The 71,602-nt window shown below is 43.5% G+C and overlaps 3 protein-coding genes across 8 annotated transcripts; 2 read left to right on the forward strand and 1 right to left on the reverse strand.

Annotated features, from left to right (window-relative positions):
- Positions 1-362: 362 nt before the first annotated feature.
- Positions 363-19,197, forward strand: mgarpa (mitochondria localized glutamic acid rich protein a). Of its 2 annotated transcripts, XM_021561199.3 has the most exons (8): positions 363-587; positions 3,469-3,569; positions 3,799-3,904; positions 5,084-5,104; positions 10,961-11,353; positions 17,278-18,045; positions 18,763-18,811; positions 19,065-19,197. In XM_021561199.3, the coding sequence occupies exons 1-7, from the start codon at positions 512-514 to the stop codon at positions 18,780-18,782; spliced, it is 1,485 nt and encodes a 494-aa protein (XP_021416874.3). In that variant the 5' UTR covers positions 363-511; the 3' UTR covers positions 18,783-18,811; positions 19,065-19,197. The 2 variants fall into 2 exon arrangements, with proteins under 2 accessions (XP_021416874.3, XP_021416875.3); XM_021561200.3 differs by lacking the exon at positions 5,084-5,104.
- A 2,031-nt stretch (positions 19,198-21,228) lies between these two features.
- Positions 21,229-27,806, forward strand: LOC110488806 (ETS-related transcription factor Elf-2). Of its 2 annotated transcripts, none has more exons than XM_021561203.3 (9): positions 21,229-21,578; positions 22,250-22,333; positions 22,629-22,851; positions 23,729-23,839; positions 24,045-24,161; positions 24,284-24,373; positions 24,479-24,671; positions 24,910-25,137; positions 25,345-27,806. In XM_021561203.3, exons 2-9 carry the CDS (start codon positions 22,259-22,261, stop codon positions 25,952-25,954), a joined length of 1,647 nt encoding a protein of 548 aa, XP_021416878.3. In that variant the 5' UTR covers positions 21,229-21,578; positions 22,250-22,258; the 3' UTR covers positions 25,955-27,806. The 2 variants fall into 2 exon arrangements, with proteins under 2 accessions (XP_021416878.3, XP_021416877.3); XM_021561202.3 differs by having other exon boundaries at positions 21,241-21,578; positions 23,726-23,839.
- Positions 27,807-36,361: 8,555 nt separating this feature from the next.
- nocta (nocturnin a) lies at positions 36,362-47,408 on the reverse strand. Of its 4 annotated transcripts, none has more exons than XM_090198374.1 (3): positions 46,734-47,408; positions 38,380-38,691; positions 36,362-37,621 (listed from the first exon to the last, which is right to left on the reverse strand). In XM_090198374.1, exons 1-3 carry the CDS (start codon positions 46,936-46,938, stop codon positions 36,726-36,728), a joined length of 1,413 nt encoding a protein of 470 aa, XP_090054500.1. In that variant the 5' UTR covers positions 46,939-47,408; the 3' UTR covers positions 36,362-36,725. The 4 variants fall into 4 exon arrangements, with proteins under 4 accessions (XP_090054500.1, XP_036798849.2, XP_036798847.1 ...); XM_036942954.2 differs by lacking the exon at positions 46,734-47,408 and adding an exon at positions 40,056-40,383; XM_036942952.2 differs by lacking the exon at positions 46,734-47,408 and adding an exon at positions 39,178-39,742.
- Positions 47,409-71,602: the final 24,194 nt, after the last annotated feature.

Consider the following 71,602-nt stretch of genomic DNA (forward strand, 5'->3'; position numbering starts at 1 on the left):
GGTAAGGCAAGCTGCAGTAGCTTTTTGGACTCTTTCCCGCACTGAAGCCTGTGTGCTCTCATACAGTTGTGGAATAAGTGATTTTGAAAGGGTTTTCCTGCTTGGAATTGTGTTCATTGGATTTAGACTCTTGCTATAATTTTAAAAAACTATGTCCTCCACGATCGAAAATGGCTGGAAATCGGTGGCAATCGTTTTAGTCAATGAATTAGTTAATTATATGAATGTAAATATTTTGATTATTCATATCTTAATTGTTTTATGAATAGATTCGGCACTTCTGATTTGCGAGCCGGCTCCCAACGTTCACCTACAAGAGCCGGCTCTTAGAGCCGACTCGTTCGCGAACGAGCCATCACGACCACACATCCAGTGCTAAGCACAAGTGAGATAGGGCTCTGCTTCGTTCATCACAGGCTCGCATACCCTGTCATCTCCAGCCAGTCATTCTGCCCTCCCTCGCTTCGGCGCACGCTGCATTCCTCTGGTAGCTTTTGGATAGCGCATAGCGATGTTTCTCTGCAGAACGGCCTGGCAAAGATGTGGGCATTTGGCAAGGAAGTCAGCCTACCAGTTATCTAGAGATGGTGAGTATGACAAAATCGGTTCAAATGATAGCGAAGTCTTACCACATTAAAGTTGTAACGTTACATGATACAAGATGGCAACTGTGTATCCCTGTTGGCTTTTCTTTCCTCTGTATGTATAAGCTAAGGGTAGCCTATGGGTAGAGGAATATTCGTACATTTCAGAATATAACATTTTGTTCTCATGTGGTTTGGCTTTACTGAAACCGTCTCATCCCAAATTTGAAAGATGGCACCTGTTTTACTGTACAAGGGACGTGAAGGTCAATTGGAATGTTGGCCAATTAATTATGTTCTAAATCTTTTCATTGTGTTAATTTTGATATTGGAGCGTTAAATTGTTACATTACACGGTTTAAAGAGAAACTTGTTTTCTCCATGTCCAATCCACTCCCTCAAATTATCCAAACCAAACAAGATGGGCCCCATGTAATTTTGTTACGAAACGAAGTGCAAGTGTTACTATGCATACTCCGTAGTGGACTGTGCCAACAAATCTTTAATCCTATCCAATCGTGAATTACTTAGTTTCCTTGTCGGTACCAGCTTGTCACTTTTGTCGAGGACGATGGCCTAGGTGTGCATATCATACATTTTAACTGTAGTTACGAACCACGAGCTTGGAAGGTAAAAACTGGTTACATAACCTTATTGTTATTAAACATCCTTAATATTTGACCTTAACTAAATCGGAGGTGGCATACATAAGGTTCCTACTTTGGCTCACGTGGTAGAGAACGTGTCACTGGCGTCTCAATGTATGGACTGCGGACAAAAGCACGCGTCACCATACAGCGCCCTCTGCGGGACCACGCACCAATGAACTTGCATTCTTCTGAACAGAAAACGGTAACTGATTGAATTTCGACGCCGCTTTAAACCTTAATATAAAAGACATTCAATAGGCATAGATTCAAGCAATCAGACAACCATATACTGTGCTGACAACAACAGGTAACTGCCAAATCACGTAAACAAGCTAGAACTGGGCGTTTTTATACCTTAAGCATGATGGGATGTTAATTGCTTAATTAACTCAGGAACCACACCTTTTTTTCAACATACTTCGCATTAATCAAGTGTTTCTTTTTATTTTGGTAGTTATTTACAGGTAAGCTTCTGAGAGAAAAACATACTAAGTGATCAACCCCCCCCCCTAGTTTCCCTGTGTGCTTTACCTTGCACTATTTTCCTTCACCTTTCAGTGGAATCTACACACTGTTTGTTGGCACGATGGCATTCCTCATTCTTTGCTGTAGCCCCTGCAGAAACTGGTTTAGCTACTCTTAGAAATGGCCCAAGGGCTAAGCAAAGATGGCAACATGACATGCCTTGTGCTTTTGCTCCAGCATTCTCCCCACTGACACACACACACAAATATGAGCTTGTCCCATGTCCTGCTGCCAAACACCATTGGTGGCATTTTAGGAGATTACGCAACACTGGCCCCTGATTTGCGTTTGTACAGCATACAACTCTACATTCACAAAAGGGACTCCTGTTATCGCAGTGGGACCCTTCCTGCCCACTCCCCTCCCTTGACCAGTACTGAGCCACAGAGCGGGTGTCATAGCTTAATCCTATGACATTGATCCACGGCCACTTGTGTTATCACAATCCCACGCCACTATAACCCTGGGACTGCAGTGGGGGTTGAACAGATTAGCTGGTCTAGAGCCTTGTTACAGAGGTAGGGCCACAGTGATTGGATCATAGGGATGAGAACTTTGAGGGTTAAAATTCCCCTGCAGTGACACTCCCTGTTTTGTCATCGGGGTGTTCCTTTTTGAAAGGAGAACCTACTAGTGCTCTTCCAATGAAACTAGTTATGTCTAGACTAAAATCTAGACTGAATTTAATTTGAGCCTAAATAACTGGTCCCCCACGTATGCTCACTCAATGTGAAAGGCTTGCAGGCTCTCCTGTTATTTTGGGGTGTGCTTGTTTGCTGTACAAGTGAAACCGGGGAGTGACTTGCTGTACATTGTGTCCTCAACTGTAGCTACTTGACACATTTTTATTTTCACCGCGGCAAAGCTGTGACACTGTTTTTGTGCAAGTCTGTCTGCACGATGGCTGTATATGCATGTCTGTCTTCGAAGGGTTGTGTGTGTCCGTCACAAAAACAATCGTCTAGAGGTGCGTGTTTGTGGTGTTCTAAGTGGTGTGTAAGATTGTCCGCGTCTATGGCGTTTGTGTGCCTGTCTGCCATGAGGGCAGCGCACTGACCTACAGCAGCGTTAGGAGGAAACGCTGACTCTGGTCCAGGTCTTGGCGTAAAGTAAGCAAAGCGCCTGGCTACACTTTTTTTCTGCCGACGTAATGGCTCTCCGGGAAAGCACAGTCAAAGTGAAAGAACTATGTCAAATGACAAAGCACCCCCTTGTGCTGATTATCATAAAAAATATGCTGCAGGAGAAAGATGAAAATTGGTGGTGGGTCATTTGACCTGCTGTTGAATATTGCTATTGCACTGACCTTCTAGGCAAATTTACGTTAGCTCGAATTCGACTAAACTTTTATTTTACACTAGCCTATTTCACTTTATTCCTTTTGCCTAGTGTTAGTCTGGTTGGCGTTCTACCAGCCGAGCACTGTTTTTCAGTTGGAGTCAAATGAGCTCTGACAGGCATATTCCTGGACACCTAAACCCATTCCACCTAATCCAATAAAAATCCAGGGCTCATGCTTCAACAAATCCTCTGTCCTCATGCTTCCCTCTCACTGCATTAGGTCTGTCCTATTGTAATCTTTTTAAACCAATCTTGTGGGGTCAAGATCAAATGTTGAATATCCTGTGACATCTACCGTGTTTCCTGATTACCTCTGAAGGCCGGGTGACCTTTACCTAACTGGTGACCTTTATTGTTTTTTGTTGTAGTACTGCCACGGCGACAGATGTCGTCGCTCCCCGGTGGTACTGGTGATAACATCATCTATGCCCTGCTGTGTGGTGGGGCCTTCGCTGGAGCTGTCGCCTATGTGAGTCTACACTTGTCCATTTTTACTTTGATCTGTTTGAGTTTAGATGACGTAGCTCATAGGGGGAAAAACAATACCAGACTGGCCTTTTCCCATAAACCTTGAACTTTATAATGTGCTCTTTTATTCTGTTACATGTCTAAAGTTGCCCTCAGAAGACTTATGTGTTTCATTGGTAGAGGAAAATATGTAACTATTTTGAGCATTGATCTTTTATTTCTTCTAACAGACGTACAGCACTGTGACCACAGACCACGCCAGATTCACCGACCGTGTAGCGGATATCAACGCTCGTCCTAAGACCGAGTGGGTTCCCAAACCATGGCCCCCCAAGAGTAAGTCTCACCTCACCCATTGTCTTACCTCACAACTTACCCACCCCACCGTCTTACCTCACAACCTCACCCATAGTCTTACCTCACAACCTCAACTAACCCCTCGTGTCATTCACCTCCCAGGTTATTGGATTAGACCCTGTTTGGTATGGGTCCAATGACTGTGACCCCCCCCCCCCCCCCCCCTCAGTTCAGTGGCCTCAGCTCTCTCTATTCATGAGTCATGGTTGGCAGTGCAGCTCGACGGCCGTCCTGTCTGTGTGAGGCAGAAATCCAAGCTAGGGTTTGTGGGACAGCAGGCCTGGATAATCCTCTACTTACGACCAAGGAATGTCACTGAGTGACCACGCACCTAAAACTATAGCCTGGCTACCCCCCCGGGAGAGCCTTTCTGCTGCAGTGGACAGCCTGCTGAGTTCATTAGAATTCACACACACACTGATAGTTGTCTCCGTCCTCCCCCTGTCGTTGTCATAGTTTATTAATAACTGTTGACACAGACGGGACAGCCCAGTCAACTCTGTGTGCTGCAATAACAAGCAGGCAGTACTTTTGGCCAGACCACCATTGACTCTTAGCCAAGCAGGCCAGCCAGCCCCCCCCCCCCCCCCCCCCCACGTTCTCTGGTCATTGCTGTCCAGGCAGCTGTCAGAGCCCTGTATATCGTTCTCAAGTCATCCCACTATCACACCTCACTTTTGCTATAATCACTTCCTGAAAACACAAACACACTCTCGTCCAATACCATTCTATTTATATGACCAGCTATTATGTCATCCAACAGTGGCCAGGCAGTTAGGTATTGATACTGGGAGAGGTCCATAATTGACTACTTCTGCTGTATAAACAGTTGAGATAAGATGTATAATTACAGTACCTTTTGTTGTCCAGTGGTAATGGATGTTTACTTTGGCAGGCTACAGCATAACCATAAACTCCCAACTACACAGCTTTCACACAAGCGCACGGCTGTCACGCTCATACAAGTGTGTAAAGATAAAACCCACCATGTCTGTATCATATATCATAACTGGGTACAGATCAGACATGCCTACTAAGACAACCAACCTCATTCATATACATACACGATTTATACATGTATCAGCCGGGTCACTATAATCATACACTCCATATAATCCACATGTAAACCTGTGACAATGCGTTTCTGTCTGTTTCCAGGCAGGGATGAGGAAGAGGAGGGTGAGTTCCTATGTGTGGCTTTTATAGCTAATGCCCTTGATTTATTTTAACTCACAGCTTGTTAAATAACTCTTTCTGAATGACCAATGAAACATAGTTTTTAGACTGACTAAGCGTACCTTGGCATGGATTTGATTTTTTTTTTTCACTCTCTCTCACTGATTGCCTTGAAATGTATCTGTTTCTCTATAGTTACACTCACAAACCTAGGCTTTCCTCTTGACGTGTTCAGAAAACGCATTCTGAGAACCAATGTTGGCCAAAAGGAGTGGATTCAGAAATGGGTGGAGTCTTCACGTATTGCATTTCAGTGATTTAAAAAAAAAAAATGCTGTGAAATGCCACGACAATCTACTTTATGGTTATTAGTGACGTCTCCACTCATCATAGGGTTCCTTAGTCCTCATTGGTTATTCACTGCGGAGCACCAGTCACATCGATTCTTACACCCACGCTAGAAGGTCTCCCTGTTCTGGTTAATAACTGCCTGAGCCATTTGCCTCATCTGATCAATCTTCAGTCAATGAATTGATCAGCAACGAGTTCTAAGTGCTTTTAACCTTTTTAGTCTTTAATGTGTTAATGCATAGTGTAAATAGGATAACTGTCTGAGATTAACTCATTTATTTGAATTGAAACCCAGATAAAATGTCGGGTCTAGAACAGGTTCTACTCTTATAGTTTTCTGGAGTTGCTCTTGGCTTTCTGTCATTAGCTAGGTTTCCATCCAGTTCGCAACAGTCTGCAAAAATATCATTTGGATTTTCCCACCAGAGAAGTTTCCATGGGTTAAATTCCCATGTACAGACAACAAGTTAATTGGGTTTCCATCGCATTTTCAGATTTTTTTTGTGTGATATATAGCGCATGTTCCCACTCTGGTATTTGCATGTGCGCTCTAGCCAACCGCTCACAGATACAGTGCTGGTGTAGCCTACATGAGATTATTATGGACAATAGAGCAATATTATTTGAATTTGTGAAACTGCAGCCTAGCATCAATATTGTCATGTCACCAGAATAAGACCCTCAATATATATTGGAAAGGAGCATCAAGGTCATCACCTTGCACTTTCACCACCCTGTGAAGTTCATAATATATTTAATCTGTAGCCTAATAAACTGCATGCGTTCCCGAGTCGTAGTGGGAGGACCTCACATTTAAAACATTTTTACTTCACCTTTATTTGACCAGGTAGGCTAGTTGAGAACAAGTTCTCATTTACAGCTGCGACCTGGCCAAGATAAAGCAAAGCAGTGCGACACCAACAACAACAACACGAGAGTTACACATGGAATAAACAAACATACTGTAAATGATACAATAGAAAAAGTTTTGCATTGTAGAGGAATTGTTAGTGTGTGCAAATGAGGTAGGATAAGGGGGTTAAGGCAATAATAGGCCATAGTGGCGAAATAATTACAGTATAGCAATTAAACACTGGAGTGATAGATATGCAGAAGATGAATGTGCAAGTAGAGATACTATGGTGCAAAGGAGCAAAATAAATAAATGGCAGTGTGGGGATGAGGTAGTTGGATGAGCTATTTACAGATGGGCTATGTACAGGTGCAGTGATCAGTGAGCTGCTCTGACAGCTTGTGCTTAAAGTTAGTGAGGGAGATATGAGTCTCCAGCTTCAGTGATTTGTATGTAGCAGCGACGAATATGTAGTGAGGGCCAGCCAACGAGAGCATACAGGTCGTAGTGGTGGGTAGTATATGGGTCTTTGGTGACAAAATGGATGGCACTGTGATAGACTGCATCCAATTTGCTGAGTAGTGTTGGAGGCTATTTTGTAAATGACATCGCCCAAGTCGAGGATCGGAAGGGTGGTCAGTTTTACGAGGATGTTTGGCAGCATGAGTGAAGGATGCTTTGTTGGGAAATAGGAAATCGATTCCAAATTTAATTTTGGATTGGAGATGTTTAATGTGAATCTGGAAGGAGATTTTAGTCTAACCAGACACCTAGGTGTTTGTAGTTGTCCACATATTCTAAGTCAGAACCGTCCAGAGTAGTGATGCTGGACAGGCGGCCAGGTGCGGGCAGCGATCAGTTGAAGAGCATGCATTTAGTTTTACTTGTATTTAAGAGCAGTTGGAGGCCATGGAAGGAGAGTTGTATGGCATTGAAGCTCGTCTGGAGGTTAGTTAACACACTGTCCAAGGAAGGGGCCAGATGTATACAGAATGGTGTCGTCTGCATAGAGGTGGTTCAGAGAATCACCAGCAGCAAGAGCGACATCATCGATGTATACAGTGAAGAGAGTTGGCTCGAGAATTTAACCCTGTGGCACCCCCATAGAGACTGATCTAGAAGAAAAAGAAACGCACACCTATAAAGACAAGGTGCTGGCTAGCGGAGTAGAAACTTGAAAATAAAAGAGAGCCATATATATACCCTGATGAAGACAGCTTGGCTGTCGAAATGTTGGTATTACATTTTTGCATCTGAGCTCCTAGAGTGTGCGGCTCTCTTTTATTTTCAAACCCCCATAGAGACTGCCAGAGGTTCGGACAACAGGCCCTCCGATTTGACACACTTGCCAGCCGTAGAGAAATGCTTATTGAAATTCTCAATTATCGTGGATTTATCGGTGGTGACAGTGTTTCCTAGCCTCAGTGCAGTGGGCAACTGGGAGAAGGTGCTCCTATTCTCCATGGACTTTAGTGTCCCAGAACCCGGGCCAGGTTGATAAGAAAGACCTGCTCGCTGATGTGTTTTAGGGAGCGTTTGACAATGATGAGGGGAGGTCGTTTGACCGCAGACCCATTACGGACGCAGGCAATGAGACAGTGATCGCTGAGATCCTGATTGAAGACAGCAGAGGTGTATTTGGAGTAGAGGTCGACCGATTAATCGGAATGGCTGATTTAATTAGGGCCGATTTCAAGTTTTCATTACAATCGAAAATCTGTATTTTTTACGCCGATTCTGCCGATAATTATTATGATTTTTTTTACACACCTTTTATTTAATCTTTTTAACTAGGCAAGTCAGTTAAGAACATTCTTATTTTCAATGACAGCCTAGGAACGGTGGGTCAACTGCCTTGTTCAGGGACAGAATTACAGATTTTTACCTTGTCAGCTCAGGGATCAAATCTTGCAACCTTACGGTTAACTAGTCCAACGCTCTAACCACCTGCCTCACAATCTAAGCAATCTAGATAGCCTGCCTGTTACGCAAATGCCGTAAGAAGCCAAGGTAAGTTGCTAGCTAGCATTAAACTTATCTTATAAAAAACAATCAATCAATCATAATCACTAGTTATCAACACAAGGTTGATGATATTACTAGTTTATCTAGCGTGTCCTGCGTTGCATATAATCGATGCCGTGCGCTTTCGCAAAAAAGGACTGTCGTTGCTCCAACGTGTACCTAACCATAACATCAATGCCTTTCTTAAAATCAATACACAGAAGTATATATTGCTTAGATTGTAGGATGGCCGGGGTGTCAAGCATGTCTACGTTTAGGTCACCTAACAGCACGAGCACTGAAAATAGATTGGGGGCAATCAATTCACATATGGTGTCCAGGGCACAGCTGGGGGCAGAAGGTGGTCTATAGCAAGCAGCAACGGTGAGAGACTGGAAAATACATTTTTAAAAGTAGAAGCTCAAATTGTTTGGGCACAGACCTGGATAGCCTGCAGAGTTCTGTCTTACTATCTCTGCAGTAGATTGCAACTCCACCCCCTTGGCAGTTCTATCTTGTCAGAAAATGTTATAGTTAGGGATGGAAATTTTAGGGTTTTTGATGGTCTTCCTAAGCTAGGATTCAGACACGGCTAGGGCATCCGGGTTGGCAGGGTGTGCTAAAGCAGTGAATATAACAAACTTCGGGAGGGGGCTTCCAATGTTCACATGCATGAAACCAAGGCTTTTACAGTTACAGAAGTCAACAAATGAGAGCGCCTGGGGAAGGGGAGTCGAGCTAGGCACTGCAGGGCCTGGATTAACCTCTACAACACTAGAGGAACAGAGGAAGAGTAGGATAAGGGTACGGCTAAAGGCTATAAGAACTGGTCGTCTAGTATGTAAAAGGAGCAGGTTTCGGGGCACTGTAGAATGCATGTCATCGCGTGACTCCCAAGTTTACTTCCAATATGATGGTTATTATATCAATATTTGCGCATAAAAAGCATTTTCATCACCATTTCTCTAATTAATTGTACAGACACACAAAGATCCCACCTTGTTTACGGTGTTTTGTCGACATTTGGGAAGTTTAGACTTGCTGTTTCATTCAGGCCTGTCAAACTAATTCTGACATGTACTTAACGTGCATAAAAGGGTTGACTGGAAACCTGGTTAATGCCAGAAAGATTGTTAGTGGACCATAAGCATCTGGTTGGTGTAAAACCTACTGTTGATGGTAATATTTGGAAGGACCTGTTTGGGAATGAGTTTGCCTGCACAAAATATTTTGGTTTCTCAAGATGTTAAACTTGAGACTAATGCTGTTGATGACTTTGATATATAGATTTTATTGGTGGTCCTTTGGATTCTGAAAGGAAACTAGTTTTTTTCCTATCTGATCCCACCCCACCCAGCTTCTCCCATCTGACCCTAACCTATCCTTTTGTCTGAAATACCTGTTAATCAGAACAGGGGGTCCCCCTCCTTGACACTACTCCTTTCCTATTGGACGATCCATCCCAAAACATGTCCCCCTTCTCTTTCACTTTTAATCCTCTGTCTCCCCTTACCTCTTTAAAACCTGTACCTCTTTATTAGAGGCTCTTTATTCGCTACCAAACAGAGACAACAGGTGATGTCATCTTAGTGCGCCCTTAAGGGGGTTATGCACCTAGAATGCGAACGCACTGTTAGCATTATCAGTGCATTGCACAAGGAAGAGAATCACGTAGGGAATTGATTATCATATTCTTAGATGTTGAACTTGAATTGTCAATAATGGTGACATTTTTCTGATTTTAAAGTTATTTTGATTAAAGGTTCTCTTCCTCCCTTTCCGCTAACGCTCCTATTTTTACTCTTTTCAGTGTAAAAGTAAATTGCCTACACGTCAGGGGACTTTATAGCCTACTGGACTGTTTGGATGAATCTGAAAAGGGGGAAATCTCTTCTACTTTCCTGCTACGTCCCATACATTCAACTATTGTCTGTTTCTGAAAGTTTCTCTGCTGGATTTCCCCATTTTTGATTTGATGAACTCTTGTATGTGGCCTCTTCCAGGATGGATTCATGTTAATGGGTACATTTTAAAATTAAATGTGCACAAACCACCTTGGTTGTCTCTGTGTTATTGTTGGAATTTCCAGGTACTGGTAGCTTTGATTGGATGGTAAGATTTGCCATCTTTATCCTCTCACCCTCTACCCTCTGACCTGACCCTGTCTACCTTCACTATGTCACTTTAATTTTGCCTGCCTCCCTCTGTCGTTTTTATTCTTCTTTCCCTCCCTTTCTGTCTTTGGGTTTGCATGTGGTTCTGTCGTGAATTCTCCTCTGCAGTGATTTGCTTTGCTGGGGTTTTCCCCTTCTAGGTGGAGTGTGGTATGAGCCGGAGGTGTGGTAAGAGGAGTGGCATGGGCATGTGTGACGTGGTGTATGATTGAGTGTGTAGTTGTGCACACGGCAGCTCAGGATACAGAACTAGATCAGAGCTGTACATGATCAGATATGACTTAGAGAAATGACTTTATGTGAATATTCTGTTATTGTAGGTGTTATGTAGGGTAATTCACATGCTCTGTAAATCCACTTATTTCTTTGAGTATTGTGTTGTAGAGCATGGCTTACTCGGGCAGTGTGGTGTTGGTGCCCTTCAAAGATCGATGCCATCTTTACTGATTTATACATTTTCCCTCCCTCCTGTTTTAGGTGAGGAAGCAGTAGCTGATGGAGAGGAGGAAGCAGAGGAGGCGGCGCCTGGAGAGGAGCCTGCAGCTGAAGAGACTGTAGAGGCGGAAAACGTAGCAGAACTTGCTGAAGAGACCGAAGCAGTCTCTGAAGAACCTGCTGTGGAGGCAGCAGTAGAGGAAGTGGCTGTAGTAGAAGCAGAGACTGTGGTGGAGGAGGTCGCAGAGGCTGTCGCCGAGGCTGCTGAAGTCATCGCCGAGGTTGCTGAAGAGGTCGTTGAGGTGGCCAAGGAAGTAGAGGCGGCAGCAGAGGAAGTGGTCATAGTGGCCGAGGCCGTGGAGGATGCTGCAGAGGCCATTGCCGTGCCCGCCTTCCCCGAGGAAGCAGTTGCTGTGGTAGAGCCAGAGAGCAATGGTATGGCCGCACAGGAGGAGGTAGCCCCCGAGGCTGCTGTTACTGCGGTGTAACGGGCGCGTACACTGTCCTTCACCACCAGCCCAACACACATACACACTGATAGACAAGCAACTAGAGGAAGGTTAGGTGTGCACTATTTACCCACACCATATAATACAGTACCACCTAAAACTGATCCCACCTTTTCCAAAAACCACTTTAGAGCTTGACTCCTGAGATGTAAAGGTTCTTCTCTGGAAAGAACACATTTTATTTATTAGAGTTTATATAGATGGCAGAGGTGTAATTAATGATATGACTGATTAAGTTAAAGTGAGAAGACTGAGTAGAATATTGTTATTTCCCCCCCCCCCCCCCTTCACACTAGAAGCTTCCAGACTTTGTGGGGTTTGATTACTTTATGAAGTTCAGTCTCTCCTGGCTATGTACAGTATAGTTGTTGTGATTCCTGGAGATGGTAAAAGCACTAAAAAGCTTTCATTGCTGAGGCTGTGTTTTCCTGAATTCCCAATCCAAACAGAACAGCAGATCGCCACAGTGAGACCCTTTAGAAAGTGGCAGTGATGTCATCAATGCTATCTCTTGCACAGTTAAGGATGTAACGGTTTCAACCTTGTGTCATTACAGTAAGGATAAAAACACACAGCTGCAAATCACTTCTCCCTCCAAATGACCTTTTCTCCCTTCCTCTCAAACATGGCCCACTCATCTTTCACCATTCTGTTTATGATCTCCACTGACCTAGCGTATCAACAATCTTTAATCTCTCACCTGCCTTGCCTCAGAGGCCCGCCGCCGCATGCAACCAAAAACAGGAAAACACCTCAAATGAGCCATTTGATTATTTTGTTTGTAATGTGTACGCCCAGTCCACGGCTAACCAATCACTACTACTCAGGGATTATTTGGAAGATATTACATTTACTGTACTTTTTTAAGCCTCTTTTAATATGCTTCTCTGCCAGATATCACTGAGTTGGTACACGCCGACGTAATGATGAAAGCTTTGTTTAACCTAACCCGCTGCACATCTCGTGCAGCCGTGTGATAGCTTCTGCTAGTACAGACAACCCTACCTGTGCACGCTCTGTGACTGTAACACAACAAACTGTTGCCGTGTGTTTTATTCTCCACTGTAAAACTGGAACTTTGAGGGAATGACCTCGTAAGGTTAACTTGATGAACTCAACCATGTGGTCATTCAGATTTTGCTCTTTTTTAAAAAACTGGTTCACGCAGTGAGTAGTTGTGTAATGGGATTTCATCGAGCCAAACAATAAAAGTATTTAGAGACTGGAAAGATCCCCTCCCGTGTTTCATTTGTCTGGATTTGGTTTGCTTGCGCTAACGGCTTTCGGCTGCAGAAAACCAGTGTCTTTCCAAAATAATGGTTTCCATCACAAGGAAAAATGACGAGACAATCTGCCTTCAGAATGTTATAAATGTGATAATTGCGTAAATATCAAAACACCTTTAACCAAACGTTATAATATATTTTGATATCATATACTATAGTTTTACCATTAAGGACCTGGGGATAAATCCACCACACCGACACGAGTTAATTCATCTCTGCACTGTTGCCCCACGAGTCGACAAATTATTTACTTTAGAGCAGTACACAAATCAGAATCTCCCTAGTTGTGAAAATATGTCAAGACCAATGTGTTTCAAATCAAACCATTATCCTGTTTGGTGTGTGTGTGTGTGCGCCTTTGTGATATTTGGCAGGAAGGCATTTTATTTGAGGTGGCCTCTTTTTATAAAGGGTGGTTGGCAACATGCAAAATGATGGTCTTTACATGTATATTCTGATACACTTATTTTAATGTCTGTATTCACATTTAGAAATGACTCAATCATACTTCTATTCTTACAAGGCATTTTGTGCTGCGTACATGCACTATGTGGAATTTTTATGCTCAGTTAAATGCTATTCCAGACACTAACTTCATCACTTTCTGTACCCTCATCTGCTCAATGCCTTTCTTTGCTATGCCTCCTATCTGCACCCATGCCACTGCTGGTTGGAGGTGCTATAGCAGGACTGGCTCAATGGAATGGAGTCAAACGTGGTTTCCATATGTTTGAAACCATTCCATTCATGCCATTCGGACCTTAAAATGAGCCTGTCCTATAGCTTCTCCCACCAGCCTCCACTGTGTAGGGGTTGAAATTCTGCACCTGTAGGCTCCATCCTAACCCACTCAATACCACCCATTCTCCTGCGGTCACTCAGTGCTCTGGTGGGTACATTCTTTCCATTGTCTGCTAGCCTGCATTGGTCAAATGCATTTCTGCTTTGCATTATTCACCAAAAATGTGCCCCCCCAAAATGTACATGTCTTAGTTGAAATGTGGGAATTTTGGAAAACGAGATGAATGCAGTAGAGGTCAATGCCACAATGCATGGTGAAGGTCTATATTCACCTCCAACTGGACAATATTGATGCAAATGCAAGAAATAGTCTCAACCCATTCGGATTGCCTTTTTCTCCCTGTAGAAGCTCTAGCTAACGCCTGTCTTGTCTTTCGTTTTTGCAAAAATGTTTGACTTTATTTGTACAACTCAAGCTACCCTTTTCGGATGAGTCTCACTGAGTCTTTCAACTAGCATGGCTTCCCTGTAAGTCATTGACTTCTGTCTGGCTAATGGCTAAGTGGTGTTTGTCTGCACATGAAGTCAAGTGATGGTAACGTTTCTGGTTAAACTGCACTTTTCAAACAAGAATGTGTCACCATCTCTTGGGATTTGTACACAAAATACTACAACTTCCATGTTGGCATGGCTAACTGCTTCTGTTTTTCTCGGTCGCCTTTTTACACATTACATTGGGTGAGTGTGGTACAGTGACTTATTCCACATTTTGTTATGTTACAGCCTTATTCTGAAATTGATTAAAAAAAAAAAATCTAGACACTACTCCATGATTAAAAACAGGTTTAGAAATGTTTGCAAATGTATTAAAAAATAAACTGAAATATCACATTTACATACAGTACCAGTCAAAAGTTTGGACGCACTTACTCATTCCAGGGTTTTTCTTTATTTTTCCTATTTCCTACATTGTAGAATAATAGTGAAGACATTAACTATGAAATTACACATGAAATCATGTAGTAACCCAAAAAGTGTGAAACAATCAAAATAGATTTGAGATTCTTCAAAGTAGCCACCCTTTGCCTTGAAGACAGCTTTGCACACTTTTGGCATTCTCTCAACCAGCTTCATGAGGTAGTAACCTGGAATGCATTTCAATTAACAGGTGTGCCTAGTTAAAAGTCCATTTGTGGAATTTCTTAAATGGTCAAATAACAAAAGAGAGAGGACAGTCCATCATTACTTTAAGACATGAAGTTCAGTCAATCCGGAACCTTTCAAGACTTCAAGAGCAGTCACAAAACCCGCCAAGTGCTATGATGAATCTGGCTCTCACGAGGACCGCCATAGGAAAAGGAAATCCAGAGTTACCTCTGCTGCAGAGGATAAGTTCATTAGAGTTGACTGCACCTCATATTGCAGCACAAATAAATGCTTCACACAGTTCAAGTAACAGACACATCTCAATAACATATGTTCAGAGGAGACTGTGTGAATCAAGCCTTCATGGTCAAATTGCTGCAAAGAAACCACTACGAAGAAGTGACTTGCTTGGTCCAAGAAACACAAACAATGGGCATTAGACCAGTGGAAATCTGTTCTTTGGTCTGATGAGTCCAAATTTTAGATTTTTGGTTCCAACCGCTGTGTCTTTGTGAGACGCAGAGTAGGTGAACGGATGATCTTATGTGTAGTTCCCACCGTAAAGCGTGGAGGAGGCGGTGACAATAGTAACCAGCATGGCTACCACAGCATTCTGCAGCGATAAGCCATCCCATCTGGTTTGCACTTATCATTTGTTTTACAACAGAACAATGACCCAAAATATACCTCCAGGCTATGTAAGGGCTATTTTACCATGGAGAGTGATGGAGTGCTGCACTAGATGACCTGGCCTCCACAATCATCTGACTTCAACCCAATTGGAATGGTTTGTGATGAGTTGGATCACAGAGTGAAGGAAAAGCAGCCAACAAGTGCTCAGCATATGTGGGAACTCCTTCCAGACTGTTGCATTCCTCATGAAGCTGGTTGAGAGAATGCCAAGAGTGTGCAAAGCTGGCAAGAGTGTGCAAGGCAAAGGTTGGCTACTTTGAAAAATCTGAAATATAAAATATATTTTGATTGAACTTTGGTTACTACATGATGCCATATGTTATTTCATAGTTTTGATGTCTTCACTATTATTCTACAATGTAGAAAATAGTAAAAATAAAGAAAACCCCTGAAATGATTAGGTGTGTCCAAACTTTTGACTGGTACTGTAAGTAGTTAGACCCTTGACTCAGTACTTTGTTGAAGCGCCTTTGGCAGCGATTATAGCCTCGTCTTGTTGGGTATGACGCTACAACTGCCGGTTATGGGGCCAACCCTCAGGACTTTGGTCCTCTTGTCTGACTTTCTCGCTCCCTCCAGCCCCACGACAATGTACTCTGTATTACAGAGAATAAGACAACTGTATTTGGGGAGTTTCTCCCATTCTTCTCTGAAGATCCTCTAAAGCTCTGTCAGGTTAGATGGGTTGTGTCGCTACAAGCTATTTTCAGGTCTTTCCAGAGATGTTCAAGTCCCGACTCTGGCTGGGCCACTCAAGGACAATCAGAGACTTGTCCTGAAGCCACTCCAGCGTTGTCTTGGCTTTTTGCTTAAGGTCGTTGTCCTGTTGGAAGGTTTTCCTTCACCCCAGTCTGAGCGCTTTGAGGCAGGTTTTCATCAAGGATCTCTCTGTACTTTACACTGTTCCTCTTTCCCTCGATCCTGACTAGTCTCCCAGTCCCTGCCACTGAAAAACATCCCCACAACATGATGCTGCCACCATGCTTCACTGTAGGAATGGTATTGGCCAGGTGATGAGCGGTGCCTGGTTTCCTCTAGATGTGACGCTTGACATTCAGGCCAAAGAGTTCAATCTTGGTTTCTTTTGACCAGAGAATCTTGTTTCTCATGGTCTGAGAGTCTTTTAGGTGTTTGTGGCAGATTCCTTGTGCCTTTTCTTGATTAGTGGCGTCCGTCTGGCCACTCTACCATAAAGGCCTGATTGGTGAAGTGCTGCAGAGATGGTTGTCCTTCTGGAAGGTTCTCCCATCACCACAGAGGAACTCTGGAGTTCTGTCAGAGTGACCATCAGGTTCTTGGTCCCCTCCCTGACTAAGGCCCTTCTCCGCCGATTGCTCAGTTTGGCCAGGCGGCCAGCTCTAGGGAGAGCCTTGGTGGTTCCAAACTTCTTCCATTTAAGAATGATGAAGGCCTCTGTGTTCTTGGGGACCTTTTAATGCTGCAGAAATGTTTTGGTACCCTTCCCCAGATCTCTGCCTCGACAGAATCCTGTCTCGGAGCTCTACAGACAATTCCTTTGACCTCATGGCTTGGTTTTTGCTCTGACATGTACTGTCAACTGTGGGACCTTTTATATAGACAGGTGTGTACCTTTCCAAATCATGTCCAATCAATTTAATTTACCACAGGTGGACTCCCAAGTTGTAGAAACACCTCAAGGATGATCAATGAAAACAGGATGCACCTGAGCTCAATTTCGAGTCTCATAGCAAAGGGTCTGAATAGTTATGTATTTGTTTTGTATTTTTAATATATTTGCTCATTTAAAAAAAAAAAACTTTCTTTGCTTTGTCATTGTGTGTGTTGATGGAGGATTTTTATTAGTTTAATCCATTTTGGAATTAGGCTGTAATGTAACAATGTGGAAAAAGTTGAGCGGTCTGAATAATTTCCGAATGCACTGTATGTTGATTGAGTTGGAGATATTGAGTCTTTTTGTAACATGAGTGTGAGTGATGTATCGGCGCTTGGTTTTATTTTTCAGTGGCACCAGTCGCTATGGCTGCAGCCTCTGCTTTGGCGGTGACAACAGTCGCTGAAGTAGTTTTAGAAGTCAAGGAGGCTGCCCCTGTAGAGGCCCCAGCTGCAGAAGAAGCCGCTCCAGTCGAGGCCGCACCCATAGAAGAGGCTCCAACTGCAGTCGAAGAAGCTCCAATTGAGGCTGCCGCAGCAGAGATTGTGGAGGCAGACGCTGCTCCTGTGGAGGCAGACACTGCTCCTGTGGAGGCAGATGCGGCCCCTGTGGAGGCAGACGCGGCCCCTGTGGAGGCAGACGCGGCCCCTGTGGAGGCAGACGCGGCCCCTGTGGAGGCAGACGCGGCCCCTGTGGAGGCAGACGCGGCCCCTGTGGAGGCAGACGCGGCCCCTGTGGAGGCAGACGCGGCCCCTGTGGAGGCAGACGCGGCCCCTGTGGAGGCAGACGCGGCCCCTGTGGAGGCAGACGCGGCCCCTGTGGAGGCAGACGCTGCCCCTGTGGAGGCAGACGCTGCCCCTGTGGAGGCAGACGCGGCCCCTGTGGAGGCAGACGCGGCCCCTGTGGAGGCAGACGCGGCCCCTGTGGAGGCAGACGCGGCCCCTGTGGAGGCAGACGCGGCCCCTGTGGTGGAAGAGACGCCAGCTGCTAAGGAGTACATTGTCGTGGTGCTGGACGGAGCGAGCAAGTCAGACAAGAAGCCCAAAGTCCTGGGGATTGGCCCCATGACCGGCAGGATTATCCCAGACGAAGACGAGGCCCCTGCTGCTGAGGTAACAGGTAATTTGACAAATTAACAGGATGCAACTGATCAGGTAACCTAGCCTAGCAGCAGGTAGCCTAGTGGTTAGAGCGTTGGACTAGGAACTGAAAGGTTGGAAGATCGAATCCCCGAGCTGACAAGGTAAAAATCTGTCATTCTGCCCCTGAACAGGCAGTTAACCCACTGTTCCTACGCCATCATTGAAAATAAGAATTTGTTCTTAACTGAGTTGCCTAGTTAAATAAAGGTGCAAAAAGAAAACGTCTGATCAGTTGGATGAGTAGATTATTAAAAAAATAAGACTGACACTTTATAAATGCACACACAGGCATTCAGGATTTTGTTGAAAAGGATCTATTTGAGCTAAATGTAACCAATGATGCGACCAGTCATACTGGTACACATAGTTGTACAGAGGTAGGATCTTAACTTGACCCGTTTCTCACAGCAGGAAAATAATTCCGCAGCAAACGGAAATGTGGATTATAATTCATGGACGTTTTTGGTAGGGGTTGGTACATTTTTAGTTGGGGCAAATTAAGTCTGAAATGTTTAAAAAGAAATTACAAACTTCAGAAGCCTTTTTTAAGCCTTTTAATAGACTACACGTTTGCATTTTTGTCCTGCAACAAACCGGGTGATCCTGTATCAAATTTAAGATTGACAGGCTACTGCCATTTCAGTGTTAGTCAGAGTATTGTGATCTAATGTGATCTCACCACGTTGGTCTTCAGGGCAAGCGACGGCTGCTTAGGATACAGATGCAGTTGAACCAACTGACAGGTATTGAACTTCTGTAGTCACTTCTCTAAGTAGGCATCTATTCACCAGGGGAAAACACTACACAGGTTTAGGTTAGATTACAATACACAAGAAACATTTTCCTTTTTGGACATAGTCTAACCTAAAACGATAGTGTTTTCCCTTGGTGATTAGATGCATACTTGTTTATTACTTTTTCTGTCTGGTCTGTCATGCACCAGTCTTGATACCATGTGTTTTTATTGAACTTTTCTTCTCATTCTATTCTTCACAGTAAGCACTTGGAGCCCCTGGATGATATATCTACTCTGAGGAAGACAAGGGATGTGCCTTCCCCCACACTTGAACCCTTCCACACATTTTGACCCCTAACCCCTGACAGTCTACCCTTGATTTTTATCTGTAGTATAAAACTTTTCTCCCTGTCTTGCATCGGGGAATTGTCTGTGTATATGTTCAGATAATGCCTGCTTTATGGAAACAAACATCTGATATATTATTCTAATGTACTCCACCTGTTCCAAGAAGAGGTACATATTCCTCTTGTATCACATTGGAGATGTTTAGAAATGGTCCATCTATGTAGGCTTCACAACTGAACCTGTGTCACTGCAGATAGTCAGTCATATTTTACAATGCATTACTCTTCTCACCTTTTTAGATGTGCACAGTCACAAAACAACTGTGAGTTTACTACTGGTTCATCTGCACAACCTTTGAACGGAGACTGTCTTTCTCTCAATGGGAGTTATATTTTCTTAGTATACAGTATGGTTGCAGCTGTGAAGGCTAAGGATACTCTCACAGCATAGTATGTCATAGTTTACTTCACCCAAGAAACCTCACACTAGACTCACTCCAATGGTGTTTTCTGATTCTCACCATCCAAGGCAATACTACACATCCGATGCTCAGCCACCAATTGCCTCATGGCCGGGTAGGAATGTGACCAGCATTCTTCAACTATCCTCATGTTCTAACTCTTTGGGCTGATTCCAATGTGAACATCACAAGTATTTAACTCAAAGGGAATGCGATCAGACTGCTTTTGGAAATCAAATCAAATAAAAAAATCACTCTTTCTGAGTCACTGACTTGTTTTTGGGAGACCAGATCAATTAGGCTACCTTACCAGCTCAGTATTCCTCCAGCTTGTGATCTACAGACCTTTTATTAATGCAGTGTTACAGTTGAACAAACCTTCGCAGTTGCATGCCAGACATGTGATTCATATTGGGAAAAGAGCATGACAACGAATCAGTCAGGTTTTTACAGTCGGTGATGTCTCTTCAAGCTAGACTCCATTGCGTAGTCCATGATGTCGCTCTTCAAGATTTCATAAGGCAGACATTTTCATCTCTCTTTTAACTTTCTCCCTCCCCCTCTGTTGTAGAGCCTTTCTCTGCTCAGCACCATGGCTATAGAGTACACAGCTGTTAGATAGTCAATTTATTTAAGTGACCCACTATAGCTTATTGTGGTGAAAAGCTGAATCTGAAATAGGAAAAGCCATGAGTTGAGTGTATAGCATGTTTTCCTAGGCTGGTATAAACAGTTGAGTGTTGTGCTTGTTGTCATATGAAAACAGTTTTTACTCTGCAGTCAGGCTTGTGTGGTGACATACGTTAACTCAGCGCTTGATATGGCTCAGTGAGTGTTTTTAAAGTTTTTTTCAGCTTTTCAAATGAATGATTTACTAGTTAGTTTAGATTCCCAAATACATGTTCGTAACTTTGTCAGAACCAGTTAAAATAATCTGCAGGCCCTACAAGGCTTTCACTGTAGACATACTCTACATATTTGTTGTAGGACTAGTTCTCTTCTCACTTTCCTCACATATTATATTTTATTTTTGAAATGTTAGGCATATTTGAAATGGTACCGAGACCGTTGATAAGAAGTGAATGTAGAATCATTCCTAATTAAGGAGTGGGATAATTCAGTGTGTCTGTCCTAATGTTTGCAGGCAGGTTTTGAATGGGCTATATAGTGGCTTGTCCTGTGAGTGGAGGGCTTCACGCTGTGCATCTGGCCTAGCATGGGCTACAAACTGTGACTATTTGAAACATTGCTGTTTTTCTGAAATAAAGGAATATTTCAGTTTTGTCTACAGCTTTATTTTGTGTGTGTGTGTCAACTTTGAAACCTCTCTGCTATTGAAAATACACCATGACAAATGATGTCCTGTATATGAGCATTCACTATCGTTGTCGTAGTAAACCCCAAAACCTCATTGCTACCATATATATAGTTAAAATGGTGAAATACTCAGGCAGTTATGCAGCAATCACAAATGATGTATTCATGCAGCAATTTCTCTTTACAGAAATGTGTCTGAAATCATTTATTTATCGATAAATGACTTTTTGTAACGCCAGGGCCACGTTTGGATGGGTCCACTGCCAGGGGACAGTAGCGCGATGCTCTGACGTCATCGCGGCCAATGTGTCATCGCTAGCGGGCTACAGAAGGTTGGCCCGACTTCCCCCAGCAAAGAGACGGCGCGCAGGAAAGTAGTGAGATCGAAACATCCTGTAAAATAGGACTAACTTCAAACAAATGCAATATACGGAATTTCAGTATTGTTTTGTCGGTGAAAATCAACATAAGAGCACATAGCAAGCTATTTGGCTGAAATATTGTGCTTGCTACAGCAAGCTTGCAAACACTTGAGAGTATTCAAATTAAGGAGCGCGTCGACGTCGGCCTGGTCAATTTGGCTAGCCAGCTAGCTTACAGAGCTAGACCTATCTTGAAGTTATCGACTGCAGGACAAGCAACATAAGAGGTAAGGAACGTTTTTGCCAAATTTTACTTAATAACATGATTGGATCTGTGGAGTTCAACGGGCAAGGATGGCCATATGACAGCCAACCGTAGCTAGTTGGCGCTGCTAACTATGTAGCTAACAAGCGAGCTATGTTAGCCGCTAACAAACGAACTGAAATATTATTGAGCATTTCCTGTGTAGTAGTTAGTTCGGCAAGTTAACTTAACGTGTCATCTCTCTGATAACACAACTTGGAACACACCTATCTACCAATCAATGTACATTAAAGCTACAATGTAGAACCTATAGTTAGCTAGTTCGCTAACGTTACTAGTTAGCGGGCTAATGAAGCTACCACATAGATACTGCACAAATGATGTAAACATTGGGGTCACGCTTGTGAACGTGAAGTGCTTGTGAACGTGATGCGCAAAAAGCAACTATCGCGTTCTACAGAGTGTAGAGTTTCCTCAGCCCTATTGCTGAACATGGTCAATTTTTGTCCAAATTGACGTTTGTGTTGTTACTGTTGCAGTGTAAGCTAGCCAGTTTCGTTTCTCCGTTAGCTGTGATGAGTACGCTAGTGCATACTTCAGAAATCAGGGCCCTATACAGAACTGTTCCTAGTCTGTGTGATGGACTGTGGTTGGGGAAGAGGCTGGCTCTGATTCCCTGTTTTATTTCCATAGGAATGAGTGATGACCTCTGTTGTGGTGGCAGACGGTGGAGGGAATATGGTGGAGTACGTCACTGTCATGGAAGAGACTGAGCAGGTAAGAGACAACCGGTCCTAACCTTCCCTATGCAACATTTAAAGGGTGTTTTAATTGGAATACCAGTGCCACACACAATCCCATTCCAAGCTTAAAGCTGGGTCAGGGCTGATAGAAATATCTTATTGACATGAATAATATTGTGAAGTGAACCAATGAATAACATGTTTTTCTCGTGACATTGGCGTCTCTGTTATCTCAACGTTATAAATGATTCAACAAATGTTCAAATACATACAACACATGATGTATGTTTCAACTTGCGCTTCCTTCAATGTATCTGTTCATTCTCCAGAGTCAGGAGAACCTCGGTGAGGAGGGGGAGGTGGTGCAGGAGATAGTGGAGACTGTAATAGGGGAGGATGGGGAGGAGTATCCTGCTGTGGTGGTGGAAGAGGTGCCCAGTGCCCAGTTGGAGCAGTGCTACGCTGCCCAGGTGTTGGTCTACGATGACGGGACCTATCTGATGCAGGACGTGGGAGACGAGCAGGAGGTGGTCACCGAGGTAGTGGAGACAGGTGAGAGGGAGGGTGGTGCAGGACTGGACAGCGATATTTTTTTGTTGCTGTTAGAGGGTTTGGATAGTGTTTTTTTGATTGAGTGATTGCTTTAGAGGAGTGTGGGTGTAAAAGGCTCTAGCCCTGTACTGGCCCTCCCGCACTCACCTATCGTCAAACCAATCATGTCCATGCAGAGCTATACGGAGCACTCTGCATTGTTACAAAATTTGGAAGGTGCACAGCGATGAGGTGCTCGAGTTGGCCTCCGGAAGCTCCGCAATTGTCACACCCCACGTACAGAGCCTCTGGATCCCATTGCCTGAACAAGCATAAATTGGCTTTTAGACTTTCCAATATGACAAGTATTATTTTCTTTTAGGACCATCTCAAGAAGGACATCTAGTGGTGAATGAACTGAGCCCACTGGGAGAGGGACAGAAGTCATGAGGTTTGAGGGAGGGGACAGCTTTTTAGGATGTTGACCAATGACCATCCTCAAGATAGATCTTCTGTAGGCAGTAGTTACTATGCACAACTGAATGCGGGAGGGTTGTGAATGAATGAGATGAAGAGCGGCGAAATAGAAGACTTAGGGTGATATCTGGTACCGGCTACGTCACTCCTTCTCTCCAACGCTACACGGTTTACTATCAGTGTCCCAAAAGTACAGGTTCACTTAGCCTAACCTCTCATTATTTAATGAAAGGAAACATCCATCTTGCCCAGCTAACTGCTTCCAAGGGTGAACGTCTGTGGTATCTACTGCTGTAGGGCCCCAGGCATAGGAAGATACGGTTGAATACTCATTGAAACAAAGTAATTGAACGAACATTACATTGAAATGAAATGTATTTTTGCCACTCCTTTAACCCCGTCTCCTGTGTTGTTGTAGTAGAGGTGTCGTCACACGGGGGCATGGTGTGCTTTGATAAGACCTTCGAGGCGGCCGAGGCCCTTCTTCACATGGACTCCCCCAGCAGTTTCCATGGAGACCGCAACAACACAGGTAACAACTCAACCCCTCCTCCATTGGCCTTGCCGGGGGCCAGGCATTATAAGTGTGTGGCGGGCCATGATGTCGGGCTGAAAAATATGAGCGTAAAATGTGTCAACGTTCGTTCTACCATAAAAGTTACCATTTGGCAGTCTGAGTTGAATCTTCACACTGCTCTGTGGCTGTAATGATGAACTATTGTCTGTCTGTGTCTCAGTGGAGGACGTGATGATGGAGACGGTGGTGGAGGTGTCTACAGAGTGTGAGCCCATAGAAGAGGACAGCTTCCCTATACCCCCTGACTATGAGCCTCCGTCTGCCAAGAAGAAGAAAGGTCTGCCTCAGACACAACCACATGCGTTCTTGCCATCTGTCACTGTGTGCAACCCAGTATTAAAAGTTAAGTTGTATATTATATAAAATGTACGAAGTTATGTTTGGTTGGTTTCCTTGCAGGGGGACGGAAGCCGAAGACACAACAGCCTCAGCCTGACACCAACGGCAACATTGACCTGGGGATCAGGCAGAGACCCAGAGAGGGAAAAGGTAGCCCCAACTCAAGATGGGGCCATATCCCTTCAGTATATAGCCGGTGTGTGAGCGATCCTCTGTATGAATGACGTTGGTCTTCTCTCTCCCTCCGTCCTCCAGGGAGCACCACCTACCTATGGGAGTTCCTGTTGGATCTCCTCCAGGATAAGAACACCTGTCCCAGGTACATCAAGTGGATGCAGCGGGACAAGGGCATCTTCAAACTGGTGGACTCCAAGGCCGTGTCCAAGCTGTGGGGCAAACACAAGAACAAACCTGACATGAACTATGAAACCATGGGCAGGGCACTCAGGTAACTATGGGATACCATTCTACTATATTGGCTAGCCAATTCCTCACTATAGTTAGTGTGTAAGGCTTACTGTTGACCCAACATATCTTTACTATTTTTATGCTAAGGAATGAGTAATGCAATTTTTGATTTGTCTTTTTAAAATGCATGCATTTAACCTTAAGTTCCCCTTTTAAAATGCATGCAACTGTATGCCACTTAGGTTAGGTAAACTGAGTGTACGGTTGTTCCTGTCCAGGTATTACTACCAGAGGGGGATCCTAGCCAAGGTGGCGGGCCAGAGGCTAGCCTACCAGTTTAAAGACATGCCCAAGAACATCAGGGTGATCGACGATGACAGGGAGGAGGAGGAGGGAGATGAGGGGGAACCCTCTGAGCACCACCAGACACTGATTATTGACCCTGCCACCTCCACCCAGACACAGCAGAACTACATCACTGTCATACCCACCTCGTCCGGCAACAGGTGAGGCATGATTGGAGAAGTCATGAAATAATGAATACATTTTTGTTGCAATTTTTTTTCCCCAAGAGAAAATCTGTGGTATTTATTTGAAAAAGTGTTAGGAGCAACAGACATAAGAGAGAACTTGCATGTGTGAGTCTGTCCGTGTCCATTTTCATCCAAATGCACTGTGAAGTAGTTACATCTTTGTTTCTGTCTTATGTACAGGACCATGCGTTTGGCCATGCCCATGGTCATGACGACGACACTGGGTCAGATGACCCTCAACTCCTCCACCGTCTTCACCACCCAGGCTCCCATCACCCTGGGCAACGCCCACGCTGGCGGGCCCAAGCTGGTGATCCAGACCCTGCCCGCCATGATGCCCGCCGGGGCCAAGAGTGGAGAGAAGATCACCATCATCACCATCCCGGCGGCCCAGCTAGCTCAGCTGACGCAGGGCAACCTTTCAGCCCAGCTCTCAGGCCAGTTAGCTCAGCTCATACAGGCTAAACCAGTCACCCAGCTGGTGCAGGCTAAACCAGTCACCCAGCTGGTGCAGGCTAAACCAGCCCCTCCACTCATACTGGCAAAGCCTGTGACTGTGACCCAGCAGCCACCTGCCGCCTCCCCTGTAGGTAAACCACAGCTCCCTCCATCCACCACCATCACAATCCCTGTACCTACCCCCTCTACACACCCTGAAAAAGAAGCCATCTCACCCCACACAGCCCTTCCAGAGTCCACCCCTTCAGTGAGCACGGAGCTCCCCCAGTCTAGCCCGGGAGACCCCTCTGACTCGGAGTCGGCACAGAACCCAGTTGACCCTGAATCTTGAACTCGAGGCCAAGGGGCCCAACAGCTACTGACTCCATATTGACCCTGTGTTTTGAAGTGGAGTCTTCCCTTCCCATCCTCCAATCACTGGGCAGTGGAGCTGTAGGACCATACAGAGGAGGAGAGCTCTGAACCTCAGCTATGGAGCTCCTAGTTACCAGGGAGCTAGTCTTCAAACTGGAGCTGCAGTGCCATCCCTCCCTCCACATCAGAAAACCAGGAAAAGAGATGAGGATAAAGGGACTTTGTATACATAATACATAGCTACACACTCCTACGTATTGATTTGGACAGTGAAGCTAAAACTTTTAATTTGGCTCTCTACTCCAGCATTTTGGATTTGATTAATTATTTCATGTGAGGTGACCGTACAGAATGTCACCTTTTTTATTTGAGGGTATTTTCATGCATATCTTTTTTACCGTTTAGAAATAATCACTTTATGTATATAAGAACACCTGTCCCAGGTACATCAAGTGGATGCAGCGGGACAAGGGCATCTTCAAACTGGTGGACTCCAAGGCCGTGTCCAAGCTGTGGGGCAAACTTGAAGGTGTTATACATATTTGGTCAAATTCAGTAGTATGTGTATTAAAGTAGTCAAAAGTGTAGTATTTGGTCACATATTCCTAGCACACAGTGACATCAAGCTTGTGATTCTGCATTTGCACTATGCTTTGGCTGTGTTTCAGAATGTTATGTCCAATAGAAATGAATAGTAAATAATGCATTATCATTTTTAATTGAAATATTACAGAACGTTTCTGAACACATACCTTAATCTGGATGCTACCAAGATTACGGATAATCGTGAATAAGTGAGAGTGTGAGTTAGAGGCGCAAATATCATACCCCCCAAAAAGTGATGGTGAGAGGTTAGCCTTTCTTGGGGGTCTGATCTTTGTGCCTCTAACTTATCATTATTCACAGTTCATTCAAGATTATCAGTAATTATGGTAGCATCCACCTTTTAATGTAGAAGTGTTCAGAAACATATTCAATTTGTATTATTATTTTTGACTCCAAAATGACACATTGTTGTGCCAAACAGAAATGGTAAATAGTCTGAAACACAGCCAAAACAAACTGCAAATGCATCCAACAAGTTTGTAGAGTCACAAGCTGATGTAGTCATTGCATGCCAGGAATATGGAACCAAATACTAAACTTATGTATATTAACTACTTATGATACCTTCAAATGGACTGTTTTCATTTAACGGTAAAACAGATATGTAGGAAAATACCCTCAAAACAGGTGACATTCTGAACGGTCCCCTCATATGAAACATTTCATCTCAAATTTGAAATGCTGGAGTATAGAGCCAAATGAAAAGTTTTAGCTTCACTGTCCAGATAAATATGTAGGGGAGTGTACATGCTTTAGAAGCTCTTTGGATCTCAAACGATGGGCAAGCCTTAGATTGTACATTGAACATGCTTCTTTTAATCAAAAACATAATATAAAGGAAGCCTGAAAGATTTGTGTAAACTTTTTGATACTCTTCAGCAGGTTACGTACGATGTATTCTAAGTTCAATGCAAGTGTAGTTCTTTTTGTCTCGTAGTTGAAATCTTTGGGTTTTCCTCTGACTGGTTGGTTCCCATCATCTGGCTATGGAAAGTAGTCTAGTCCTCCACAGCACTGTCCCTCCACACTCAATGTTTTTTTTGTGTTATTATATATATTTTTTACTGTTCAGAAAAGGGAGCGAAAGGATGTTTGTGTTAAGGAAAGACAGATCCAGATGGTATATTCCCACATTTTGAAGCATATGCTATTTTCATGTACTCTCAAAGTGTATTGATGTAGATTTTACTGAAGTATGTATTATAAAAAAACATGAATTGAAACATCTTGTCTTGGTCAATACTTGTTGGCACTGAATCTCTTTCAGACGGAGTTGAAAAACATAAAGGACTAGGCGAACCAAAACTATGTGTGGTAGATCACCTGGGTGTGAATGAATGGTGACGTTTCACCAAGTAAAATCATCAGAAAATCATAGCTGCTGTTCTGTGGTCAGTTGTGGGAAAAAGTACCCAATTGCCATACTTGAGTAAAAGTATAAATACCTTTTTTAATGGAAAGTTACTCAAGTGAAAGTCAGCCAGTAAAATACTACTTGTCTAAAATTATTTGGTTTTATGTATCAAAAGTAATTAAAACTGCTCATATACATTTAAAATTCCTTATTAAGCAAAGCAGACAGCACCATTTGTTTTGTTTTTAAAGTGTATGGATAGCCAGGGGCACACTCCAGCGCTAAGACATTATTTACAAAAGATGCATTTGTGTTTAGTGAGTCCGCCAGGCCAGAGTCAGTAGGGATGACCACCTGTTCTTTTGATAAGTGCTTCAATTTGACTGTCTTGCTAAGCATTCAAAATGTAACTTTCGGTTGTCATGGAAAATGTATGGAGTAAAAAGTACATTTTCTTTAGGAATGTAGTGAAGTAAAAGTTGCCAAAAATGTAAAGTACAGATACCCCAAAAAACTACGTAAGTAGTACTTTCAATTATTTTTTACTTTACACCACTGTAGAATGGCAACCCACAGCTGATGTTTGTATTGTTCTTCAAACTCAGCTGGATACCTTTTACTGACAATGGCCTTGTATTCTATATACAGTGCATTTGAAAACTATTCAGATGCCTTCCCTTTTTCCACATTATTACATTCTTATTCTAAAATTAAAGAAAACATTTGTCAATCTATGCCCCATAAGCAAAAACAGGTTTTTAGAAATGTTTACAAAAAAAATGTATACTGACAAGATATTGGTAAAAGAACAAGTCCATATTATGGAACCGCTCAAATAAACAGAGAAATGACAGTCCGTCATTACTTTAAGACATGTAGGTCAGACAATCTGGAAAATGTTTGCAGTCACAAAAATCATCAAGGGCTATGATGAAGCTGGCTCTCATGAGAACCACCACTGGAAAGGAAGACCCAGAGTTACCTCTGCTGTAGGGAATACGTTCATTGGAGTTAACTGCACCTCAGATTGCAGCCCAGAGTTCAAGTAACAGACACATCTCAACATGAACTGTTTAGAGGAGACTGCGTGAATCAGGCCTTGGCGGTTGAATTGCTGCAAAGAAACCACTAAAGGACACCAATAAGAAGGAGAGACTTGCTTGGGCCAAGAAACACAAGCAATGGACATTAGACCGGTGGAAATCTGTACTTAGGTCTGATGAGTCCAAATGAGATTTTTGGTTCCAACCTTCGTGTCTTTCTGAGACAGAGTAGGTGAACAGATGATCTCCACATGTGTGATTCCCACCGTGAAGCATGAAGAAGGTGTGATGGTGTGGGGGTGCTTTGCTGGTGACACTGTCAGTGATTTATTTAGAATTCAATGCACACTTAACCTGCATGGCTACCACAGCATTCTGCAGCGATACACCATCCCATCTGGTTTGCCCTTAGTGGGACTATCATTTGTTTTTCAACAGGACAATAACCCAACACACCTCCAAGCTATGTAAGGGCTAGTTGACCAAGAAGGAGAGTGATGGAGTGCTGCATTAGATGACCTGACCTCAACCAAATTGAGATGGTTTGAGATGAGTTGGACCTCAGAGTGAATGAAAAGCAGCCAACAAGTGCTCAGCATATGTAGGAACTCCTTCAAGACTGTTGTAAAAGCATTCTAGGTGAAGCTGGTTGAGAGAATGCCAAGTGTGTGCAAAGCTGTCATCAAGGCAAAGGGTGGCTACTTTGAAGAATCTCAAATATAAAATATGTTTTGATTTGTTTAACACTTTTTTGTTACTACTTTCATAGTTTTGATGTCTTCACTATTATTCTGTCCAAAACCAAGCCATGAGGTTGAAGGAATTGTCCGTAGAGCTCCGAGACAGGATTGTGTCGAGGCACAGATCTAGGTAAGGTTACCAAAAATATCTGCAGCATTGAAAGTCTCCAATAAAACAGTGGCCACCATCATTCTTTAATGGAGGAAGTTTGGAACCACCAAGATTCTTCCCAGAGTTGGCAGCCTGGCCAAACTGAGCAATCGTGGGAGAAGGGCCTTTCTCAGGGAGGTGACCAGGAATCTGATGGTCAGTCTGACAAAGCTCCAGAGTTCCTCTGTGGAGATGGGAGAAACTTCCAGAAGGACAACCATCTCTGCAGCACTCCACCAATCAGACCTTTATGGTAGAGTGGCCAGACGGAAGCCACTCCTCAGTTAAAGGCACATGACAGCCCCCTTGGAGTTTGTCAAAAGGCAACTAAAGGACTCTGACAATGAGATTCTCTGGTCTGATGAAACCAAGATTGAATGCTTTGGCCTGAATGCCAAGCATCACATCTGGAGGAAACCTGGCACCATCCCTACGGTGAAGCCTGGTGGCATCATGCTGTATGGATGTTTTTCAGCGGCAGGGACTGGGAGACAAGTCAGGATTGAAGGAAAGATGAACAGAGCAGTAGAAAGAGATCCTTGATGAAAACCTGCTTCAGAGCACTCAGGACCTCAGACTGGGTCGAAGGTTCACCTTCCAACAGGACAACAACCCCGAGCACACAGCAAAGACAACGTAGGAGTCGCTTCGGGACAAGTCTCAATGTCCTTGAGTGGCCCAGCCAAAGCCCGGACTTGAACCTGATCGAACATCGCTGGAGAGACCTGAAAATAGCTTGGACGCTCCCCGTCCAACTTGACAGAGCTTGAGAGGATCTGCAAAGAAGAATGGGAGAAACTCACCAAATATAGTTGTGCCAAGCTTGTAGCGTCACACCCAAGAAGACTCTAGGCTGTAATCGCTGCCAAAGGTACTTCAACAAAGTACTAGGTAAAGGGTCTGAATGCTTAAGTAAATGTGATAATTATCAGATTTTATTTTCCAAAATGTCTAAAAACCTCTTTTCACTTTGTCATGATGGCTTATTGTGTGTAGATTGAAGAGAAAAACAAACAATTTAATACATTTTAGAATAAGGCTGTAACGTAACAAAAAGTGGAAAAAGTCAAGTGGTGTGAATACTTTCCGAATGCACTGTACATGTCCTATCCTGGCCTCAAGAACATCTGAAACTACTTGACACATGAATGGTATGGTAATGCACACAATATTGGTAGTAACCCATCCAGTCACATCACATTTACTGTCAAAGTGCCTATTTATGAGGATCATTTTTTATTTTACCAGGTAAATTGACTGAGAAAATATTCTAATTTACAGCAACGACCTGCGGAATAGTTACAGGGAGATGAGGGGGGGGATGAATGAGCCAAATTGGTGCAGACATTCTGTGCAGTCGTATACCCATCATTGCAGATGGAGGAGAAATGCTAAGGACTTGGATCACTGCACACTGTGCTATTTGGTATTAATTTACCTGCTGGGCTCCGTCATCTGTTATTTCCCAGTGTTATGTCCTCTCACAGTATGGCCTGATGGGATTGGAAGGGATCAGGTGAGATCAGGGTTAGAAGCCCCATGTAACTTCCTGTCCACCCATTCCCTCACACTCATCCTATTCTGACTCACCATTGTGTCCAGAGTCATGCTCAAGGGCAGCAGACTTAAGGGCTAACCAGCTGAGGGGTCATTACCACACACACGCACTTACCTATGGTCAGCCTCCGATGCAACTAAATGTTTTCTTTATTATCCAACTCTGTGTTGTCCACTGCCCCTGTGTGTCTGTAATAAACATGAAGTTGTATATTATATGAAGTGTACTAACTTATATTTGGTTGGTTTCCTTACAGGGGGAAGGAAGCCGAAGACACAACAACCTCAGCCTGACACCAACGGCAACATTGACCTGGGGAGACTTGGAGAGGGAAAGGTACCACAGAAACCCGATTACTTATGCAGGGTGTGGGGGTCTTTCTCCAGTCCCTGTGGTGCTGGTTGGAGGGCTGTGATGGGCTCAAGTCCCTATCAAAGTGCCCAGTTTCACACAGTGACAAATATCCCTGTGAACAGTGTACAAAACTAAGAACACTTGCTATTTCCATGACATACACTGACCAGGTGAAAGCTATGATCCCTTACTGATGTCACTTGTTGAATCCACTTCAATCAGTGTAGATAAAGGGGAGACAGGCTAAATAATGATTTTTAAGCACTGAGACAATTTAGACATGGATTGTGTATGTGTGCCCATTAGAGGGTGAATGGGCAAGACAAAATATTTAAGTACCTTTGAACAGGGTTTGGTAGTATATGCCAGGCGCACTGGTTTGTGTCAAGAACTGCAATGCTGCTGGGTTTTTCACACTCAACAGTTTCCCGTGTGTATCAAGAATTGTCCACCACCCAAAGGATATCCAGTCAATTTGATACAACTGTGGGAAGCATTGGAGTCAACACGGGCCAGCATCCCGTTGGAACGCTTTTGACACCTTGCAGAGTCCATGCCCCGATGAATTGAGGCTGTTTTGAGGGCAAAAGGGGGTACAACTCAATATCAGGAAGGTGTTCCTAATGTTTTGTACACACACATATAGATATATATATAGTACCTGTCAAAAGTTTGGACACAGTCTACTCAGAATTCCTCTGTCCAGTGTGTGTTCTTTTGTCCATCTTAATCTTTTCTTTTTATTGGCCAGTCTGAGATATGGCTTTTTCTTTGCAACTCTGCCTAGAAGGTCAGCATCTCGGTGTCGCCTCTTCACTGTTGATGTTGAGACTGGTGTTTTGCGGGTACTATTTAATGAAGCTGCCAGTTGAGGACTTGTGAGGCGTCCGTTTCTCAAACTAGACACTAATGTACTTGTCTTCTTGCTCAGTTGTGCACCGGGGCCTCCCAAGGGTTTTCTAGTGATCAATTAGCCTTTTAAATGAGAAACTTGGATTAGCTAACACAACGTGCCATTGGAACACAGGAGTGATGGTTGCTGATAATGGGCCTCTGTACCCCTATGTAGATATTCTATTTTAAAAAATCTGCTGTTTCCAGCTACAACAGTCATTTACAACATTAACAATGTCTACACTATTTCTGATCAAGTTGTTATTTTAAATGACAAAGAAAATGTGCTTTTCTTTCAAAAACAAGAACATTTCTAAGTGACCTCAAACTTTTGAACGGTAGTGTATATATATATATATATATATAAAATAATTTTGGGGGAATTCAGTCAGGTCTCAACCTACTGTTGAGTTAGTAGTAGAATACACAAGGTGCAATTTCGAAATGTGCATTTTCTTATGTCAGTCACTCAATTAGCATGTCAATTCAATATTAGGAAGGTGTTCCTAATGTTTGGTACACTCAGTGTATGCTGTCAAGCTGCTGGTTCTGCTTTCTACAGTACATGGCAGTATTGTTAATAGCCTGCTGTTGTTGCCTGATAGGTGCTGTGGACTAACTGCCCAACCAAAGGCTGCAGAAGTGAAGTGGGAAGCTAAAGTCGTGCATGTTTTATTCTCAATAGAGATTTGAGGGGGAGGCCCCAAGACAACGTGGTGCAGAACAATGGAGACTGAGCTCCAACCATATATATATATATATATATATATACAGTGCCTTGCGAAAGTATTCGGCCCCCTTGAACTTTGCGACCTTTTGCCACATTTCAGGCTTCAAACATAAAGATATAAAACTGTATTTTTTTGTGAAGAATCAACAACAAGTGGGACACAATCATGAAGTGGAACGACATTTATTGGATATTTCAAACTTTTTTAACAAATCAAAAACTGAAAAATTGGGCGTGCAAAAATATTCAGCCCCTTTACTTTCAGTGCAGCAAACTCTCTCCAGAAGTTTCAGTAAGGATCTCTGAATGATCCAATGTTGACCTAAATGACTAATGATGATAAATACAATCCACCTGTGTGTAATCAAGTCTCCGTATAAATGCACCTGCACTGTAATAGTCTCAGAGGTCCGTTAAAAGCGCAGAGAGCATCATGAAGAACAAGGAACACACCAGGCAGGTTCGAGATACTGTTGTGAAGAAGTTTAAAGCCGGATTTGGATACAAAAAGATTTCCCAAGCTTTAAACATCCCAATGAGCACTGTGCAAGCGATAATATTGAAATGAAAGGAGTATCAGACTACTGCAAATCTACCAAGACCTGGCCGTCCCTCTAAACTTTCAGCTCATACAAGGAGAAGATTGATCAGAGATGCAGCCAAGAGGCCCATGATCACTCTGGATGAACTGCAGAGATCTACAGCTGAGGTGGGAGACTCTGTCCATAGGACAACAATCAGTCGTATATTGCACAAATCTGGCCTTTATGGAAGAGTGGCAAGAAGAAAGCTATTTCTTAAAGATATCCATAAAAAGTGTTGTTTAAAGTTTGCCACAAGCCACCTGGGAGACACACCAAACATGTGGAAGAAGGTGCTCTGGTCAGATGAAACCAAAATGGAACTTTTTGGCAACAATGCAAAACGTTGTGCTCGGCGTAAAAGCAACACAGCTGAACACACCATCCCCACTGTCAAACATGGTGGTGGCAGCATCATGGTTTGGGCCTGCTTTTCTTCAGCAGGGACAGGGAAGATGGTTAAAATTGATGGGAAGATGGATGGAGCCAAATACAGGACCATTCTGGAAGAAAACCTGATGGAGTCTGCAAAAGACCTGAGACTGGGACGGAGATTTGTCTTCCAACAAGACATAACATAAAGCAAAATCTACAATGGAATGGTTCAAAAATAAACATATCCAGGTGTTAGAATGGCCAAGTCAAAGTCCAGACCTGAATCCAATCGAGAATCTGTGGAAAGAACTGAAAACTGCTGTTCACAAATGCTCTCCATCCAACCTCACTGAGCTCGAGCTGTTTTGCAAGGAGGAATGGGAAAAAAGTTCAGTCTCTCGATGTGCAAAACTGATAGAGACATACCCCAAGCGACTTACAGCTGTAATCGCAGCAAAAGGTGGCGCTACAAAGTATTAACTTAAGGGGGCTGAATAATTTTGCACGCCCAATTTTTCAGTTTTTGATTTGTTGAAAAAGTTTGAAATATCCAATAAATGTCGTTCCACTTCATGATTGTGTCCCACTTGTTGTTGATTCTTTACAAAAAAATACAGTTTTATATCTTTATGTTTGAAGCCTGAAATGTGGCAAAAGGTCGCAAAGTTCAAGGGGGCCGAATACTTTCGCAAGGCACTGTATATATATATAAATAAATAAAACCTGTTGTTATATTGTCGATGGCCACAACATCATCAGCAGAGCTGGGTCACAGTGGAGGAGATGGCCTGAGACCGTCAGAAGTGGTGAACAATTGTTGCTAGCCTATGCACTAGCCGGAAAGACAGGGGATGAGTGAGAGAAATTTTTCTGAATGTTTGTGCTTAAGCATTTAGTAAGTACACTGGGCAAATTTGACATCAATGACATTGTCATAAACAATATTAACAGGGCTGGGAATTTCCAGCGACCTCACGATACCATCACGATCCTTAGGTACGATATGCATTGATATGTATCTGCTGCAGAGAGACATGACAAAACTAGTTTTAAATCAGTCATGGAAGTACGTGCTGAAAACATGTTGGCTCACAAAAATAAGCAAAACAAAAACAATGGTCACATACATTTTACTGTTTCAACGGGTCAGCCATAGCAGAGCTACTGGATATAATGACCAGATGTCGCCGCCCTAACAACGGGATTCGTTGTCCACAGAGCAGAATGGTGGGCTGTCAAACTCCTGCCTAGTCCTCTCTTTGGATTGGTGGATACATCTTGTTATTTGAATATTTGATGAGGGTTGTTGACGTCAACTGCCTGTAATCAATGGAGAGTGAGATGTTACGCTACCCTCCTGAATATTCATAGACTGTCTCAAATTACAACATGTTCATCTTAGATAAAGAGTGTTGCCGGGATGTCACGTGCATCACATTTATCAGGACAGTCGTAACAACCTAAGGATTGCAACATTTCTATTAGATCAAATAAGAAATTCATTTTTATTTTTGACTAAATTCGACACATTGCCCCCGCATACAATAACTTAACTTAACAATTAATTATCTGCCTAACGTGGACAGATCTTGGGCGGAATAAACCCTCTCGCGGCGCCCCTGGAGCAAATTAGACTTAAGTGTCAAAGTGCCATGCTCAAGAGCACATCAGATTTTTCACCTTGTTGGCTCGGGTATTTGAATCAGCGATCTTTCGGTTACTAGCCCAACGCTCTAAGATGGAGAACAAGCTATAGGATGAAAAATACCGGAGTTTTGGCCCAGGTAAAGCAGACCAGCGCTAACTTAAAAAAAAAATGTGTTTTTACAAATTCATATTTGTAGTCAAAGTATGGCATTAATATCATCCCAAAATAATTTGAGATATGTAACTGTATCGATCCCCCCCCCCCATCACTAAATATGAACATTCAGAACTAACCAAAGTATTAAAACACTAAAATAAAGAAGTAAACATGACATGAACAAAAACAAGATGTCAGAATGTAAGTATTTTATTTTGACATGCTCATTGGCATTCTTGTTGCCACAGCACTGAAAATAATAGCAGTTACAGTATTGATAGGATCCTATTCTCCAATTACTTTAAACCAGTTATACACCTCATATGAAGAAAAACGATAATGAGGGATAACATCTCACTTGACAGAAAACAAGTACTGGTTTAAAAAATAAATAAATAACTACTCTCTGGTGTCAAGTCTGCAGAATCAAATTTCAGCACCAGTTCAAGTAAAATAAGCATTCACTTCTCCAGTATCACACATGTTGTTTGATCCAGTCGATTCTTCCAGGACTGTCCTGAACTGAGACCCTATTGCACGAAGCCTCGGATAGGCAACCTACATCAGCCTATGAGGTTGATCCCGTGGCTCCCTGAAGCTGACATCACAGAGCAGTGAGAGGTGGTCGGAGGGGTAGTGGTATGAGGGCAGGCGGTCAGGTCCTATCTGTTCCTCAGTGGGTATGTCCAGCAGGGTGTCCACAGTGAAAGCACCGTGAGAGTACCAGATGTAGTCCAGGGTACTGCAGCTCTCCCCTGAGGGACGGATCTTCCAGGTAGTGTAGGCCGGCTCCGTCTGCCCATCTGCACTCAGCAGCTTATAGGCGGAGTCCAGACCCAGGGGGGAGGAGATAAAACGCCTGTACACGTCCTCTGAGGGCTCAGCGTTAAAGTCCCCACACACTATCAGAGGCACCCCCTCTGTCCCACTCCCTCCCCCAGGTCCCCTACTGACTGGGTCTGACCCAGCCGCCCTCGAGGTGATAGCCTTTAGGCTCTGCAGCAGGTCAGCCCCTTGGGCCCCCCTCAGCCTTTCCCAGCCACTCCTCGCCTTCAGGTGGGTCACAGCCACGCACAGCCTCTGGCCCGTCTCCCGGCAACGCAGCGTCTGCACGATGGCCACCTGATTGGTAGGCAGCATCATGGCAGAGAGGCGCAGGTGGGAGGTGTGGAGGAGGCTGAAGCGTGCACGGCGGTAGAAGAGCGCACAGCCGTCAGGGCCGTTGTTGCTGGCCACTTCCAGGCAGGGGGACCAGGGCTTGGGAAGGAATGTGCTGTGGTAGCCCAGGCTGGCCAAGATGGGCTGGAAGGTGTCGTAGTAGTGGTCCACTTCCTGGAGACACAGGATGTCAGGGCGGTAGGTGAGGATCTCTTCCAGGATCAGGTACTTCCTCTCAGCCCAGTTCAGAGCATCCAGAGGACATTGCACAAAGCCATCCTTACCCTCCCCTAGAGCTGAGAGGAGGAGAGAGGACGGTTACCAGACATTAGCAGTAGACATTACTGTATAGCGTTGAACACTTCTCCCCATTTCTGATCGAAAGCCATTGTGAGCACTGAGCAGTATCATGGTCTGAAGTCTTGAGAGCTAGAATCTTGGATATTCATAGAGTGTACAAAACATTAAGAACATCTGCTCTTTCCATGACATACTGACAAGGTGAATACAGGTGAAAGCCCTTATTGACACCACTTGTTAAATCCACTTCAAATCAGTGCAGATGAAGGGGAGGAGACAGGTAAAAGAATGATTTTTAAGTCTTGAGACAATTGAGACATGGTTTGTGTATGTGTGTCATTCAGAGGGTGAATGGGCAAGACAAAATATTTAAGTGCCTTTGAACGGGGTATGGTAGTAGGTGCCAGGCGCACCGGTTTGTGTCAAGAACTGCAACGCTGCCTCGTTTTTCACGCTCAACAGTTTTCCATGTGTATCAATAATGGTCCACCACCCAAAGGATATCCAGCCAAACTCAATACAACGTGTCAACTGTGGCAGGCATTGGAGCCAACATGGGCCAGCATCCCTGTGGAACGCTTGACACCTTGTGGAGTCCATGGGGGGGGACTGTTCTAAGGGCAAAATGGATGGGGGATGGGGGGGGGGGGGGGGGTGCAATTCAATATTAGGAAGGTGCTCATACAGTACATGTTCTGCTCTGGTAGTCTTCTGTATTCTATAGTACTCTATCATCTATCAGAGATCAATTTACCTTGAGCTAGGATGTTCCATGTCATGACCCGTATAGATGGTGTTTGCTGTTGCTCATTGTTCCTGTATTGGTGCTGGTGTTTAGGGTCTACAGGGTAGACCAGGTCCCTGTGTGGCCGGGCCGGCCGGTTCTGGAGGATCTCCTCGCACTCCCTGAGCAGCTGGTCTGGGTCGGCCTGCTCCAGGCCCTCCGGGTCCTGGTCTGAGTCCTGGTGCTCTGGGTCGTAGTCCTGCTGGGCCAGTGGAGCACTGTTCAGGGTCTGGGCCAGGGTACCAAACAGCCTGCTGCTGCTACTGCTGCCCATCAGACACACTGAGGACAAGGAGACAACATATTAGAGAAATACAAAACACTGCACACATACAGTGTGCGCACATAATCACGCGCACACACACAGTAAAACATGAGTCCTGTCATGTTACCCTGCAGTCAGCAGAGACTGTCTCTCTCAGGCTCTCACATGAAAGACCATGTCTGAATCAGACTGTAACCACTTGTATATGTGGCATGCAATATGCTCTTAGGTGGACGAGTCAACAGCGAAACAATGCCCACTGATTAAGGATAGCACATTCACAGGACGACAGACAGGCAGACACTCCCTCGTGAGTTAGGCTCCGACTCATCCTCTGCGTTCCTTGGAAGCCATTTTGTGAGCAAGAGCAGCTAGAAAAAGAATAGTTAGACAGAGTGGATCTAAAGAAAGATATACATAAATAAGCTTGATAGAACTGTGGTCAAACCGATCATCTCCATCCTTAGACTACGTACGTCACTGTGGTTTAGAGAAATCCTCACCACTGTTTTGTCTAGGTGTCGGAGAACAGCAGCACTACTCTCTAGCTCTATTCCTCTCGCTGTTTTGATGACTCCTTCACTGTCTTTCTCCTCCTTGTACTTCAGTTTCTTCTGATTTTTTTTCGCCCTCAGTCGTTTTTCGGACAATCCGAGTGCTTCCACTTTAGTTCTCTGCTGCTTTCAGTTTGTCGTACTCAGTCTCTCTCCCCCTCTGTCTCAGTCCCTCCCTCTGTTTCTGTGTCAGTGTGACATTCCAGCTAATGACAGCGTGACTGTTTAGACACAGTTAGTCTGTGTGAGACTGATGGGAGGACAAGGGAAGGGAGAGAAAGGAAAGGAAGGGGGAGGGGAGGATATGAGGTCATCACCATGGCTTGTCATATGTCAGTTGGAGCTGGCAGACTGATGTATCCGGACACAAAGAAAACACACAGGGGAGTGGAAGGTGGACAGTAACACACTTGAGTCGCCCACACACACACACACACACACACACACACACACACACACAAGGTTTGGAGTGCAGGGGTGCAAGGGTTGGCGAGTTACTCAATACCCAGGACACAGTGTTCTAGTGCAGGATCATGTTTACACACCATAAACTTCTCCAGAGAGAGAGAGAGAAAAGCAGGGAGGAAGAGCACAGTATTTATTTGCCACCATTTGCTGACCTCTAGCTGCAGTTTTGATTCTGGAGTTATTACTTATTCCCATCTGAAACATATTTTTTTTACCTACAGACACCTTTCAGATGTGAACACATATCTTCACATCTTACAACTATTTCTTAGAGCTCTCTTAAATATGGTCCAGACAATTTTCTCAGTCGAACACTCAGTTTTTCCGATTGAGTTGAGAGATGATAGACAGTTACTCACAAAGAAAACGTAGAGTCGATGGAGAAGAATCACACATGCCCTCTTTTTAAAATCTTGCTTTTTGACTCACGCTCGACCCAGTGTCCAGGCTCTCTCCATGGAGCTACATAGAGCACTCTTGCCTCTCCTCTGTTTCTCTCTCCTTCTCTTTCTCCAGGGGTTCTTTCTCCTGAGAGAGATTGGACTCTTCTGAAACTGATGTATTGACGTGAAAGAATGTTCCGGAGCAAGCGGATGTGACTGGACTGCTCGGTGTGTGTGAGAGTATAAGAGACTGGACTGTTCTGTGTGTGTGTGTGTGTGTGTGTGTGTGTGTGTGTGTGTGTGTGTGTGTGTGTGTGTGAGTGTGAGTGTGTGTGTGTGAGTGAGAGAGTTTTCGAGAGATGGGGATTCTGCGAGCTACCGAGCATTCCTGAATAGACCAGTGTCAAACCCAGTCTCCTCTCTTCATCCCCACACTGCTCATTTGGCTGCCACAATGGCTTATTAGAACTGTCCCGTGAGGGTCACACACATGGCATACAACCACTCGCATAGAGATATGGCACACAAACACCACAAATTACCAAATTAAATGAGATTAGTGTGGCTTGTCCTTAGTTAATCTGTGTGATAGAGGAGAGACTCAACTGAGTGGAATGTGATTCAATAAGCTGACTCAGTCTGCTGCTCATAGAGCACATACACTGGAATGCTTCAGGGTCCCATTCAGCACGAGTATTCTACATGTACACTATGTAGAATGTACATACGGTATGTGGCATCAGAGAGTAGGCGTTTCCCAAACATAAGGTTAAAAATAGCTGGAAACACCGGTGGAGTGGACATTATGTTTCTGACTCAACTGAGAAAGAACATGATTGTATCTGTGTTTCCAGTTGGCTATACTTACTTTACTTACCATCTCCCTAGAGGACAAAAGCTAAAAGAAAGGAGACGAAGGAAACCGTTTCAATAATTGGTATCTAGGCCTACTCAATTATACTGCAGACCTAAAATCTGTTGTTCTCCATAAAAATACCGCATTGACGGCACAGCAGGCCAGGCCTATCTACGGGCCTACATTTAAACTGGAGAGCAGAATCTCTCCATAGGAATGTTGGTGACATCAGCGTTGAATGAGACAATCACATGACTGCTCCAGGCAATTATCAAATGAAGGATGGGAGCATGACAGAGGCTAGGTGGCCAGGTAGACTAAAATTAAAACATTTGGGAAGCAGGGGGTCTGGCCCCCAATGCCCCTTGAACTCCTGTCCATGGACAGGAGGGAGATGTAAGGGGAACAGAAAAATAGCCTGGCCCCCTCATTTTCAGAGTGTTTCTGAGTGTGTGCTTGTTTCAAAGTTGTCACTTGCACAGGATACAGCAGGTGTAAAACAGTACAGTGAAATGCTTACTTGCAAGCTCTTTACCATCAATGCAGTAATAAAACTAATAATATAGGTAAGAAAACACAAGAAATATGAGACAATAAAAAAAAAAAACTGTGTGCATTCTTAAAGCTGGACTCCTTAATTGAAATAAAGTGGTCAACCGGCCTGTGTTTCGGTAAACAGCTGAGGGATGAACCTGGAGAAATATTCAAAGTGAGAGCTATGTATGCAAGAACTGACCATCTATGATATCACAATTATAGTTTTGACCATGTTTTGGAGGCAACAGTATTTGTTGACATTTACAAACAGTGGCGTATAACAATCTTATATTTTGGGTTCTGATAAGGTACGACAGTTGAACTAAGCTCATGAGACATTTAAGTTAAAATCTTCAAGAACAAAAGTCCAAAATAGATGTAGCAATTTAGGATTCTAGCTTTAATAAGGAAACCTCTCGAGTCGTAACACAGTTATGCACCACTAATCTCATTAAAACAGGCAGCACTCAACCTCAACCTCAGCACTCAACCTCTTTTGGTTTATACTTTATACCCCCCATCATCATTAGATAAGTTTAACCCACTGGTGGAGTCAAACCAATAAAATCATTTAATGGTAAATCCTCGGGAATAGTGGGTTAATTTAGATGAAACCCCCTCATCCACACTCTAGACATTCATATATCAGTGTACTATTAGCTGAGAGGTACAAGGGCTTCTCTCACCATGACCTGATTTTACGGACATGACAGAACCTAAAATAACTCAACCCTTCTGATCTCCTCCTCAGTCACCATGGGTAGGAAAACGTGTGCTGCCAGTTTTAATGAGATTAGTGTTGCATAACTGTAATGAGGTCGCCATTTATTTTTTGGTCTAACCTTTTGTCTTGTTGGAGCCATTTAGCGGAGTGGTTGAATAGAGATGGCCTAGGAAGCATACCTTTTTTTATACTACAGTAAATGGTTATAGGCTAGACCGGGGATCTTGAGCGGAGGGTCGGAACATCATAAATCATTTGTACACTGCAAGTTGACTGCAAGTAGCCCAAACAGATATAGTATGACAAAAACAATGATTTCAAACATGCTTACATTGGGAACAGATTTCCTAAATTAAAATCACTGATCTGATTTCCTGGTGATTTTACAGTCTTAAAAAGGGTAGGAAGCATGAGTTTGCACTATACACCATTTCTCAACATCATATGGAGAATCTACTCTGTGCTCCCGAGTTCATATGCTAACTCTGTAGCTAGCTCAAGCGCTTCACAGACTTTGTGGCTGTGTTATCTAGTGGGAACTCATTAGCACGGCAGGCTCTTGTGCCTTCTTGCGCTAATTGTGTAGTACCTTGTCTTTTCTCTATTTTGTTTTGTCAACTTTTTGGCATGTTCTCTTTGAAGTAGGCTATGGGAGTTCTGTAACCTTTCCCACCTTGGCTTAGTGCTAGTGCGCTATTTGACTGACATCTGGAATCTATCTATTTTGGTTCTCTCTCACTATATAGCTATTGGATTTCCCTCACCGACTCTCCCTCGGCCCGGTGAAGCACCTGCCTCCCCTGGCTTTGGTAGCCAACTCAGCCTGCCCTCTTTCACTATTGGATGGGCCCCAACCAACAATCTGTAAGTCTCTGCTCTCTCTTTGCTTGTGGTCTGTGGTTATGTTTTAGTTGTGTTATTGGGCCCTGGCTTGCCGACCATAACCGTGATGGTTGGCTAGGCTGGCTAATATCTAGTTGGCTAAAAAGTCTGTCCCACGGTAGGGTAAACAAGGTACCAAGGATCACCATCAGTGCTCGGTTGTCTCCACCAAGTCTGTCCACAAACAATTTGATTTGCTGGTTTTAAGCATTATCTCTTTGTTGACTGTTGCGAGGTGTTATCATCCTTCATCAGCACCGGCCTGTACCCTACCTGCCCTAAGCTCTCTCCTGGCCCCTTACACTAAGTCTGAATTTGTCCTGCTAGGTGACCTAAACTGGGACATGCTTAATTAAACTACCTGACCAAGTCCTAAAGCAATGGGACTCCCTACATTTTTCTCAGATTATTACCAATCCCACAAGGTGACTCCAAACACCCAGAAAATGCTACTCTCCTCAATGTACCCATCATGATTATTTGTGAGGATAACTAGTTTGGTGTTTTCTGTAATGACCTTAGTGATCACTGTTTTACAGCCTGTTTGTGTAATGGCTGCTCAGTGAAACATCCTGCCCTGATTTGTCATAGACACTTGCTAAAGAAACTTTCATAAGCAAGCCTTCCTTCATGACCTGGCCTCTGTAAATGGGTATAGAATCAGCTTGATATCTTCAGTGATAGTTAACAAACACGCCCCATAAAGAACATTTTAATTAAAAACAGGTTCAGACCCTGGTTCGATCCGTGATCTGGCAGAGTTACTCCACCTCAAGAATTGCATTTGATGAAAGGCTTGGCACATGCATACTCAGGCAGACTGGCTCTCGTTCAGGCAAATGAGAAATAAGTGCACTCAGGCTATCCGGAAGGCAAAAAGTTAGTTACTTTAAGGAGCAGTTCTCTCTCTGTGGGTCTAGCACCAAGAAGTTCTGGAAAATGGTTAAAGATCTGGAGAATAAACACTCCTCTTCACAGCTGCCGATGTCCCTTAAAGTTGATGTGGTTGTTACTGACAAGAAGGACATGGCTGAGCTCTTTAAAATCACCACTTCATTAAGTCAGGATTCCTATTTGGCTCAGCCATGCCTCCTTGCCCATCCAACATTTCCTCATCTCCCACCCCTTCTAATGCGACAAGCCCTGATGCTTCTCCCTCTTTTTCCCCTGCCCTACTACAAAGTTTCTCCCTGCAGGCGGTCACTGAGGACCTCCTTAAACTTGACCTCCTTGAACTTGGGAGTATGGCTAGACAGTACACTGTCCTTCTCTCAGCACATATCAAAGTTGCAGGCTAAAGTTAAATCTAGACTTTGTGTCCTCTATCGTAATCGCTCCTCTATCACCCCAGCTGATAAACTAACCCTAATTCAGATGACCATCCTAGATTATGGAGGTAAGGGTACTCTCGAGCAGCAGGTAAGCGTGCTCTCGAGCAGGCTAGATGTTATTTACCATTCGGCCATCAGATTTGCCACCAATGCGCCTTATTAGATCACATCCCCGCACTCTATACTCTTCTGTAAACTGGTCATCTCTGTATACCCATCGCAAGACCCACTGTTTGTTGCACATTTAGAAAACCCTTAGGCTTCACTCCCCTTATCTGAGATATCTACTGCAGCCCTCATCCTCCCACATACAACACCCGTTCTGCCAGTCACATTCTGTTGAAGGTCCCCAAAGCATACACATCCCTGGGTCGCTCATCTTTTCAGTTTGCTGCTGCTATCGACTGGAACGAGGTGCAACAAACAAACACTATCTCAATCTTTTCATTCAAAGACTCAATCCTGGACACTCTTACTGACAGTTGTGACTGCTTTGCCTGATGTTTTGTTGTCTCTAACTTCTTGCCCTTTTGTGCTGCTGCCATGTTGTGTTGCTATCATGTTGTGTTGCTACCATGCTGTGTTGTAAAGTGTTGCTGCCATGCTATGTTGTCATTTTAGGTCTCTCTTTATGTAGTGTTGTCTCTTGTCGTGATGTATGTTTTGTCCTATATTTTTATTTAATTTATTTTTATTCCCAGCCCCCATCCCCGCAGGAGGCCTTTTGGTAGGCCGTCATTGTAAATAAGAATGTGATATTAACTGACTCTACACTGTAGAATAATAGTGAAGGGATCAAAACTATGAACACATATGGAATCATGTAGTAACCAAAAAAATTGTTAAACAAATCAAAATATATATTATATTTGAGATTCCTCAAAGTAGCCACTATTTGCCTTGATGACAGCTTTGCACATTCTTGGCCTTCTCTCATATCACCATAACCCTAATTGCTCAATGGTATCTTGAAACATACTAGACAGGTGATACAAAATCAATGAGGCAGAGGCAAACCTGTACGCTAGGAGGAAATAGCCTACCCATACAAAATGTCATTTTATTTCTATGGAATACCCTCTGACTGTTTTTACTGGTCCAGTCCTTTGCGGTGAACAAGCTGTCCAGGACAAGCAGCGTGAGGGAGAAAGGCCACAGGAAAGGAGATGCCGAAGAGGTCAACCCTCTTCGGCGTCTCCTTTCCTGTGGCCTTTCTCCCTTGATTCCTTACCGTTCAAAATACATGATACTAGCGCTACGTTTTTTCTGTCTGTTGTGAATTGGCGTGCTGCATTTTACATTTATCTCGGACCATTTTAAAACTAGGCTACTTGCGGATCGGACCGTTAACCATGTTTAGGCTACACCTTGTTCAGCCATGTTACCTCATTAGATAGCTATAGCTAACAACCGGGGGCGTAGTCAGCAGGATGCAATGTTTTGTAACGTTCAGATTTAAGCTACATAGAACAAACATGCCTCTCTGGCATGTTGAACAAAGAATAACTTTGTCTCTACTCATGGGATTTCTATCTGCAACGTTTAATTAAGAATGGTTTGCAACTGGTCGTGGTCCTAGTAACATTACCAGTAGCCTATATGCAAATGTGCCATTTGGTGGCACATAAAGAAAGAAAAAGGGATAGCTAAAATGTTTTGACTAAATTCCTCTTGCCAGTATACTAACTTTATTTTGAGTTAATGTGGAGCCAATGACTCAGACTTGAGCACTGGGACTCGGACTTCAGCCATAGGGACTTGTGACTCAAGCACAGGAGACTCAATTCGGACCAAGGTTTAGTGACGCAACAACATCGCTGTTCATTAGCCCCCATTCTACCTTTGGACATCAATAAAATAAATAAAGTGCCAAAAATTAAGTCTTGAACTAACTTTGTTATGGAAGTGACATGGGGCAAACAAACTAAAAGCAATCCAAAAAACAAACCAGTTCCCTCTCACTCACACACACACACACACACACACACACACACACACACACACACACACACACACACACACACACACACACACACACACACACACACACACACACACACTTTGGTAATGATTCAGCCTCTACTATATATTTACCACGTTCTGAATGTCTGAGGATGTAGAAGCGCATGAGACTTCACATAGGCCTAATCGGTTTGAATAATAATTCTGGCCAAACAAGTGAAATACACCCCTCCCAACCGTAGGCTATATCGTTCCGAATGTTATTTAAACAGAATCCAATAAAATTATATAATTGTCTTTTTTTTTTAAACAGACACGAGAAAGGTCTTATAAGATGCCTCCTGAACACTGAAAATGCCTACCTGGTATAGAGCTCACTGACGCGGGCGATGAGCCGCGTGATTTCACCTGTGGCTTGCCGCCTTCTCCTCCGGTGTGACAGTGCCGTGGAGCCGGGAGGGATAATTTCTTCGGAGGTGTCTGTTTCTTAGCTGCCGGCCTCAGGGAGGAGAGACACAACGCTGCCAAGTCTCGGTGAAGGAACGAACACCGACGAACCGGATACATGTCTCGCCCCGGTTCTGTCACAACTAGTGTTGCCAAATGAACGAGAGAGCGGTGAGAAGCTACCCTAACAACCTCACTTCAGTCCCAACACTCGATAGTCCTGTCAAATAATAACTATTTGCATAAATAGAGATATCATTATACGGACACAAAATGTTGGTCACTGCGGCATTCTTTCACGTTTGTATCAGTAACAAAGTAGCCGGCAAATGTTTCATCATATTTCTGACAGGCTCTTTGAACTAGAGTTTCGAGGGTGGATAACGAAGAAGGAGGATTTCAAAACCCTAAATACAGAGGCTGGAAAATATCTTGTCAATACAAATATATCCTTAGTAATTATTCGTTTAAAGATACCCGTAATCAAACCACATTCCGCATTTGATTGAGAGATTTAAAGCAACTTCCCCAAAGAATTCCCCTGATTCAAACTGCCAATGGATTGATCTGTACAGTAGCGTTTTCATGACAAACCAGGAAGAGGGCGGGTTTAAGGGTAGAGGGAGGGTGTGGTCTCACCTCTGATCTAATCAGAGGCCAGTGCGCGTGTTGGAAAAACAGCATAATGACGCAAATCTCTCCAAACAAAACGCCACCTCCCACGCCCACATACTTATGCAATGTCCTGTTATGTCAGCAACTGGACGTTTGGACTAGGCTAATAGCTTTCTAAAAACAGATTTACCCACAACGTAACCTACACAAGCATTGTAATACAAATAGTGAAATAAACAATATCAAATAAGGTAGGCCTAGTGAGCAAAACAACCGTTTTACAAGGCATACTTAGGGCTTTTGCATTCAGACATTTCCTATCAGTAACATATCCATTAAAGTTGGGCATGCCACATAATCTATGACATTGGTTACCAGACTTGTGGTCGGTACCCCATGTGCGGTCCCCTGATAATTGAAATGTTGCCTGATTGAGAAAATCTGTAAACTTATCAAACAAATGAATAACAGTTTTCTCTTTAAATGGGTTGACACCTTTTAGTGTCAACTAAGGACCTCTTAAACTATTACAATATGCTTTCATGTCATGATTATCTGCTGGGGCAGCCTGTGGGACCTGAAATGGAGTAAATATGCCCTAACAAAGTGGAATTAATAACTTATTATCTAATGTTGTTATATAACTTACCAGGTGTGTCAGGGGTCTTCAGTAGGCAAAGTTTACTCCAGTTAATCATTGATCAGGGGGAACATTTACATACACACCACCCGGACAGGGTTTTCTAGTGCAGCAATTCTGCCTTGAAATATCTGCATTTATGTAACATTGTTATGAACAGCAGAATAGACCAAACAACAACAAATAACAGGTTTCTTGTTGCCTGCACATGTACAGTACGCTTTGCTGTAGAGAACAGGAGCTAAAGTAGAGAAAAAGTTCTATCCATGTTGGCACATAGGAGATGGATGAGCGTTATATATTGTGTGTGTGTGTAATGCTGACAGGTTTGCGGCTAAATTAAGACACATGCCCATGTCTCTCTCTGTCCGTTCTAAACACAGGGCTGCAGGTGGTAAAACTGATTACATTTTAATCTGGTTTCATTGAGGGGGACAATGGCTCTAAGTACAGCCGCTTGGCAGAAAGAGACTGAGATTAAAAAGAAAGAGAGGAAAATCTCCCCAGCGATAGTATCTCTCTCAATCAGGCCTATTAAATTATGAATTATGAAATTAATGGGTTAAAGAGGAGAACTAACACACACACACACACACACACACACACACACACACACACACACACACACACACACACACACACACACACACACACACACACACACACACACACACACACACACACACACACACACACATTTCCCTCAATGGAACATGAGTGAACCTTTGCCCCAACCTGCACCGTACAAATGTACGGTGCATTCGGAAAGTATTCAGACCCCTTGACCTTTTCCACATTTTGTTACGTTATTGTTTCTCTCAAGCTATGTTGGGTTGGATGGGAGCCTTGCAGCACAGCTACAGTGGCAAGAAAAACTATGTGAACCCTTTGGAATTACCTGGATTTCTGCATAAATTAGTCATAACATTTGATCTGATCTTCATCTTAGTCACAACAATAGACAAACACAAAGTGCTTAAACTAATAACACACACATTATTGTATTTTTCTTGTCTATATTGAATACATCATTTAAACATTCAGTGTAGGTTGGAAAAAGTATGTGAACCCCCAGGCTAATGACTTCTCCAAAAGCTAATTGGAGTCAGGAGTCAGCTAACCTGGAGTCCAATCAATGAGACGAGATGGAGATGTTGGTTAGAGCTGCCCTGCCCTATAAGAAACACACACAATTTGAGTTTGCTATTCACAAGAAACATTGCCTGATGTGAACCATGCCTCAAACAAAATAGATCTCAGAAAGATTAAGAACTGTTGACTTGCATAAAGCTGGCTTTCAAACGTATCTCTAAAAGCCGTTGATGTTCATCAGTCTACGGTAAGATAAATTGTCTACAATTAGAGAAAGTTCAGCACTGTTGCTACTCTCCATAGGAGTGGCCGTCCTACAAAGATGACTACAAGAGCACAGTGCAGAATGCTCAATGAAGTTAAGAAGAATCCTTGAGTGTCAGCTAAAGACTTACAGAAATCTCTGGAACATGCTAACATCTCTGTTGAAGAGTCTACGATAAGTAAAACACTAAACAAGAACGTGTTCATGGGAGGACACGACGGAAGAAGCCACTGCTGTCCATTAAAAAACATTGTCGCACGTCTGAAGTTCACAAAAGAGCACCTGGATGTTCCACAGTTCTTCTGGTAAAATATTCTGTGGACAGATTAAACTAAAGTTGAGTTGTTTGGAAGGAACACACAACACTATGTGTGGAACAAAAAATGCACAGCACACCAACATCAAAACCTCATCCCAACTGTAAAGTATGGTGGAGGGAGCATCATGGTTTGGGGCTGCTTTGCTGCCTCAGGGCCTGGACAGCTTGCTATCATCAACAGAAAAATGAATTCCCAATACTATCAAGACATTTTGCAGGAGAATGTAAGGCTATCTGTCCGCCAATTGAAACTCAATAGAAGTTGGGTGAGGCAACAGGACAACGACCCAAAACACAGAAGTAAATCAACAACAGAATGGCTTCAACAGAAGGAAAATACGCCTTCTGGAGTGGCACAGTCAGAGTCCTGACCTCAACCCGATTTAAAATGCTGTAGCATGAACTCAAGAGCGGTTCACACCAGACATCCTAAGAATATTACTGAACTGAAACAGTTTTGTAAAGATGAATGGTCCAAAATTCCTCCTGATCGTTTTACAGAAAATGTTTGGTTGAGTTTATTGCTGCCTAAGGAGGGTCAACCATTTATTAAATCCAAGGGTTCACATACTTTTTCCACCCTACAGTGTAAATGTTTACACAGTGTGTTCAATAAAGACATGAAAACGTATAATTGTTTGTGTTATTAGTTCAAGAAGAGTGTTTTTGTCTATTGTTGTGACTTAGATGAAGATCAGATCATATTATGTGACCAATTTATGCAGAAATCCAGGTAATTCCAAAGGGTTCACATGCTTTTTTTGCCGCTGTATTTTCAGGTCTCTCCAGAGATGTTAGATCAGGTTCAAGTCCCGGCTCTGGCTGGGCCATTCAAGGACATTCAGAGACTTTTCCTGAAGCCACTCTTATATTGTCTTGGCTGTGTGCTTAGGGCTGTTGTCCTGTTGGAAGGTGAACCTTCGCCCCAGTCTGAGGTCCTGAGCGCTCTGGAGCAGGTTTTCATCAAAGATCTCTCTCTACTTTGCTCCGATCTTTCCCTCAATCCTGACTAGTTTCCCAGTCACTGCTGCTGAAAAACATCCCCACAGCATGATGCCACCAGGCTTCACCGTAGGGATGGTGGCAGGTTTCTTCCAGATGTTACACTTGGAATTCAGGCCAAAGAGTTCAATCTTGGTTTCATCAGACCAGACAATGGTCTGAGAGTCCTTTAGGTGCCTTTTGGCAAATTCCAAGAGTCATGGTCCTTTTACTGAGGAGTGGCTTCGGTCTGGCTCTTCTACCATAAAGGCCTGATTGGTGGAGTGCTGCAGAGATGGTTGTCCTTCTGGAAGGTTCTCCCATCTCCACAGAGGGTCCTTGGAGCTCTGCCAGAGTGACCATCGGGTTCTTGGTCACCTCCCTGCCAAGGCCCATCTCTCCCCTTTGCTCTGTTTGGCCGGGTGGCCAGCTCTAGGAAGAGTCTTGGTGGTTCCAAACTTCTTCCATTTAAGAATGATGAACGCGTGTTCTTGGGGACCTTCAATGCTGCAGACATTGTTTTGGTACCCTTCCCCAGATCTGTGCCTCAACACAATCCTGTCTCTGAGCTTTACTGACAATTCCTTCAAACTTCATTGTTTGGTTTTTGCTCCGACATACATTGTCAAATGTGGGACCTTATATATATATATATATATACAGGTGTGTGCCTTTCCAATCATGTCCAATCAATGGATTTTACAACCGGTGGACTCCAATCAAATTGCAGAAACGATCAATGGGAACAGGATGCACAGAAGCTCAATTTCGAGTCTCATAGCAAAGGTTCTGAAACCCTGTTTTTTGCTTTGTCATTATGGGGGATTGTGTGTAGGAAAATGAGGAAATGAGGAAAATGGTATTTAATACCTTTAAGAATAGAACTGTAATGTAACAATATGTGGAAAAAGTCAAGGGGTCTGAATACTTTCCAAATGCACTGTATGTTAACCCATGTTTTGCCCATGCCCCACACATGGCTGTCCTCTCATCACCTCCCCACTGGGCACAGTGTAACAGTTGTTGGTGGAAGAAGGTGAGGACCAAGATGCAGCGTGGTAAGTGTTCTTCATTATTTTAATAAACTGAACACTAAATACAACAAGGAACAAAAGCAACAACAGAAACAGCTCCGTCAGGTGCAAAACACACTAAAACAGAAAATAACTACCCATAAACACAGGTGGGAACAGGCTACCTAAGAATGGTTCTCAATCAGAGACAACGATTGACAGCTGACTCTGATTGGGAACCATACCAGGCCAAACACATAGAAATACAAAACATAGAACAAAACAGAATGCCCACCCCAACTCACGCCCTGACCAAATCAAAATAGAGACATAAAAAGGAACTAAGGTCCAGACTTGACACACAGACACCATTTTAACTTCTAGTTTTGATTTAGTTTAGTCAGGTTGAGTTATCAACTATGGTGAATTAAATGTGAAATCATCAAAAAATATCACCGTCATTGGATTTAGGTTTAAAGCTACAGTTCGGCATTCAACACCATAGTACCCTCCAAGCTCGTCATCAAGCTCGAGACCCTGGGTCTCGACCCCTCCCTGTGCAACTGGGTACTGGACTTCCTGACGGGCCGCCCCCAGGTGGTGAGGGTAGGCAACAACATCTCCTCCCCGCTGATCCTCAACACTGGGGCCCCACAAGGGTGCGTTCTGAGCCCTCCCCTGTACTCCCTGTTCACCCACGACTGCGTGGCCACGCACGCCTCCAACTCAATCATCAAGTTTGCGGACGACACAACAGTGGTAGGCTTGATTACCAACAACGACGAGACGGCCTACAGGGAGGAGGTGAGGGCCCTCGGAGTGTGGTGTCAGGAAAATAACCTCACACTCAACGTCAACAAAACTAAGGAGATGATTGTGGACTTCAGGAAACAGCAGAGGGAACACCCCCCTATCCACATCGATGGAACAGTAGTGGAGAGGGTAGCAAGTTTTAAGTTCCTCGGCATACACATCACAGACAAACTGAATTGGTCCACTCACACAGACAGCATCGTGAAGAAGGCGCAGCAGCGCCTCTTCAACCTCAGGAGGTTGAAGAAATTCGGCTTGTCACCAAAAGCACTCACAAACTTCTACAGATGCACAATCGAGAGCATCCTGGCGGGCTGTATCACCGCCTGGTAGGGCAACTGCACCGCCCTCAACCGTAAGGCTCTCCAGAGGGTAGTGAGGTCTGCACAACGCATCACCGGGGGCAAACTACCTGCCCTCCAGGACACCTACACCACCCGATGTCACAGGAAGGCCATAAAGATCATCAAGGACATCAACCACCCGAGCCACTGCCTGTTCACCCCGCTATCATCCAGAAGGCGAGGTCAGTACAGGTGCATCAAAGCTGGGACCGAGAGACTGAAAAACAGCTTCTATCTCAAGGCCATCAGACTGTTAAACAGCCACCACTAACACTGAGTGGCTGCTGCTAACACACTGACACTGACTCAACTCCAGCCACTTTAATAATGGGAATTGATGGGAAATGATGTAAATATATCACTAGCCACTTTAAACAATGCTACCTTATATAATGTTACTTACCCTACATTATTCATCTCATATGCATACGTATATACTGTACTCTATATCATCGACTGTATCCTTATGTAATACATGTATCACTAGCCACTTTAAACTATGCCACTTTGTTTACATACTCATCTCATTTGTACATACTGTACTCTATACCATCTACTGTATCTTGCCTATGCTGCTCTGTACCATCACTCATTCATATATCCTTATGTACATATTCTTTATCCCCTTACACTGTGTACAAGACAGTAGTTTTGGAATTGTTAGTTAGATTACTTGTTATTACTGCATTGTCGGAACTAGAAGCACAAGCATTTCGCTACACTCGCATTAACATCTGCTAACCATGTGTATGTGACAAATAAAATTTGATTTGATTTGATTTAAAGTTTGGTGAAAAAAATATGAATTTCCCTGGCATTTGCAAATCCAATCAGTATTCCACTTTGAGTTAACGTCATCACATTTAATTTTGTTGTTGAAAGGATGTAGAAACAACATTGAATCAACCCGTTTTTGCTCAGTGGGTCACTTCTCTTTCACTTCTACCTCCTCTCTTTCTCCTGCAATCTCTCTTCCATTCTTTCCTGCGGATTTAGGGAGAGAACCAGCTAAAACGAGAACAAGCTGTAAGTGAGATTTATACCTCGGTCTCACCTTCTCTTCCCTCATCACAGGATGAGCAGGCAGAGCTCCGCTCCCCTCAGCATGCTAACAGCTTACAGTACCTGAGCAGAGCTTTCTGTAATTAGTATCTTTTTGAAGCCTGTCTGGGAGGGATTGCTGCTGTGCTGAGTAGGAGAACAAGAGGACTTAGAGGGCATACAGCAGATCCTTACCCTAACGAGCACGCTCCACAGCACTGACTCCAGTAGAGAAACCTGCTACCCGCAAAATGTGTGTTAGGTGTTTGAAGAATGTGTTTCCTTTGAAAAGAGAGATTATGGTTCAGCCACTCTGTGCTAATTATTACTTGTCGGTTTGACACAAGAAACATGCATTCAGTCTTCTTCTTCCGTCCCAAAAGAGCTTTTAGATCTTAGGAAAAATGTGAAAAAATTAGACTGTTGAGGGGAGGGGGGGGGGGGGGGGGGTGTTGAGGGGGTAATTGATGAGGAAAACATTTTATTTAATACATTTTAGAATAGGGCTGTAATGTAACAAAATGTGGAAAAAGTCAAGGGGTCTGAATACTTTCCGAATGCAATGTATGTTTACTTATGGTTTGACCACGCCCCTCACATGGCTGTCCTCTCATCACCTCCCCACTGGGCACAGACATCATTATAATGTCTAGTTTTGATTTACGTCTGGTTTTGATTTACATTACGGTGCGGCAGGTAGCCTAGTGGTTAGAGCATTGGGCCTGTAACCGAAAGGTTGGTTGATCAAATCCCTGAGCTGACAAAGTAAAAATCTGTTGTTCTGTCCTTGAACAAGGCAGTTAACCCACTGTTCCTAGGCCGTCATTGTAAATAAGAATTTGTTCTTATCCGACTTGCCTAGTTAAATAAACATAACATAAGAGCATTTCCTCATGATTTTCCAAGCCATTGCCTTGGACATGCTGCTAAAGCAAAAATGGCTTATTGTGTGTGTGTGTGTGTGTGTGTGGTCAATGGCCATTGACTTGCCCCCTTGTCTGACACTAACCTTCTGGTTCATTAATCATAACAGGTCTTCAGTCATTTAAGTGGAGATTTAGTGGACCCCATTTAGATCGATACACATTGAATGTGATCTGACATTACTATTAGAGATTTGGTTGACTTATAACAACTAACATTAGCCTAAATGTATGAAAAAGAGGAACTGAGCATCTAACCGTTGGAATGAAGAGCTTACCGTCTCTATATGAGTAGAACGGAAGGTGTTCAGTGGTGGTTATAATTTGCATGGATAACAGCTATCACAAATCACACTTAAAACTGCTAGACTGTGTGTCAATTTTGATATTTGATATTTTATAGATGATTGAGCACTGTGTGTGTGTGCCGCAGTTTACGTGCAGTTTTAGAAATTATACAGGTTATATCTATACTCAGCACTGGGTGGCGCTCCAACCCCACATTTGACTAACATTCTGATAACTGCTCAGAAAAACTGAAAACACTCTTGCATTATCAAGTGCCACACCAGAAAAGGGTGTTTCCTACATAACTATACCATGTGGTATGCTTTTTGTCAAATGACAAAGTAGACCTAAAGTCTTGATATGTGTAGTTTGAATTGACAGGTACATGAACACCCACCTGATATGTACTTCCAGGACTGAAGCTGTGTCTGTGGCACAATGGTCATTTATATCTATCTCTCTCTCCCTCTCCCTCTCCCTCTCTCTCTCTCTCTCCCTCCCTCCTCTGTTGGACTTTCTATAATTCCCTGTATTACTACCCCATCGCTCTGAAGACGTCTGAGATCCAGAGAGAGATCAGACATCTGTTCATCACACACAGGCATAGATATGGAATAAACTCAATTCAATATGAACATAGAAACAGTAATAAAAGTGATGCCCTGAAGCAGCTCTCCTAACAGACACAGATAGCTAAGGCATACGTACAGACAGACACAGGATTGTACTGTGAGACTATCGATTATTTTTCTCTCCGCTGTTAGACATTGCCTGCATTGATTAATTCTCCCTGTGCAGCGGAGGTGTTGGCTGAGTGAGGATGTTGCCTGAGGGAGTGGAGAAGAAAAGATTCAAAAACAGAAAGCAGCCATGGGTGCCTACTCCTATCTCCTGTTGAGATGTGGTGTGGCCTGACGAGACTAGAGTGGGCTGCCAAGGTCGCAGGGGGACACTTTGTAACCTTTCCACACTGAGAGATGGATAGTTTCTGAATTCAAGAAAGCTTTTTGGAAGACAGATGCACTCTCGGCTCCTGCTATCGCCTCTCTCTGCCTCTCTCGCCTCTACATTTGAACGTGTCTCTTCTCCTGCCGTTCTTCTCTGGTGGAGAAGTTCTTAACCCAGAGGCGCCTGAAAGGAAGATGACGTGTTGTGTTGTAGCTCAAGGCTGGAGGCTACAGAGGCTCCTTCCAGGACAGACTCAGCTCCTCGTACATACACTCACAACCAACAGTTTTTTGATGAGTTTGACGTCTTTCCGCTTGACATCTAAATCAAAAGGGTTGAGCGCTCTAAAAGCCCAGGCAGAATCCACAGGGGATAACTTTGATCTTTTTGTGTCTTTCCACCTCCTCTCTCTTTTTCTCTTGTTTCCTTTTTTCTCTCCCCCTCCCTCTCTGTGATTGATTGATTTTTCACGGTAGTGTGTGCAGGTGCTAACACGACCCAACCCATCAACCCTTCATCCTGCCCTGCTCCCCCCCCCCCCTCTCTCTCTCTTTCTCCCTCCCCCTTTCTCTTTCCCTCTTAACATGGTCCCTGTTCTCCTCATCTGATGCAGAGAGCTGAGAGGACAGGAGGAACAAACAGGAAAAAAATCAATGCTGGAGTAGATTAGCTATGAACAGTGTATGTTTCAAGACGTGTTTGTTTTTGGTGTGTGCGTGCGTGCAGTGGAGGTGAGTGGTGAACAGGTGTGAGGGACAGCTCAATGAGTGTATTAAAAGGGGAGAATGAATATGTCATAGTATATGTATGTGCGTGTATTTGTGTGAAAGGTGAAGGAACAGCCTGGTCATCAGAAACACATGCCGATTCCGGATGTTTAAACCCAGTAACCATGCGAAATGAACCCTGTAACCACACAGAATTAATTAGACGTTCATCCACATTATGTCAAACCTTAAGCTATGAGATCAGGTTGCAGCGAAATTAACAGAAGAAAATGAGTGCTATTTAACTTTGACCTCTGATGCTCTCTGTGCTCTGTGCTTTGGCCTTCAGATGCTGGTAAGGAAGAGGATTGTCAAAGAGGAGAATACACATTAGCAAGTCATTTATTTCCCAAAGTAGGTGACGCTCTGAGGCATTGACACTTGTACAATTTCACACACACACACACACACACACACACACACACACACACACACACACACACACACACACACACACACACACACACACACACACACAACCAAACCTACATATTCATATTATCGCAGACCAGGATCCCAGCCCATATTTCCTCCTTCTCTCCCTCATCTATCTCCTTGTAAGGTATTATGAGCCAGTGTCCTGTGGGCTCTGGCTGCCCTCTGTTTTGTATTCAGGGTTGTTGTAAATTAACCAGTAGAGTATGTTTTTTATATAACAGCCTCCATGGGCTAATGAGAGAGGACCGAGGACCGATGCACACACATGACACATACATGCATGCCAGAGTAAGCTGGTGGGAGGAGCTATAGGAAGACAGGCTCATTTGAATGGCTGTAATGGAATTAATGGAACAGAGTAAAACATGTGCTTTGACACCGTTCTATTTATTCCATTCCAGCCATTACAATGAGCCCGTCCTCCTATAGCTCCCCCCACCAGCCTCCTCTGATGCATCCTTACACACACTTTGATTTAGCAATAACATTTTCTCTCAGTTTTACCTGCAGCCTGAGTAGGCTATTTATCAATTAATATTATAACTGAATTTTGTTCCCCAAGAATAGATAATCTTCTAGGTTTACAGGAAGAGTAGCAGATACGCCATTGCTCCAGGCTGCTTATATATTACGGTAAACTAACCACTACTCGTCTTGCAATCTTCTCAAACTCACTTTTATCCTCAAGCCTTTCTTTCTAGAGTACCCTCCCTCTCTCCGTTCCTCTCCTCTTCCCTGCCTCTCTCTGTATCCTCTCTCTCTTATCCTCCTTTACCTCTCTCTGCATCTTTTCTCTCCGTTCAGGGAAAGGAAATAGCACATAAACACATTCAGTGTTATGAATTAAATATGTAAAATAAATAATGTATTCTTCTGTTATTGGGTTTGCTTGTCATCCTTTTATGCAAACTGTGTTGTGAGGCGACTATTGAGTTGTGTTGCAGGCCCATTAAATTTGATTGTTGCCGCGGTTACATGACGTTTATTAAAATGTCCCTGGCTGGCTCTGCTCTGGCATGTGTTAAGTTGGTTATTTTTAGAGGGTGTTAATGGCTTACAAATTGTAGCGGGTTGTGGAACAGACGGCAGAACTTTGTAATAAGACTTAATGGAAGATGAACCTTTCAGATTTGCTCTGGTTTCAGAAGTGCTGTGTGATCCTCTCTCTCTCTCTCTCTCTCTCTCTGTGTGTGTTTGTCTATGTGAGTGTGACTAGGTGTGCCATTCTCTTTGATCCTGCTCTCTCCCTTTTCTCCTCTTTCGTCTAGATAAGTAGCTGTTTATCAAACCAACCGGATGGAGAAAAAGAATGATACTAGCATAGAAATGACTGTTAGCGATTCGGGAAAGAGGGGAAAGTTTTATTCCTCAGACCGCTGCTCCCATAGGGCGGCGCACAATTGGCCCGGCATCGTCCGGGTTTGGCTGGGGTAGGCCGTCATTGTAAATAAGAATTTGTTCTTAACTGACTTGCCTAGTTAAATAAAGGTTAAATAAAAATACAATAAAAATAAAATGAATGTTTGCAGGAAAACATAAAGACGGCACGATGCTAGATTCTCATTTGAAAGCGTCACTCAGAGATGTGGATGTTTGTCTGGCACACGTATGCCAGACAAACGAAGAAGAAGGATTTTTAGGACAGGGACTCTGAAGAGGTTGTGGCCTTTCCCAGTCTATTGGTGACAACTATTGGTCAAACGTAAGGGACAATATCCTTTTGATAAGAGATGCCATTGAATGTTTTCAGTACATCCTGTAGCATAACACAGCCCAACGCATTGCCTCACAAATATGAAAGCTGACACAGTAACAGATTTCCATTTATTTGAAGTTTCCTCTTCTCTCTATGAGCTTGCCCAGCCAGCCAACTGCCCTTGACTCCAACACCTTCATTCTGTGACTGTTCGGGCTGCTTTCCTTCTTTGTGAAACATTGAAATGTACTTGTGCTACAGAAGATTGTTATAAGTGTGAATTCAAAGATTTGTTTGAGTGATTCGGCCTCTCCCATTCCTCTCTTTCTCTCTCCCGTCATATCCATCCCTCTCTCCCTCTCTCTCACACCTTGCTATTTGTCTCTCTCCTGCATCCTCCGTCTCTCCTCCTCTCCATCCATCTCTCTCTCAGCAGGGTGCAGCCAGGCTGGTGGGGTAATATCTGCTGTGGAGTTGGCTGGCGGATCCTGGTGTGAGGTAGAATGAATGCGGACACAGAGAGAGCACAGTGTGTTTGTCTCTGGCTGCACTCTCATCTACGTCAGCCTCTGTAGCATTACAACAATAACACACCTCTCCTGCATTCATCAATAACACTAAAGACAACATGGCACAGATGTCAAACCATAATATTTATGATGAGACCGTGTTGAGATAGACTTAGGGGCCCTGCAAATGGAAGTTCAAAGATTTAATTTTAATTTGACAAGAATACATTGTTTTGAAACGTGAACCTTGACTTTTATAATCAGATGGCGTGTCTTTGTATTGGTGAGTGTTCTGTGTGCGCACACACACACACACACACACACACACACACACACACATACACACGCTCCCCTCCCCCCACCACACACACACAGACAATCAACTCCTCTCTGTTTCAGGTGTCTGTTGTTTTTCCCTCTGAGTTTCCAACTCATTTAACTTGATCAGTTCATTAAGGCCCCCTAATGAGTGCTTAATTCTGAGAGAGAGCAGATTGCCTCGACTGGCTCACAATCTAATTGGGAGGGGAGAGAGGGCAAACCAAAAAAGAAGAGAGAGAAAAAGAGAATGGGAGAAAGGGGAAGTGAGTGATGTGAAAAACAACTTTCAGAGATTCTCAGAGACATGCTGATTGAAAACCAAGCAGACTGTGTTTTCGTATGTGTGTTTGTGTGTTTTTTTTGTGTGAGAAAGAGAGAGAAAGAGAGATATGAGCTCATGCTGTGTGTGTGTGTGGTGTGGGAGGGTGTTTTTAGGAACATATTGGTTCCCGTGAAACGAAAACATTCAATGAGACCATTTTGTGGATGGTTTCTATTCAGCGGTAATTGACCCTTGAACTAACTTTCAGAGAACCCTGCCTGTTTCTCAGATACCAAGGTCACCAACGTCACACAAACACATTCAACTCTGGACCCCCGTAAGGTCAGAGTTCCACCCCCCCCCCCTAAAATAAAAATAAAAATAGAATGCATCAGCCAGACAGCCACTCACAAAGAATAGACTAGTGATTGTTGTCCATGGTGCTGAAATTGCTACATGTCTATGCGGCTGCCTTTCGAATCAATGAAAGGCTTTCTGTGGTGCCAGGGCATGTAGCCTATCGCTTTGGTTTTGCTAATGGATAAATATTTATTGGTAGAACTATTTGAACATAATTTTCATTTTCATGTTATGCCTAACATTTCACGAAGCTTTAAATAATATTGCCAGGCTGCCATTTAGACTGCTGTCTGGCAGCAATAATGTCATTAATGTTTCAGTAATTCAAGTTGGAAATTCAAACATTGCAGATTGTAAAATGTATTTTTGATGCAACAGCATATTAATCAGCTATGGATAGATAAAAAATAAAAAATCATATTCAACTGTCCTGTACAGAACCTGCATTTTGTGAGCCTTCCTTCCACTCTCTCCCAGCTTGGATAAAATGGTTTTATGCACAAAAACAATCTATTAAAACTCGATGTCTGTGGTCTCATGGAAATCAAATTAGCATATTTTAAAAATCTGTAAATTTAAGCTAGAGATATATAGATATTTGTTTGCATTGGGTGCGTCTCAATCTCAAAATGCGTCTCAATCCACAACATCCGCCTATGTATCACTTCCGGATCTGCTGTAAAAGGTGACAGAGCTAGAGCGGTGTTTGTCAGACCATGAGACATCCAGAAAATCGGTCTTCTCACAAAATCGTCTATAGTGTACGAACGGTTCGGCTGCCTTGGAGGATCACATCGCTCACGTCCGAGTAGTCCTGGAATGCCTCCAAGCTAACCAACTGTTTGGCAAGGCTGAGAAGGTCCAGTTTCATCAGGAGACAGAAATCCTGTCATTTCATTCCTCTCTCTGGTCTCCCTACTGCTCTCCAGATCACTGAGGCACTATTCCAGCAGGTCTTCCCGGCATTATGGCCTTCCGGGGGACATCATCTCAGACCGTGGGCCCCAATTCACATCATGGGTAAGGAGAGCCTTTATGGAGATGCTTGGGATCAAGGTCATTCTCATTTCTGGGTATAGGCCTCAGTCCAACTGGCAGGTGGAGAGGATGAACCCGGAGCTGGGGAGGTTCCTGAGGAGTCACTGCCAGGACCGGCAGGGAAGGTGGGCCCGATTCCTTCCCTGGCGGAGTACGCCCAGAATTTGTTACGTCACTCCTGCACCAGGCTGACTCCCTTCCAGTGTGTTCTGGGTTTTCAGCCAGCTCTGGCTCCCTGGACCTCGGGCCAGACCGAAGCTCCTGCGGTTGATGAGTGGTCAGGCACGCAGAGGAAGTGTGGAGCGAGGCTCGCGTGAGACTCCAGCGCACCGTTCACCATCAGAAGGAGCAGGCAGACTGCAACCGCAGTGAGGCGCCCGTGTTACATCTTGGGGATAATGTCTGGCTCTCTACCAGGAATCTCCCACTCCGCCTGCCCTGCAAGAACCTGAGCCCCCAGTTTGTTGGGCCATTCGAAGTTCTCCGGAGGGTTAACGAGGTGATGTATAGGCTACAACGTCCCAGTGACTACCGTATCTCACCTTCTTTTCATGTCTCAGGCCGGTGGTTCCTGGTCCCTTGGCCGATGCTGTCCCCCACGACACCTCTTCTCTCCCTCAGATCCCTACTGGACTCCCGACATCGTGGGGGTCGGGTCTAGTACCCAGAGGAGTGGTATTGGATTCCAGTGGAGAACATTCTGCATCCCAACATCATCCATGATTTCCATCTTCGCCTGGACCGGCCCGCTCCTTGTCCTCGGGCCGTCCCCCTGGTTGGCGTCATCCTGCGGCTGGAGCCGCGCGCCAAGGGGGTACTGTCATGACTACTTCCGCTCCTCCCCTTCATTGTTTGACTTCGCTGATTTACTAACCACCAGTCCTGGGAACCATCATTATGCACACCTGGCTTTCATCATTACACCCACCTGCGCTTCATCTTTAAGCACACCTGGACTCCATTACCTCACTCATTACCTCCCCTTTATCTGGAACTCCCTTAGGTTCCTTCCCCAGGAAGTATTGTTTCTGTTGTTCATGTCTAGGCGCTACTCCTACGTTGTATCGTTCCATGTTATTTGTTATATTAAACTTACCACTTGCACCTAACCTACGTTACACTATATGTGACTCACCACCTGGATTCGGTCTTATGTAGCAACATTAGAATTTCTGTTTTTTTACATTGGATAAAAGTAGAGACTCAGAGCTACAAAATGGTATATCATTCACTGCATTTGAGGAAGCAATGGGAAAGTAATTCTGCTTTGAAAGTTGATCAACTTGTGACCTCACTTTTGAGAAAACTGTCTGTAAATGGTTTGGTATTTCTAATGGAGAGCAATTCTTTGTCTACACCCATTCAGCAATGTTTACACCTTCTTAAGCCTTAGCCCCACCCATCTCTTTAAGGGTTGATCTAACCGTTAGGTACTAACTTGCCAGCTACTTACAGACATCTAAGAGAGAGAGAGAACAGCTCACTGAACATTACTCGCCCTATCGCTCTATCTGTGGTTTCGCGTTCAGAGCGCACACTGGATGCTCTGGGCAATAAGTAGGGTTGTTTCGAAAGCTCTGACCTCACAACTACAGTCAAACACCCATGCTAAATGGCTAACATTGGCTAGCTACCTCCAGACACATAATGAAAGAACACCCCAGAACACCCCTAGCAGAGCTGGTTAGGCTTTTTTCATGTTATCCAGAGCGTTGGTGACTGTAACATTTACTGACACCGGACATATTCAATGGGTGTTGAGCGTGAAAAAATGCATCAGTTATTCTGTGCTCTGGCACACTAAGACGAGAGTATTTTGTTAAGAAATGTAGCTAGATAGCTAGCTAGGTAAAAAATGAATCCCAACGCATGATGTAACATTAGTTAGCGAGCCAGCCAGCTAACATTAGCTAGCTTGCTAACAGTACACTTGAACTTGAAATTAAGATACTTGGGTGGAGTCTTTTGTTAAGACATGTTGCTAGCTAGCTAAACAATGGACCATAATCACAACTCATGACATTACTACCCTGCATGAATCTGCAGGTAGCTAACCAACCAGGTTCTATGGCTATAACTAGTCAAGCAAATGTGTCTGCGATACGAAGAATAAGATAATATGCATAACGTTAGCTAGCGACCCAGCTAGCTAACGTTAGCTAGCTAACAGTACATTTGAAATGAAACCACTTTCTGTCAACATTAGAAACGTGTAATATCTGAAAATCTTACCAGTATACATCATGGTTGGACACGTCTTCTGTCTGATGTCATGCATGGTTTCCTTAGTTTGAAGATGTAATCCAGACTGGTGCTTTCTCCATCTCCTCAGCTATTATACTTGAATTCCACTGATTTCAAAACTCCGTCCTCCAGAAAGTGGAGAGCATACACATGACGTTAGCTAGCGAACCAGCCAGCTAACGTTAGCTAGCTAACAGTACACTTTAACTTGACATTAGGTTTATGCAGTTTTACTACACAATACATAAAAAAAGCCACCTTTGACACGATTACCTAAACATACTGACCAGCTCCAATAGACAGACGTGTGCTATATGGTAGACCAATCCAAACTCATCTCTCGGCATGTCCAGCCCACTCATTATCTCAGCCAATCATGGCTAGCGGGAAGTTTACTCACTTTGTCTGTGGCTAAACCAACTAGGCTCGAAATGTAACAATTTTATTTGTATTTACAGACAAGTTTGACATTAAGGCACATGAAAGTTCACATGTTCGAGAAGGCATTTCTGCCAAAAAACGCATTTTGCAAAAAACATTTTTTACGTTCAAACAGCTCTCCTGTGAATATGTGACTTGTGACATACGTCTAGTTTCCTGAATTGGGTCACCTATATAGCATTTAGTTGCTGTTTACATGCTTTTAATTTTTTTATATAAAAAGTGACACATCAAATAGCCTAACAATGAAGAAGAAAGTAGTCAGCTTGAGGATGAATTCAGCCACTATTTATTGTTGGGTTTTGTCTGGCTAATAGCCTACAGAAATGGGATGCGATCAAGGTAAATTAAATGTAATCAAATTAAATTAAATCCAACTTGAGATACTCCCCTGGTCTCCTGAAGAGCTCCTTGCTTATTCTATCTCTCTCCCTTTTCTATTTCTTTCTCTTACATCTCTTTGTGTCTGTGCTTATCTCTCTCTTTTTTTCTATGTAGAGGCTTATTACCTACAGTATGCTACTGTGTCACTTGCATTTGTGAGCAAATGTTTCCACCACAGCCTGTCGGTCCAGGTTGCTGGCCCAACTTCTATAGGCCTGCTGAGTATTGTCAACCCAGACAGTCTTTCCCGATACATTGTGCATTGTATGTCCCTTGCGCTGCACACAATTGAAACTTTGTCTTGAATGATCCCTGCCAAGATGTACCAGAGATAAGGGACTGTTGATATTGCAACCACACAACTCAACTCGGGGGCTGCGCGGGCGTCCAGTACGCCAGTGCATCCTTTTAGAAACACAGATAGGATTATCATCATGACTCATACGTCTGTGTTGATTCTCTCTCTCCATGGCTGTGCCCACACTACTCCTCTCCCAGACTGAAAAAGAGCACAGAGCAAAAAAAAACACATCAATGTGATAGGGTCCATTGAATAGAGAAGAGAAGGTAATCAGTTGATAGTGTATATATATTTTTTTAATTTTACCTTTATTTAACTAGGCAAGTCAATTAAGAACAAATTCTTAATTTCAATGACGGCCTAGGAACAGTGAGTTAACTGCCTGTTCAGGGGCAGAACGACAGATTTGAACCTTGTCAGCTTGGGGATTTGAAATTGCAGACTTTCGATTACTAGTCCAACGCTCTAACCACTAGGCTACCCTGCCGCCCAGGTGTTGTATACAATATATTGTAGTTGATACTGTGATTAAAATTCCAAGGAATTTAAGTTATTTATCTGACAGAAATACAGTCAACTAAAAATCTTGAGGAATAAATATTGATTTCTAAGTTGGTTGGAAAGGTATTCAAAGGCATTCAATGGCAAGTTCCATCACAATTAATTATCCTAACTATAGAAGTATTTCATGAGAGTGTCACGACTTCCACCGAAGTTCCTCTCCTTATTCGGGCGGTGTTCGGCGGTCGACGTCACCGGCCTTCTAGCCATCGCTGATCCATTTTTCATTTTCCGTTGGTTTTGTCTTGTCTTACTTCACACCTGGTTTGAATCCCATCAGTTACATGTTCTGTATTTAACACTATGTTTCCCCCCATGTCTTTGTTGGTGATTGTTTGTTGTATGTTTTGTGCAAGTCATGTTCTGGTGTGCGATGGGTTTTGTACCCTTTTATATTATTTTTGTATATATTGGTTATTGGAGTTTTTTAGCATTTATACTCCGTTTATACCAAGTTCACTCTCTTGCGCCTGACTTCCCTGCCACCAGCATGCACCCATTACAGAGAGACATTTATATTTTCTAAGTTACTGTTGAGTAGCTCTAATAAGTTGAGTCAGTTGTTTGCAATTAAAGGGGTAATTGATGATCTACCCAGCAACTACTTGATCTATTCTGATTGGTCAGATGTTCGTTAACTTCTTATGGTATAGGGGACGCTTGCGTCCCACTTGGCCAAAAGCCAGGGAAAATGCAGCGCGGCAAATTCTAATAAAATGATATAAAAATCAAAATTTCATTAAATCACACATGTAAGATACTAAATTAAAGCTACACTTGTTGTGAATCCAGCCAACATGACAAATTTTAAAAAGGCTTTTCAGCGAAAGCATAAGAAGCTATTATCTGATGATGGCACAACAGTAAACAAAGAGGGTAGCATATTTCAATCCTGCAGGCACTACACAAAACGCAGAAATAAAATATAAAACATGCCTTACCTTTGACGAGCTTCTTTTGTTGGCACTCCAATATGTCCCATAAACATCAGAATTGGTCCTTTTGTTTGATTAATTCCGTCCATATATATCCAAAATGTCAATTTCTTTGGCGCGTTTGATCCAGAAAAAAACAGCTTCCAAATTGCGCAACGTCACTACAAAATATTTCAAAAGTTGCCTGTAAACTTTGCCAAAACATTTCAAGCTACTTTTGTTTGGCCCTGTCCTGGGGTGTCCTCGGATGGGGCCACAGTGTCTCCTGACCCCACCTGTCTCAGCCTCCAGTATTTATGCTGCAGTAGTTTATGTGTCGGGGGGCTAGGGTCAGTTTGTTATATCTGGAGTACTTCTCCTGTCCTATTCGGTGTCCTGTGTGAATGTAAGTGTGCTCTCTCTAATTCTCTCTTTCTCTCTTTCTTTTTCTCTCTCGGAGGACCTGAGCCCTAGGACCATGCCTCAGGACTACCTGACATGATGACTCCTTGCTGTCCCCAGTCCACCTGGCCGTGCTGCTGCTCCAGTTTCAACTGTTCTGCCTTATTATTATTTGACCATGCTGGTCATTTATGAACATTTGAACATCTTGGCCATGTTCTGTTATAATCTCCACCCGGCCCAGCCAGAAGAGGACTGGCCACCCCACATAGCCTGGTTCCTCTCTAGGCTTCTTCCTAGGTTTCGACCTTTCTAGGGAGTTTTTCCTAGCCACCGTGCTTCTACACCTGCATTGCTTGCTGTTTGGGGTTTTATGCTGGGTTTCTGTACAGCACTTTGAGATATCAGCTGATGTACGAAGGGCTATATAAATACATTTGATTTGATTTGATTTTGTAATACAACTTTAGGTATTTTAAACGTTAATAATCGATCAAATTGAAGACTGGTCTACCTGTGTTCAATACAGGAAGACAACAAGCCAAGCTACTTTTCAAGTCTTGCACAACTCTCAACAGTGTTGCGCAGTCCCTAGATGGCCATACTTCTTCATTGCACAAAGGAATAACCTCAACCAAATTCCAAAGACTGGTGACATCCAGTGGAAGCGGTAGGAACTGAAAGTTACTAAAAAATATTGTTTCCCAATGAGAACCCAATGAACAGACAGAGACCTCAAAAAAAATATTTCTGAACGGTTGGTCCTCTGGGTTTTGCATGCTACACAAGTTCTGTTATACTCACATACATGATTCAAACAGTTTTAGAAACTTCAGAGTGTTTTCTATCCAAATCTACTAATGATATGCATATCTTATATTCTTGGCATGAGTAGCAGGAAGTTGAAATTGGGCACGCTATTTATCCAAAAGTGTAAATGCTGCCCCCTATACCTTTAGAAGTTAATGTGGAAGAGAATAGAAAGTAGTTGCCCCCAATGCATGGCTGTGAATTACTGGTGTATATAAACTGGAGCAGAGAGGGAGAGGTGAAGCGAGAGGGTCCACTCCCATCAAAATATGTCCACAGGGAAATACAGCGATAAGCAGACTGATAACTAAACCGATAAGCAGACCGCCTTTTGGACATTGATTCCCATTGTTAGGGTGGAGACAAGACCATCTTGTCATTATATACGGTCTCTTTGACTGGAGACAGCAGCCAAGATGGACAAACATTGTTTTCAAAATAATCTACTCACGTTCGCATACACCGTTTCATGGTGGTTGCCATCTGCTTTACAGAGCGCACAGGAAGCAGCGACGACCTCATCACATCATCCAGAAACATGACAGACATTGGATTACTATAAAACGTAAACATCTTCTGCTGTGAGTAATGACATTTTTTTTTGCCTCAAAGACAATTACTTCAATAATTCAATGGATACTTTTGCCACAAAGCTGATAACGAAAGTGCATTTTAAAATGTGACTTCTCTGTGGGTCTGTCTATGGGAATTGTCCTTTTGGGCTCAACTTCAGCTAAACTACAGTACTGAAAGTGCCATTTGACCACAGTGGAAAGTGTGCTTCCAGAACGGATTCTTGGCGTCCTGTGAATGTGGTCAGTTCATCATTAATTACTGTCCATCCAGTGTTAATCTACATAGATAGTCATCAATCTACCTTCTAAAGAACCTTCAAAGTACACAAATAAAGAATTGAAGTTGAAGACATCAGATGGGTCTATTTCCTGCTGAAAAGCTCTGGTATGTGTCTGGCCAATGGTGAATGCATTGTGATATTCAATACTTACTCATCTTGTAAGGTCATTTCATCCACATAGAGAATAGAGACACCTGTGACCTCCCTTTACCCGATCACATCTTCAAAAAAATATCTTCAGAGAGAAAGAGAGAGAGAAAGGGAGTTTGTTCAATAGGTAAAGGAGGGAAATTACTGGTAGAGAGAGTACAGGTGCCACACAGCAAATGGCGGTCCCTTTGAATCTCTGAAATTGGAATCTGAATGTCTCTCCTTTGCCCCAAGGGAAATAAACACTGCAGCTAACTCACTCTCCAACCAAGGTGCATGAATTGAGGAGCAAACTAAAGTGAAGAGGAAATCCTTGGGCCCAAGGCAGAGGAAGGTAATTCAAGTCATGGTACAATCGTGTTGGATTGAAAGGAAGAATAAAAATATGAATAATCACAGAGAAACTTCCATTTCATGTTGTACCAGGAACTGCAGCTAATTGCTCCGTGTGTGGGTGGAGGAAAGAGACAAACTAACTCAAGCTCAAGCCTATTATGTTTTGTGTTTTTATATTACTTTTTATTTCTATTTTTTTTTTATTTTTTTATTCAGTTTAGTTTCAGTTAGTTTTCCGACTTGATTTACTAGTTTTTATTCAGTTTGATAGAAACATTCCTATTTCGTTTTTAGAATATTTCAGTTTTAGTTTTAGGTTAGTGTTAGGGACAGGAAGTAGCCTATGCATGCGAGGCTAGCAGCCATTTATGTGTTCTCGGTTGTATTTCTTACATTAGCTAGTGATAGCTAGTAGTCTCCTGTAAGCTAGTGATAGCTATTGGTTTCCTATTAGCTAGTTGTATCTAGTAGTCTCCTGTTAGCTAGTGATAGCTAGTAATTTCGGAAAATTCCAGACATAGAGCAACAGCACTAGCTCTGGGGAGGCTGTCGGATTCTCTTGAACATTTCAGATTATTTTAGACTGACAACTCTCCCAACAAATCACGAGTTTGGGAAGGCGGGCCAAGCTTGAAAAATAAAACTTTTTCTGTAGCCTGTAGACAGACATCTCAGAACATTGCGATTTGAAACCAAAGTTTGCAGGCAAAACCTTGCAGTGGTTTTAGTGAAGGTAGATGATGCAAACTAGCCACTTATGAAAGGCACTCATTAAAAATAACCTCTGCGTTCTCCATCTTGCGAGCTAGCTACTACTTTGTGTACAGTGGAGATGTTGATGGTAGGACAAAAAGCGGTTAAGGCAGTTTTGTAACTGTCTAAGGCAGTGATGCACTTCTCTGTTCCATAGAGATGTATAGAGATCATTACATTGCAATAACCCAATTTTGCAAGGACATTGCCATTGAGGGTTTCTACCATTTTGAAGTAGCCAACTGGGTGGGGAACCTATGGATTGGGAGCTATCAGCCAACGATCAGAGCATTGTCTTCTTCAAATTGGTTTTCCTAGTTTGTAGATGGCTTTAAGCAATACACCACCATCTATTGGCCACAATAAATTAATTACACACAAGGTTTGATTCAAGCCTACAGCACTGCAGGTGGTGGTAAGGCACCATTATTAGCATTACACTTTTTTCAAACATCAAAAGAATAAGAAAATTGATTAATTTAAACTGGAGCAAAAACTTACAAGCAAAAATGAAAGCAGGAAGCACCAGTGACTCGGTCTATAAAACAGTGGTCAGATGAAGCAGATGCTAAACTACAGGACCGTTTTGCTAGCACAGACTGGAATATGTTCCTGGATTCTTCTGATGGCATTGAGGAGTACACCGCCATGGATTAAAGGCAACATTCACACTGAGCTAAAGGGTAGAGCTGCCGCTTTCAAGGAGCGGGACTCTAACCCGGAAGCTTATAAGAAATTCCGCTATGCCCTCCGTCGAACCATCAAACAGGCAAAGCTTCAATGCATGACTGAGATCGAATCGTACTACATTGGCTCCGACACTCGTCGGATGTGGCAGGGCTTGCAAACTATTACAGACTATGAAGGGAAGCATAGCCGAGAGCTGCCCAGTGACATGAGTCTACCAGACGAGTTAAATAACTTTTTAACTCGCTTCGAGGCAAGTAACACTGAAACATGCATGAGAGCACCAGCTGTTCCGGACGACTGTGTGATCACTCTCTCCACAGCCGATGTGAGTAAGACCTTTAAACAGGTCAACATTCACAAGGCCACTGGGCCAGACGGATTACCAGGATGTGTACTCCGAGCATTCGCTGACCAACTGTCTTCACTGACATTTTCAACCTCTCCCTGTCTGAGTCTGTAATACCAACATGTTTCAAGCAGACCACGAATGTCCCTGTGCCCAAGAACACTAAGGTAACCTGCCTAAATGACTACCGACCTGTAGGACTCAAGTCTGTAGTCATGAAATGCTTTGAAAGGCTGGTCATGGCTCACATCAACACCATTATCCCAGAAACCCTAGACCCACTCCCATTTGCATACTGTACCAACAGATCCACAGATGATGCACTCTATTGCTCTCCACACTGTCCTTTCCCAAAAGGAACACCTATGTGAGAATGATATTTATTGAGTACAGCTCAGCGTTCAACACCATAGTGCCCTCAAAGCTAATCACTAAGCTAAGGACCCTGGGACTGAACACCTCCCTCTGCAACTGGATCCTGGACTTCCTGACGGGCCTCTCCCAGGTGGTAAGGGTAGGTAACAATACATCCGCCACGCTGATCCTCAACACACGGGCCCCTCAGTGGTGCATGCTCAGTCCCCTCCTGTACTCCTTGTTCACTCATGACTGCACGGCCAGGCTCGACTCCAACACCATCATTAAGTTTGCCGATGACACAACAGTGATCACCAACAATGATGAAACAGCCTATAGGGAGGAGGTCAGAGACCTGACCGTGTGGTGCAACAACCTCTCCTTCAACATGATCAAGACAAAGAAGATGATTGTGGACTACAGGAAAAGGAGGACCGAGCACGCCCCCATTCTCATCGATGGGTCTGTAGTGGAGCAGGTTGAGAGCTTCAAGTTCCTTAGCGTCCACATCACCAACAAACTAACATGGTCCAAGCACACCAAGACAGTAGTGAAGAGGGCACAAC

This window comes from Oncorhynchus mykiss, chromosome 14 (genome assembly GCF_057628025.1).
Source record: "Oncorhynchus mykiss isolate SJ-2025 chromosome 14, ASM5762802v1, whole genome shotgun sequence".
Taxonomy (NCBI): Eukaryota; Metazoa; Chordata; class Actinopteri; order Salmoniformes; family Salmonidae; genus Oncorhynchus; species Oncorhynchus mykiss.

Excerpts from the sequence above, each read along its gene's own strand:
- nocta (XM_090198374.1), bottom strand. The coding sequence starts at position 46,938 with ATGTATCCGGTTCGTCGGTGTTCGTTCCTTCACCGAGACTTGGCAGCG. Across the intron at positions 38,692-46,733 it reads GTCAGTGAGCTCTATACCAG|TGTGTCTGATGGGCAGCAGT; the intron begins GTAGGCATTTTC and ends CCTTGTCCTCAG. Across the intron at positions 37,622-38,379 it reads ATGGAACATCCTAGCTCAAG|CTCTAGGGGAGGGTAAGGAT; the intron begins GTAAATTGATCT and ends TCCTCCTCTCAG.
- mgarpa (XM_021561199.3), top strand. The coding sequence starts at position 512 with ATGTTTCTCTGCAGAACGGCCTGGCAAAGATGTGGGCATTTGGCAAGG. Across the intron at positions 5,105-10,960 it reads CAGGGATGAGGAAGAGGAGG|GTGAGGAAGCAGTAGCTGAT; the intron begins GTGAGTTCCTAT and ends CTCCTGTTTTAG. Across the intron at positions 11,354-17,277 it reads GGTAGAGCCAGAGAGCAATG|TGGCACCAGTCGCTATGGCT; the intron begins GTATGGCCGCAC and ends TTTATTTTTCAG.
- LOC110488806 (XM_021561202.3), top strand. The coding sequence starts at position 22,259 with ATGACCTCTGTTGTGGTGGCAGACGGTGGAGGGAATATGGTGGAGTAC. Across the intron at positions 24,162-24,283 it reads GTCTGCCAAGAAGAAGAAAG|GGGGACGGAAGCCGAAGACA; the intron begins GTCTGCCTCAGA and ends GTTTCCTTGCAG. Across the intron at positions 25,138-25,344 it reads CCCACCTCGTCCGGCAACAG|GACCATGCGTTTGGCCATGC; the intron begins GTGAGGCATGAT and ends TCTTATGTACAG.